Below are 72,089 nucleotides of genomic sequence, written 5' to 3'. Positions count from 1 at the left end.
ATAGACGGTGGTGAGAATTGTTCCTTGATTGCTGTGTATCCTTGAGCAAAAGAGAAACTTCCCTGGACTCATTTCCTTGACCTGTAAAATGGGTGTAATCATCATGAACAAGAGTGGGCATTTGGTTCTGATACCTGATTTTCAGTTTAAGGTGTTGTTTTTCAGTTAGCATTATTGGTTAGGATGAGCATAAACCTTGGGGCCTAAGCTCAGGACCTCTTCCTTACTGAACTAAGACTCCACTCTTCAGTCTAGGTTTTGCTGCCAGATGGAGGCCGGATATCCTGAATCCCCAGATCCTACTGCTAAATGACTTCTCTCTAGAAGTGACTAGAGTTTCTTGCTTCAGCTCTAAGAATCATGCATTTTATGGTTCTACCATACCAAACAAATTGTAGCCAATTACTTAAGGTTAACAATTGAAATTCCCAGTGGTGGTAAAGAAGCTAGTCATTTGTAAGTCGTTTGTGGTAATCTTTAGTAACTGATAATTAGACACTAATCACCTCATTTGCTTAGCGTTGTTCTTACTTAGTAAGACATTTAAGTGAGTTAATTACAAGAAAAAGAATTGAGTGGTAATTAAGTGACAATTAAGGGGTTTATCTATGTAAGCAAAGTACAGTGGTTAAATAATAGTGTTTAGAACCAGAGCGATGAACTGAGTGATTTAAGACAGTGTGATAAGAGCTGTGGTCCCCTTGTGTGAATGACCGTTGTGAATTGGCCTTTGTTTATCTACAAAACCAAGGAAACAAATTTCAGATTCAGTGTTCCTCAGCCTCAACTCTGTCTAGAGTTGATCCTGGACCCAAGAATCGTTTGTTAGAGGATCCTACCTCTTACACTGTGGGCTTTCTGCAAACATTGCTACGCTATCCTTCACTCTGTGGTTACGGTAGTACTCTCTGAATTGTGACAATGGGAAGTTTTCTTCTGGACCTGCCTGCACACTGTAGGGAAAGAAATCTCACCCAGTTGCCAACTTCTGAGTTATATACTAATTTTCCAATTTTTTTTTCTTTGAGGTCAATCTTTACTACTCAAAGCTGATTGCATGGAGGATTGGGAGGTGCACAAGACCACAGATGAACATCCAGAGGCAGGTCAGAGGACAAACTTGGGTATTGTTTTTCCTATAACATCTACCTTGTGCTTCGAGACAGTGCCTTAGTAGATCCTGCATCTTGGCATCTAGGCCGGGCGTGCTGGCCAGCAAGCCTTGGCCTGTTTCTGTCTCCTTAGCACTGATATCATCAGCACTAACCATTGGCATCCAACTTTTTATGTCAACGGGGGTCCTGGTATTTGCATAACAAGCAACTTGGTGACTGAGTTCTCTCTCCAGTCTTAAAAAAATCTTATTAAACCAGCTTTGACATTGCTTATCAAATGCAATATATGAATTAACTGCCACAGTGGTAAGAACACTGACTTTAGTCCAAAGTCAGTGTCTTACCAGTGCCTGGCCTGGCGTGAGCAAGACGCCATCTAAGCCTAGAGGACCAGTTCTCTCATCTCTGCATCTGTGTAGGCTCCTAGGACTCCTCAAACTAAAAACACCGAAAAATGCATTTTACCGTTGATCACAAGGGTGCTACATTCAAAAACTTCCATAACTATCCATATTTTTATTAGTGAATATACATTTACACACACACACACACACACACACACACACACACACACACACACACACACACAGTTTTATCCAGTCTCCAAAAAATGAACTCACTCTAGTGTCAGAAGAATGGATTGTTTTGTTCAATTCCTCCACATGTTTGGTTGTGGTTCCTCTTTAAGGGCTTCTACTTGTTTGCCTGCGTTCTCCTGTATTTCTTTAAGGAGATTATTTATGTCCTTCTTAAAGTCCTCTAACATCATCATGAGATGTGATTTTAAATCCAAATCTTGCTTTTCCAGTGTGTTGGGGTATCCAGGACTTGGCTGTGGTAGGAGAACTGGGTTCTGGTGATGCCAAGTAGCCTTGGTTTCCGTTGCTTAGGTTCTTGTACTTGCCTCTTGCCATCTGGTTATCTCTGGTGTTAGTTGGTCTTTCTGTCTCTTGTGGGCCTATGAGTCTGTGATCTTAGGAGTAAGAGCACTCCTAGGATACCAGCTCTCTCCAGGCAGGATTTGGGTATGGAGTGCTGTGCGACAGCCTTAGCTCCAGGTTGCAGATGGAAACTTGAAGGATCCTGTCCCCGCTGCTCTGAGGTTCCTGTGCCCTGTGTTCTCCTGGTTGGCTCTTCTTTGGACAGTTATAGGAGTGAAAGTGGGGTCTTATCTGTGGTCTTAGGATCCAGCTATACCACTCCTGGCATATACCCAAAAGATACTCCAAAATATAAGGACATGTGCTCCACTATGTTCATAGCAGCCTTATTTAAAATAGCCAGAAGCTGGAAAGAACTGAAATGTCCCTCAACAGAGGAATGGATACAGAAAATGTGGTACATTTACACAATGGAGTACTACCCAGCCATTAAAAACAATGATTTCATGAAATTCATAGGCAAATGGATGGAACTAGAAAAATATCATCCTGAGTGAGATAATCCAGTCACAAAAGAACAAGCATGGTATGCACTCACTGATAAGTGGATATTAATGCGCATAAAAGGTCAGAATACTCATGATACAATTCACAAACCATATGAAGCTCAAGAAGAAGGAAGACCTTCTTCTGGTCCTTCTTAGAAGGAGGAACACAATACTCAAAGAAAGTAGAGGGTGGGAGGGACTTGGGAGGAAGAAAGATGGGAGAGGAGAAAAAAAGGGGGGCAGGATTAGATATGAGAAGAGAATGGGATGACGTACAGAGGGTCAGGAATTTGAACAGAGGTGTGTAGCAATGGGGGATGGGCACTGGGGGTAGCCAACAGCAAGTCCCAGATGCCAGGAAAACAAGAGGCTCCCAGGACCCAACAGGGTTGATATTAGCTAACAAAGGTGAGGGAGAACCTGTAGAGACCATATCCAAAGGTTAGATAAGGCCCCTGGTTGGGGGATGGGGCCACCCACCCTTCTCAAAATTTTAACCCAGAATTGCTCCTGTCTAAAGGAAATACAGGGACAAAGAGTGGAGCACAGACTGAAGGAAAGGCCACCCAGAGACTGCTCCACCTGGGGATCCATCCCATATGCAGTCACCAAACCCAGTCACTATTGCTGATGCCAAGAAGTGCGTGCTGACTGAAGCCTGATATGGATGTCTCCTGAGAGGCTCTGCCAGAGCCTTACTGATACAGATGAGGATGCTTGCAGCCAACCATTGGACTGAGCACAGGGACCCCAATGGAGGAGTTAGAGAAAAGACTGAAGGAGCTGAAGAGGTTTGCAACCCCATAAGAACAACAATATCAACCAACCAGACCCCTCACTGCCCCTGAGAGCTCCCAGGGACTAAACCACCAACCAAAGAATACACATGGAGAGACCCATGGCTTCAGCTACATATGTTGGAGAGGATGGCCTTGTCGGGCATCAATGGAAGGCTAGGCTCTTCATCCTGTGAAGGCTCGATGACCCAGTGTAGGGGAATGCCAGGGCAGTGAGGTGGGAGTGGGTAAGTGGGAGGGGGGAGGGGCGGGGAAGCTGGAAAGGGGATAACATTTGAAATGTAAACAAATAAAATATCCAAGTAAAAACAAACTAACAAGCAAACAAAAAGAACGGAGGGAACTATGCTCATGATGTTAAGTGAAATCAAGTTTCAGAGAGTCGGTGTCCCAAATTTCCTCTTATAGGTTGTCTCTCTAAAGGCAAAAGAATTTGAAACTGGAAGGGGATTATTAGAGATGTCGATGTAGCAATAGACAAGGCAACTATGGCCAAAGTCCGTCATGTGCACGTATAGAAATGTCACCATAGACACCTTTAAAAATAAATAGAAACAAGCACGTTTCAAAACAGATTATGTAAGATCAAGTGTGAATAGCATCTTTATGTAACAAATGTAAATAACTTACAGAAGGATGGAGAAGAATGTTGGTGAAAGAGGTGCAGAGTACATGAGCTTGCATGTAATGCCATCAACACTGGTCTAAGCTGTTGCCCCCAGAGGGTTGATGGACTTACTAGAATCCTCAATTTAGAAATGCCTGCATACCCTGAGCCCCCCAGAGGCGTGCTGAACACAGGCAGCGGAAACACAGATGTTTCTGACTTTAACTCTGGTTTAAGGTGTTAAGGAAGATTAGACTTGAATTACATTCGGGAAAATCATCTTTCCTATTATGGAGCGAATAAGTCTTTAATAGTATTTAAAAAAGCACTTCAAAGGTTTTCTTTTCCTCCCTGTCTTTTTTATTTTATTTTTTTTTTAACCTACCGAATCTTCTTTTCCAAGCAGCATATTGTGGAGTTAAGAGCAAATGAATCAACAGCATATGGCTTAATCTTCTCTCAAATCCCTTTGGGCTTGAGAAATTAATTGACAGACTGGGTGGCGAAGCTTCATGGTAGCATTTGGAACCCCAAATTTAGGAAGCATGTCTGGAATCACTTAACGGCTGCGGTTTTCCAGGTAGTACTCTCCTCTGTTGAAAGGGCGAGTGGGGAGGCAGCCTTCATAGCCGGCTGGCTCAAGCTCTCTGTCCGTTTTCCCTCTGTGTTTATTTCCACCAAAGATTTATTAGGAAATATGCATCAGTTAAATTCAAATCAAAGTGTGCTTTGCTTCCTCTGGACCGAAACAGTCATGCATGAGGAAATGCTGAGAAGGAAATCCGAGCCGAGCAATTACTGTGCTATCTAATATTTCAGAAATCTCAAGCCTTGAAGAACCATGGGGAGAGCTCAAGATAAGGCAGAGGGGTTTGGGTCTATGGATAATCTATGAAGTTTAGTTGTGAAAGTTTCTCTTCGTGAGCAAATACTAAGATTCCCTAGTGCTGGCCTATGTTGAACTAGGAAAAGCAACACGCTGTGTCTCCAAGAGGTTTGGAAGATGAGAAATCCTCCATGCTTGTCGCTGCTTTTGTGACTGCAGAAACTGCTAAGTTCTTGCTAGAGACCTGGTTAGGAGTGGGCTATGGGGCCAAGAAACCTAGGGGTAGGGCAGAATCAGTCCCTCTGTTGATATTCCAGCCAGTGGCTCTAGGTATTGAATACCTACAATGGTTTAGAACTGTAAGAGTCTTGTTATCCGCCATCTTTTGGCTTTTCGGTAATTTTGCTCTTGACCACAGAAGAAGTAAATAACTCCCCTCCTCACTTGAAAATAGTTCCTCCAGCCCTTGCTGAAGGAACACCGTTTCTGTTAGGAGGAGGAATGAGAGCAGAGCTTTCCATGCTGTCCTCGTGGAGCTTACATAGGAGTCTGGAGTCGCAGACTTGTTAGACGTTGTCAGCATCTGGCTAGAGACCTTACTCTAATTAACATCTTCTTCACCAGACCCACTTCCGGTCAAGAAGACGAAGGAGAAAAAACCAAGTCCCGACCACCACATACAAAGCTGCTCTAGTCTCCTTGGCTTTTCAGTCGTGATGGATCATATACTCGGAACTTTGGGCAGTTGTCATAGCAACAGAAGTAAACACAAATGATGAGGACTGCGGGCTGAGTGCCTTGGGTGGTGCCACCTAACATCCCCTTGTTAGATCCCTTCTGGTTTGCTTCATCCCAGCTTGTGACGTTTTAGGTGACAGTAACGGGTGCTACTGTATCCTAGAACTGGTAGGTCAGTAGGGTCATTGGGAAGCTCTGGTTGCTCTGCTCATGTGCAATTTGAAAGTTTTAGGAATTATGATGAGTCACGGAAAGGTTATTCTTCAAGAGCTTTAAAAGTCACGCCCGTCAAAAGCCAGGCACCTCTGGAAACCCAGGTTTACCTGTGGGAAGGGAAGCTCCTTTCCCTAGATAACCACAAAATTCAATTCCAGGTCCTCTGGAAGAGTGGTCAGTACTCTTAACCACTAAGCGGTCTTGCCAGCCCCTAACGTGTGTTTTCAATGTGGCAAAATGAATATTTAAAAAAGAAATAATTGCTTTCTGGACAAAATTTTGTGTTTTTGCCCACTTGGTCCAGCGTAGTCTTGGTGGTAAAAGCATTAACTTGATGTAGCACTATTCTGTATCAATTATTCTCATATCTTAGTCCTATTACTAAAAATGGATATTTGAAAGAGTCTTAACTATATAGCTTAGGCTAACCTTAGATTCATGGTCTTTTGTTTTTAATTTTTGTGTAAATGGTCAAGTGCATTAATTGAATTTTAAATCTTAAACTGACCTTGTAATTCTAGGGTAAATACTCTAGGACCTGATGCATATTCCCTTTTAAATATTGTTGGATTTAGCTTGCTACTATTTCATACATTCTTATGTCTGAAATTGGCAATATTAGTCTGGAGATTTTTCTTCCTGTGGTTTGGTAGGAGGAGTGTTCTGATCTTACAGAATGAATTAGGCAGAATTCCCATCCCCTGTGTTCAATTTTATGGAACAGGCTTTGTAGAGTTGAATTATTTTTATTTTAAATGTTTCATAGAATTTATGCGTAAGACCAGGTAAACCTTAAGCTTCCTTTGTGGAAATTTTTTGAGCTACAAATTTAATGTCTTTTGTAGATATGGCACTCTTCAGAGTACTAATTATTTTTTGAGTGGCTTTTAGCTATTTGTGTATTTCCTTGAATTTATTTATTACATATAATTTATCAAATTTACAGCCATTAAGTTGACAGCTTTTTTTTTTTTTTTTAGAGGTTATTTACAGGATGTATCTGTGTCTCTCAGTTGTGTCTCCCGACTTTTGTCCTAGTACTGGGTGGTGGGGTATTAATCACTTCTGTTTGGAAATTTACCGAGACCGCTCTTGTTTATCTTCAGTCTTGTTTTTGCTTTCTGTTTTCTTCTGTTTCACTGGTTTCTGCTTTGACCTCCGTTCTGATAACTTTGGTTTATTATTGTTATCATTATTTTAACTATTTCTGTGGTGTGTGTGAGAGAGAGAGAGAGAGAGAGAGAGAGAGAGAGAGAGAGAGAGAGAGAGAGAGAGATGAGATGCGTGCAGGTGCTAGATCCCTTTGAACTGGAGTTACAAGTGACTGTGAGACGCACAATATGGCTGACGAGACCCAGACTCCAGCCCTCTGCAGGAGCAGCAGGTGCTCCTACGTCCTCACGCCATCACTCCAGCCTCTAACTCAGTTTTTTTTGGATATAATTTTTCTAAAAGTCAACTTTTAGATGTCTTAAGCCTATTTTTCATTTAGATTAAAATATCATATAAGATCTTCCTTTGATTCCTTTTTTATTTCATAATAAAATCATACAGAAACTTACTGAGGAACTTGCCTTCACACTTTCTAAGGTGCAGTCAGACAAGCTTTAGGTTATGATACTCTTCCTTTCCTACTAGTGTGCTCCTCCCTTTAGAGCATTCTGCCCTCTGTTGGATGCACCATCAGACCTTTAGGGCTTCTGGTGGGGACACAATCTACTCCTGGACGGCCATAAGCTCAGAGACAGTTTCCTCTGGTCCTTTGAACCATCTTCAGAATCGGCCGTGTGTAGTTTCCCCACAGAGCATCCCTAATTTCTTATCAGGAGCCTTAAAAAGAAGCGCTACAAATCTCAAGGGCTCTCTTCCTGTGCAGCTCTCCTCTCCTCCCTGCTAATTTACAGTTTATTGACCATCCCGTTTCCCGCAGGTTTTCTTCCCACATACTCTTGAGACATATTTAAAATGTGGTCTTGAATTTCAAGAGGCTGGCCAGAGAGACTTTGGCCCAGATAGCAGGAGATCTATGTAGCTGAGGTAGAAGATCTCTCACGTTTCCTGGAGGAATCTCCAGTGGAGTAGAAAAGCCTTCTAAGGAGAACTTGTCGAAATTGACGAGCATTGAATTTGTGGCCAGGGACAGAAGGGACCCAATAGGTTTAGCCTAAGTTATTACAGCACAATTTTCTTTATGTCCTTATTGCTTGTTGCAGGAATGCTGGGGAGTGTTTTGTAGGCAGGGTGGCGCTTCCTGGTGGTCTGGAGAACTCATGAGCAGGAAGAATAACAAAGAAGAATGGAAATATATTGGGCGATGCCATGAGGCATTGCTGTGTTCAGCAACTCAGCATCCATTACACAGCGTTGAACTGCTTTTGGTAATAGCATTGCAATTAACTGTTGAGAAATGGCTGCTCCGAGGCTATGCTATGTTCTTGGGCGCTGTAAGTGAAGTCAGTATTCTAGCCTTCCTTATTCTGTCCAAGGAGTAGGTATAAGATTAGAGCTTACATACTTTAGTCTCTTTCCTATAATACTATGAGAACAAATATTAATGTTCCGTATTCAAGCATCTTAGTGCGGGCCTGTCATCCAGAGCCAGCCTCAGTCCGGTTTCTCCAGCCATCTCATTAATTATGTGAACTCCCCGAGAGTTCTCCAATAAATACTCATTCTCTCTTTAATTTTGTCGTAGTTAAACTTTCTATTGCTTATTGCTATGTCTGAGCGCGAACCGTTCCCTCACAGGATCACAGATTTTCACAGTTGGTCCCCAGCTGGTGATATTATTTTGGAAAGTTGTGCAATGTTTTGGACTTAGGGCTATAGGCTTTGGGATAGAGAGGTATAGCACTTAGCTTCCTGCCCTAGTGTTTTGTTTCTGATTTACCCATACATAGCAGGTCCCCACTCAAACACACATAGCACCAGGGCCATCATGAGCCCTGCTGTCCATCCTCGAAACTGCTATCAGCGTCACACTCCTGCCTGTGCACATGGAATGTCAAAAGAATTCTTTTTTTTTTTTCTAATTCCGACAATCCAATTATCACAGAAGAGTGAAGGAGACAAAAGCAAGCAATGGCTACTGGAGAGCTGCTAGATTCTTCGTTGCTAATTTGACTATTCTCCTGTGTCCCTCTGTACTGATCATCTGCTGCCCTGACACTGAAGCAGTGCCACGTTGTCCTTCCTATGCTCGTGTCCCAGCCCTTCGGCACACACCCTTTCTGGACACTAGGCACATCTCCATGTGTCTTTGATAATAATGGAGCGTCTTGATTCAGGTCGTAATCTGTGATGTTCCTTCTTCAGCAGGATAAGTGGCACAGGCCTTCTTTCTCAGGGCATGAATCTTACCTGAAAAATCTAAGAATTTGGGATGGGGAGATGGTTCAGTGGATAAAGCACGTGCCGTAAAAATGTCAGGGCAGGAGTTCAGATCTCCAGCACTCAATATAAAAAACCCAGGCAGGCATGGTGGCTACCTATAATTATAATACCTAAAAGGCAGAGACGGGATCCCCAGGATAGGATGACTTCCTAGCAAATCTGAATCTATGAGCTCCGGGTTCAGCAGAGTAATCTACTTAGATAAAACAAATAGACAGACAGACTGACAAAGAAGACATGGAGAGTGATAGAGGAAGGCAAAACTGTCTTAGTCAGGGTTTCTATTCCTGCACGAACATCATGACCAAGAAGCAAGTTGGGGAGGAAAGGGTTTATTCAGCTTACACTTCCACATTGCTGTTCTCAGGATTGGAACTCAAGCAGGCCAGGAAGCAGGAGCTGATGCAGAGGTCATGGAGGGGTGTTACTTACTGGCTTGCTCAGCTTGCTTCTTATAGAACCAAGGACTACAAGCTCAGAGATGGCACCACCCACAAAGGGCCCTCCCACCCTTGGTCACTAATTGAGAAAATGCCTTACAGCTGGATCTCATGGAGGCATTTCCTCAAGGGAGGCTCCTCTCTCTGTGATAACTCCAGTTTGTGTCAAGTTGACTCACAAAATCAGTCAGCACAGCAACTATGTGAAATATGGGGTTCCACATGTGGACATACATTTAGGAATGTACACATACTTATGCAAGTATCACACACACATGTACACAGACACACATAGACACATAGACACACACACACCTACATTTTTATAAACTTTTAGCATACCATAAGAAATCTAAATATTAAGTGTAATAATAAGAAATCCAATATTTTATGTGTTTAAATATATGATACTTGCTGCTAGAAATTATTTTGTATTTCAAAATAAATCTTCCTGGAAGGCAACAGGAGTTAAGAAACACAGACCAGAGACAGAATTTGGCACCCAAGTGGGATAACATGGAACAAAATATGTCTCACTCCGAGATAGAAACTGAAAAGGCTGTACTTGGATACGAATTCCAGATTTGAGAAGGGTCCTTCCACAGTCCTTTGTGGGGACAACTGAAAAAGAATGGCTGTTGTCCAGGTTACTTGTGTGGGTTGGTGGCAGTCATGAGTGTGGAGAACTATGGCTCTTGGACAGGGTTCAGGGTGAGCTTTGGCACTACTGTGGACTCCTAATGCATCATGGGAGGGAAGTTTTTTTTTTTTTTTAAATGATTGGCAGAAAAAAATACCATCATAGAAAAGAAGCTTGGGAGGAAAAAATCACTTAGGTTCTAATTCTGGTATGATAGGGAATGTTGCTCAAAATTAGATATAGTGTACCAGAGCATGTGGATGAAAGTTTGTGAGTTGGCTAGCGGGAGGGGGGGGAGCAAAAGTTTGTAGGCCAGCATGAGGGAGGCATGAGAGAGGCAGAACAGGGGCATGAGATGATGGAGCCTGTAGGAGAGGAAAGTTGTAGTAAGGGGGACAGTATGAGACACGGAGACAGAGTTTCGATACACCACGTGATTATTTTACATCTTACAGCTACCATGGTGATCATCTTCATAGATGCTAGGGGTTCAGAGGAAAGGTACTGAATAAGGTAGTGTCAGAAGCAAGAAAAAGCCTTGTCTATTCAGTCCCTAAAGTCCTAGAATTGACTTTTAAGAAATTATCTATAGAGATTGAAGAATGAACATATATTTTAAACATGTTTATATCATGGTCCCATCTTTAAAAAAAACTAAGGCTGAGTAAAATTAGAAATTGATACGTGCCGTGGCGAGACATATTTGAGGTAGCATATGTGCAGAAATTTGTCCTTAGCTTAATATAAAGCGGTTGAGAAGGCACATCAGACAAGTGGCTTTCTACGGCCTAGATAATTTTAGGAGAGAAACACATTTGGGTTTTACAAAGTAAGCTAGCTGAGGTCTGTTCATGCGTGAGCCAGTAGGCACTGCGGGGTACGAATGCTGCAAATGTTTGACCTTCTAGTCAGGCCTCTTCATTATTAGGCTTCTGGGGCACTTCATAACAATATCTCACAAGAGCCCTAGGTTCAAAGCGTTCATCCCTGAATGGGAGACTTGTCCCGATACTCTACTACTGAGCACGTGGGTTTTCTCTTGGTGTTCACTGCTCCTTTGAATAGAGATTGAATTCTCCTCTCAGATTTATTGCTCAAGAACACTTTCATGTACTCCGTCTCCAGCCCTGTTTCCAGCTTCTATCAGCAATTTATCTGGTTTAGTTTGACTAAACTGGGCTGGCACCCTATCTCCCTCCTCAGGGTCTGTTCATGATACTCTGAACTAATGGCGAACATAAAAACTATATCAGCAATAACAATAAATCCAAAGAAAAGCCGCCAAGATTGCTTTATACACACTTCTCAGCTTGCAATGTGAATTTCAGCATCGTTCTCTGCCTTTGATGTTTTTCCTGTGGAAATGTGGTGTCACCTGGAAGGCTGTTGCCTATCCACCACTAATTTGTGTTCTCATCCATTCTCCGATCTGCCAGAGTCTCTGGATATTTGAAGACATATTCTGTAAATTCTAATTATCTGACTGGGAGTGGGGGCAGTCATTCTTTTTGGAGCAGGTGTCTAAACAGGGGTAGGCTGGAGTATTTTCTATCTTTGTCCCAACCGTCTCATTTGGTGATTCAAAGTATGAGGAGACCATAAGCCTTATGGTCTAGTTTCTATTTTGATGCTTATAGTTCCACAAATAACTATTTATTTGCTAGAACTTGAAGAAAACCACCCATTTTCTATCAAAAGAAGAAAATTTGAGTATATTTATAATTTTCTTATTTCTCTAATGGGGCCCAAGAAAAACATATATATAATGTGTATGTGTCTCTGTGTGCGTGCGTGCGTGTGTGTGTGTGTGTGTGTGTGTGTGTGTGTGTGTGTGAATATGTATAGATGTAAAGAGCAATTGAAGCATGAACAGATGAGAAATGTTTTTTAATAATATATGGCTGTGATGGTTTGAATATGCTTGGCCTATTGGGAGTAGCATTGTTAGGAGGTATGGCCTGGTTGGAGTAGGTATGGCCTTGTTAGAGGAAGTGCATCAGTATGGGGGTGGGCTTTGAGATCGCCTAGCGCTCAAGTTACACCCAGTGCAGAACAGAGCCCTTCCTGGCTGCCTGTAGATCAAGATGTAGAACTCTTGGCTCCTTTACATCATATATGCCTGCATGCAGCCCTGCTTCCTACCATGATGATAATGGCCTGAACCACTAAACCTGTAAGCTAGTCCCGATGAAATGCTTACCTTTTTAAGTGTTGCCTTGGTCATGGTATCTCTTCACAGCAAAAGGAAAACCTAGCTAAGACAACGGCTTAGCTACATTTTTAAGTATCAACAACCCAATTCACCTCAGGGAGCTTTGGTGCTGTAACTTATTCTCTTACATCAGTGTGTACTCACCCTGTCTGGTGTGTACTTCTTCCACCAGTATGATTAGAAAAGCCTTCTAAAAAGCTCTACACCAAAGTCTATCAGACTATTTTTTTGAATGGATATGTGCACTTGTATGTTCATGTCTTCAAGCAATAGTACATGGCTGTGTTTGAGGGCCAGGGGTCTATATTGGATCACTTCAGCCATGTTCTACCTTATCTATGTGTGTATCTATGTATCTATCAATCAATCAATTAATCAATCAATCTATCATCTATATCTATCTATCTATCTATCTATCTATCTATCTATCTATCTATCTATTTTTTCTTTGAGACAGATGGTCTCACTGAACTTGGGGTTCACCGATCTTGGTAGGCTGGTAGCCCCCACCTCCAGTGATTTGCCCGTGTACACACACTAGCACTGGGAGTATCACCATGCTTGGCATTTTATGTAGGTTCTTGAGTTTGAATTCAGTTTCTCATGTTTTGCACTGCAAGCATTTTACTGATTGAACTTTCTCCCCAGTCTCGACAGAAGGGATTTTTGATAATTCACTGCTTTAGGATAAGAGAATATAGTTATTTTAAGGGAAACTTAAATTTTCTGTTTTGTGGCCAAATGGTGTCATAAATAATTTTAATAATCTCAGAAGCAGATGAGTTAATTATTGGTCAATGCTGTTTCCTAAGTGTGCAAATCTGACTTTGTGATGGTGCTGTGAGTTTACATAGTATGTTTATTTTATTATTTTAAAAACTATTGAAAAATATCTAATTCAATAAGTTTTGTTTAGTGACATGCATGGAAAAACATTTTTTTCATGTAGAATATCTTGATTTTAGGATAAAAAATTCATAGGTCGTGTCCTAGGACCGGGCATCATAAGGTAAGTGAAGTATAACGTGTTTGCCTTTCCTAGCTGCGTCCTTCAGCTGCTTTCAAAGGACCCTTCTGCTGTTTGAAGGTGCTGAGGATTTTCTGTTGGGTCAGCACCTTTGAGGTCTGCTGAGGATGGATGGGCAGGAAAAGCTGGTCGAGGGCAGAGCTTTGTTGCCCTGCATCAAACCAATTCTTCAAGGTTGAGTTTGCTTATTGCACTTGGAGAAACCCTTCAGAAAACATGGAGAGAAAAAGAGAACTCGCAAATCCCTTGATTGCCCATCTGTTTCACCTAAAAATCATGCCGGCATCCCTGGGCTACTGTAATGCTTTATTGTGCCTTCTGACTCCAGGATGTTGTCAGTTCCTATAAAGAAGGCAAGAACAGTATCTGTAAGAGAAAAGTCTAAAAGGGGCAAAGGAGGCCAGAATTTCAGGCACCAATGCGAAGTAGTTCTGTTTGTTATTTTGCCTCATCTTACTTCAGTAGCAAAATCTAAGTGTCAGGGGCACAGAATCATGGAGTTGGCTTGGCCCTACCACCCTGAACGGCACGTGTTAGAGGTTTTTGAGATTCAAATCCACATGCCTTCTAGTTCGTGCGAGATCAATGCAATCTCTCAGGTAGTGAAATGTTCATTCAGTCCTCTTTGGGTTTCTCTGTTTATTCCCTTGGAAGCCTAGGAAACACAGAAGCTTGACAGGACGATTGGTCTTAGATATTAATCTTGTGTACCCTGTATAACTTGCAAATGTAATTGTATCTGGTAACTACAACCGTATGGCCACCATAGTCTGTTTTTTTTTTAAAAAAAGTATAAAAAGTCTACTTGCTCTCAATAAAGTTGACATTGCCTCAGTTGTCCTGTGACCCCTGTAACCTGGGCTGATTTAATTTCTCGAGGCCGTATCATATAACCTTGTTCTGATAAGTAGGCACAGGCACTTATGATCAGGTATCGTGTTGTGAAATCTATTCCAGTGAGACAGTCAGATTTCATTTCTGTTTCTGGATGCCTAAGGGACCACGTCCATGCTTTGGATAGAACACGGGGAGAAAGTGGTTGAAGCTGGAATTAACCCTCACTTGGGATGGGTCATTTCTCTCCTTACCTGTTTTCCATTTCCTTCTTTCCCATCAAGACTCAAAGGGAAAGCAGTCCTGTGTGACAGGTGTGCAACCTGTAGAGCCTTGTAGTCTCTCTCATAATTTACATAATTTTTTCCATGCTGTCAAAGATGTTTGTCTGTCTCAGTATGTACTGATGTATGTTCTCATGTGTGCTTGCATGTGCGCCTTTGTGTCCATGGATGAGGAAGCCAAAGGACATCTTGACATCCGTCCCTGCCAATCTGAATGTGAAAGAAACCTCTCTTGCCCTATTCTTCAGTTTTGTCTTCCTTATCTCTCATCCTGGAAGCCTGCTTGCCCAGGATACATTCATAGAAGCGACTCCAGTACAGGAATCACCGGAACATACACCAGTCCTGGCTTTTCCTGTGGGCTTCCTTGCTTGCAAGAAACAATATCTATTTGTATCTGATCTATTTTTTAAACCACAACATTTCAAATATTTGTTTGAAAATACGTAGTTGTTTGTAAGGACCAATCGCATGTATTATTGATTTTGGTGACAGACTGAAAACAGTAACAGGATAAGACTGGAATATCTAGCCTACAGACATAGCTAATTTTTGCTGACCTGGGCAGTTGAGCATTTAACCTCTCTGGTACAGAGTCAGACTAAACCAATGGTTTAAAACTGGTTCCCTTTAGACATCAAAATGTCTATTGCAGGACTAAGGTGGAAACCTGTCAGATCAGACTCTGGCCCTATTTCTGCTTTTACACAATGAGAGGATTCTTCTCTTATCAATTAAGTGGTCAGTGCATCTCTTCAGGAGCTATAGTTCTACGAATGGTATCCTGGGTAATCAGGATTCCAGGTTTGAGAGATAAGGAAGACAAAACTGAAGAACAGGGCAAGAGAGGTTTCTTTTAAATTCAGATTGGCAGGGGCAGATGTCAAGAGAACTATAATGACAAATAAACTCTTCATTATAAAATGTCATCCGAAGTCCTGTCTTTACAAAGAATTCTTTTTTAGCACCCCAAACTTCTTGTGGCCCTTCTCGCTTTAGAATCCCCATAATTCTTAGTCAAGTTACAGCCTTTGACACATAAGGATGCTGTTTAAAGCAATTTTGATGAAAATGTTAATATCTGCAACCTTATGACTTTGTCTGTTTGTTTGGTTCATTGGTTCTTATAGAGAACATTTCATTTATGGGATCTCCGTGGTTGGATACAGCATAGTACAGGGTGATTTTCATAAAATGGATAAAAAGTTAATAAGCTCCTTTTAGGTAAATCAAACTAATCTAATTTGGAATTGTTCTCTCTCTCTCTCTCTCTCTCTCTCTCTCTCTCCCTCTCTCTCTCTCTCAATCTCTATGTGCATACATGTGCTTGTGGGTGGGTGTACATCTGTGCATAAGTACACATGGAAGCCTTAGGTAGATGTTGAGAACTATCCTAGGGGGCTCTTCTGCTTCATTCATTGTTGCACGGTCTCCCAGTTAAATCCAGAACTCAGGATGTGGCTGTCATGGCTAGCCTGCTTGCTCTGGGGATTTCCTGCCTCTTCATTCTGAAACTAGAATTACAGGAAGGCTGTAGGTTTCTGGTGATCTGAACTTGGGTTTTATGCTTGCACAGCAAGTGTTTAACCATTGGGTCATCTAATTTGCATTTCTGTGTTAACCTCAGCATCTAGTAGAAGATTATGTCTATTCCATGTAATGCCGAATAGAAAACAATTTCTCAGTCTCTTAGAGTGTAGCACAGGCAAAGTTTTAAAAAGCTACACAGGCAGTCTCAGTGCACAATAAAATAGGGAGTTCAGGTTCAGTTTTGTTTCTTGGTAGATAGGGACTATTCTTGCAAATTGTCTCAAAAAAGTCCATCAATCAGAAAAACAAACAGATTGATGAAAATTAAATGAAAATAAAAAACGACCGATTTTCTTTCCATTTCCTAGCATTATGGTATAAATGTAGAGAAATTCCTAATTCTGTAGAAGGAAATGCTCCTAGAAAACTGTCCCATCTCAGTACTTAAGCTGTAGAAATGTATCAGCAATATTGGAGATCCCTGGCCAGAAGGGTTTTTTTCCACAACATATTGGAAGAAAAAGAAATTACCCTTGGAGATTATGCAAGTCTTCAGTCTTTTGCAGTCAGTCCTTAAGGACTGTCCTCTGATGAAACCTACAAACTGAGCGTTAAGAAAATCTCTCAAACAAGAGGAACAAACAGAATGATTGAAGGCACCACACAGCCCTTAAGAGAGTCCCGAGGACCAAGGGCAATTTGACCAGAGCTAGTCCATTAGACACCTGGCTGATTAAATATTATCAGTGCTCTAGTCTAGCTGGTCTGGATGATAAAGAAGAAGCCACTGTGTACTTCCCAGTTCTATTTATGACATTCCCTCACATCGTAGTTTGCTAGTTCGATCATTTTTAATAAATTCAATTTGTCATCTCCATACAGTTTTCAACTAAAGAAACCCTCCAGGTGCCATTAAGTATAGAAACTAGGGCTGCCTCAGTGTCTCCTGATTATTGGAATCAATCTTCTGGCACCTGTCTCATTTTCAGAATGCTGTTTTAAGGAAATTAAGTTATGGAATGCTGTGTAGTTGGGTACACATTGTTCATGTTCATGGGAAATTAATACTAACATGTGCCAAGTTCATAATCAGATAAGGAGTAGGTCACCCTGTAGGAGGAGAAACCTAAAGAGCAGTCACCTCATGTGCCTCCATTTTCCCCACACTCTTGTCTGTTTGCAAGCACTCTCTGGCCTTCATTTAACAAGGCAGATTCTCTCCCTTCAAATTCCCTTCTCATTCTGTTCTTTTCTGTCCCTTGCTACTCTTCTCCATCTCCTTGACAGTGGTTTGAGATATATGTTCCTCAAGTCACTGTGGAACTAGGAGATGCACACCATCCTGACACGATGCTCTTTGGGGTTCAATGATAAGTAATAGTGTCTGTGGATTATCTGAGATAAAGTATTCGTTCTAGGCTAGATTCTCTGTCCATCTTGTTGATGTATTTCTTTGTGTGCGAGATGATAAACCATGTGTTAGAAGATACTGAGATATGTTATACAGTTGACAATCCTTTGAAAATATGCATTACTTCAATACCCCAGTCATTGTTAACAGTGAAAGCTTGAATATAGTGTTTTCTGTTCTCTTCAGATTGTGTCGACTGATGTGTCTGGACACCATGATTCTCACTCAAGTCTTAAACATTTAATAAAAACATTTTAGACCTCAAGATGTCAAAGGCTTGGAACTTGGTATGTAGACCAGGCTGATGTTGAACTCACAGAGATTCACCAGCTTCCAATTCCTGAATACTGGGATGAAAAGCACGCATGACCACACTCATCCTATGATTTAGTCTTTATTTCAACTTCAAAACCTTATCCAATACTTAGGAAGTATACTTACAAGTGGGGCACAGTGGTTTTGAGTTGACATAGATCTTGTAGACACTGTGCTGAACTAATCGTATCTCTAAAACATCTCTCAGCAACCCACACAGCTTCATTCATTGGCCCACAGCCATTGCAGGAAACATGATTTTAATAACCGAGTTACTTGTTCAAGATCTCCACAGTGACTAAGTTCTCAATCACATCGTTTACCTTAAAACCTGTTCTTTCTTTCTCCAGCAATCCATAGAAAATAGAGCATGGACCATATATGTGATTTAATTGGTCTCACATTGTCTTAATAGATAAAAGTTTATTTTAACCGGGAGTCTCGCATAAACACATGGATATTCAGATCTTAGAAAAATAAAGGTAATGCTAAAAATATTGCTCAGGAAGATTACGTGTGTTGTAAACATGTTCTGAGATACTCATGGTGGTCTGGTACAAATACATTATGTCCATCTTTTATTAGCACTGTGTGTATGCGCATGCATGTGTACACATGTGTGTGAATGAATTGCGTGTTTATTGTGGGGGTTGCATGCCATGCCATGTGTGTGGAGGTCAGAGGACATTTGTGGAGTTAGTTCTCTTCTACATTTTCCTGGGTTCTGCTGTTGATATGGTTGATCTCAGGTGACCAGGCTTTCAGGGGAAAGTGCCTGTATAGACTACAGCACCTCACTAGACCATACCGTTTTCTTCCTAAGATAAAAATAAGTTGTATTTGATGGACAACCAAAAGAGCAACAAGGAGATTGTATTAGGCCGATTTGCAAAGGGAGATGATTACTCTTTCCTATGAATTTGAATAGATAATTACAACATGCCTTCACATGTGACAACATAGATTTAAGGTTGAGATGATAGAGTGCAATTGGTTACTTTTTATGTTGCTATGAAAAATACTCAAAGAAGCAACTTACAGGAAGAAATACTTATTTTGATCCATTGTTTCTGCCCATCATGGCCAGAGAAGGCGTGGCTGAACTCCTGGCAGCAGGAACCTATGAGAGAACCTTCTAATATCTTTTTTTTTTTTCCAGAGCTGAGGACCGAACCCAGGGCCTTGAGCTTGCTAGGCAAGTGCTCTACCACTGAGCTAAATCCCCAACCCCAACCTTCTGATATCTTAACAAACCAAGAAGCAGATGAGGTGGGAGATGTGGCTCAGTGGGGGTGAAATGAGAACCTGAGTTTGGACTCCCAGCACCCACATAGTCTCCACGATGCACATCTGTAAATAAAGCAATGGAGAGATGCAGAAAGGAATAGTCCTAGAGTTTCTTGACTGCCAGATCAGCTTAATCAATGAGTTCAAGATGCAGGAAGGGTCTGCCTGAAAAATAAGAGGAAGAGTAAGTGAAGACGCGAGTTATTGGTCTCTGGCCTCTACATACACATGCAACTGCATACACATAGAGACACACAGAGACACAGAAACACACTCCTCTTTCTCAATCTTTCTCTCGTCTCTCTATCTCTGTCTCTGTCTGCCTGCCTCTCTCTCTCTGTCTCTCTGTCTCTCTCTGTGTCTCTGTCTCTGTGTCTCTGTCTCTGTCTCTGTCTCTCTCTCTCTCTCTCTCTCTCTCTCTCTCTCTCTCTCTCTCTCTCTCCCTCCTTCACATGCACCTACACACATAGGCAAAGAGCTTGATCTTGAACCAGTAGATAATCACTTTCAACATCCATTCCCAGTGGTCCATTTCTGCAAGCTAAATCACACGTCCTAAAGGTTCTACAGTGTTTGAACTTACATCTCCAGCTGGGAACCAAATGTTCAAATACATGGACCTGTGGGGATGTTTTACATTCAAATAGCAGCATCCAATGGCAACGTTCTTTCTTTCAAGTTGAACAGCTAGCTGAAGTGGGCATTTAAGTGGAAAAGCTTTTGACATTATCATCACCTATCTAAATATGCCCTATGCAACGAGTTTAAGCTCTAGAAGAATTTGTTTGAATTTACACTAGTTTATTGCAAAATGCATGGGGCAATTTATTGTCTAAGCTTTTTTATTGAAGGAAAATACAATAATAACTAATGTCAGAGTTGTCCAGTAACTATTTGACACTGTTGGATACTTGGTACTCTGAGATCTTGAATCATGGCTAAGCCTATCTCTGGACACACTCTTCTCTCTATCTTGCTACTGCCAAAGGAAGGCTACTCCTTAGACACTGCTGTTAGTTGCCCGCCATTTTGATTGCCTGTGGGATATCTAGAAACACACACACTCTTCAGGATGACTGTACTGTTTTTGTCCATAGCTTAGTTGAGCTTTATCTTATACCATGTAGAGTCCCTTTGACCAGTTATTTCTTGAAGAGTTTGATATAGATATCTGAACTTGCTAATGCCTTAGGAGATTAATTTCCTGTGACAGTGCATGAGGCAAAAGCTCTCTTCTGATTCTTCAGCTATATTATGAAGGGTTTTTTTTTTTGCAGTTTTTCTTTTTTCAATCTTGATGATACTATTTCTTGTGAATGAAGCATTAAAATAGAACTCACTGCCTACTCCACTTATGCTTCGAAACCTGTCCTTCAACTTTGTTTAGCTGTATCCCTCCCTCAAGCCTTTACACTGCCCACTTCTCTTCCCAAGGCAGCCACGCTCCCTGCTGTGCTGTGGTACTACACCTCCCACAGACTTTATGTAATACTGAAAAGAAGGGACTTTCCTCACCACCAAGCCTAACGCAGAAATTATCTTACAAAATTAATTGGCTCTCTTTTTTCTTAGCCATTAGCAAAAAAGAAAAAAAAAAGATTCATCAGTCAGTGCTAATTGAAGCATATTTATTAAATATGAATTGTTTAAGTGGTAAGAGTAATGGACGCTTGCTATAATGATTTAAACATTCCAGAAATGTTTAAATAAAAGTCAACTGTGTTCTCACCCAAGCTCCAGTTTCTCCCTTTTCAGTTAAAAAATGTTATACTTTATCCAGACAGTGGGAGGTAGAGACAGGCAAATTTCTGTGTTTGGAGAACAGCTTGGTCTACAGAACAAGTTCCAGAACAGCCATCCTTATACAGAGAAACCCTGTCTCAAAAAACAACCAACCAACCAACCAACCAACCAACCAACCAACCAACCAACCAACCAACCAACCAAATGAACCAAACAATACCAAAAAAAGATATTTAAAGTTCTTTTCATTTTAATGTATGTATGCAAGTCTATACCAATCCCAGAAATATGTAATTGTGTTACAAAAACATAATACAAATTTGTTATTCTAAAACATTTTCACTTTAGCTTATTTTGTGAATATACTTTCAAAGTAACATTTTAAAATATAGCTCACTTATGGGCTGGTGAGATGGTTCAGAGGGAAAAGGCACTTGCTTCAAAGCCTGATGACCTGAGTTTGTCCCTCAAAACTCACATTGCAGAAATTGTCCTCTGACCTTCATTAAGGATTTTAAAAATAAAAACATGGCTTATTTGAAAACATGACTACATCATATTCCCTATTGGGAATCATCCAAATTTGCCCAGTCATTTTTATAATGATCTCTCATAATGTTCATTGCTCTAAGTTTCTACTAATAAAATATTTCATTCATAATCATTGATATGCACTTAAAACAGGGCATACAGAGATGTTAACATATAAATACACATGTATTTTTATATTACAATTTCTAACTTCCCAGAGGCAAGACTGGAACTAGGCTAAAGTATTTGCATTAAAAAAATTATGATTGATAGTGGAAAGCTATTTGAAAACGGTTGAAAATGCTTTTCTCTATTTTCCTGCTTCCTTATGTTCATAGGATTCTCTAGTTTTGTAGTCAGAACAAAGACTCAAAACTTAAATTTTTATATTTATGTTACCAACTAACATTTTTATATGACTATTGGCCTTTTGTAGTTCACACTTTTATGAAAAATAGATTCTTTTCATACAATGTATTCTGATCAGTTTTCCTCTTCCAACTCTTCCTAGATTCTTCAGACCTCTCTCCCCATTCAACTCTGTACCCTTTTCCTCCCTCATTAATAAAAAAAATAGGCAACTAAAATCAAACAAACAAATAAACAATAATTAGGACAAACAAACAAAAAGAAAAAAAAAGAATCAAAGAAAAAGGAAAAGAAACCTACAGACAGAGACAGACACACACATTCGCACCCATAGAAATGTAATCAAAACACACAATCAGGTACCAAGACATGTAAGCAAAAACCCTGTGAGGTAAAAAAAAAAAAAAGTATCCAGACATAGTATTAGGAGAGGAAACAAACAAAAACAATAAATAAACAAACAAAACAAAACAACATCCAAAAATATCATTGAGCCCTTTTTGTGATGGTCATTTGTCACAGGACATGAAGCCTACCCTTAGATGTGGTTTGTATATCCAGTGAGACTCCATTGGAGAAAACCAGGTTTTTCTGCCCGTGTTTGTTAATTAAAGATTGGTTCTGTGTTAGAGAAGGGGGCTCAATCTCCTTTCCCTCCCAACACTGGGATTCTGTTTGGCTGGGATCTGAGTAGGTCCTGTGCATGCTGTCACAGTCTCTGTGAGTTCATGTGCGCCAGCCTGTTGTGTCCACCAGGCCTTGCTTCCCTGGTGTCTTCTACCCCCATGGGTTCTTAGGTACTTCACTTTCTTTTTTTTTTTATGGCTTTCTCTACAATCAGTTGCTTTTTGCACTTTGTTCTCTTTAATTTCTCTGAAAAATATTTTCTTTTAATTTTGTTGTTGCAAATCATCTTACTCAAGGTTTCATTAATGTGAAGAGACACCATGACCAAGGCAACTCTTATAAAGAAAAACATTGAAGTGGGGCGGGGTTACAGTTTCAGAGGTTCAGTCCATTATCGTCCAGGTGAGAAGCATGGCCGCATGCAGGTGAACATGGTACTAGGTGAGCAAAGATTTCTACATCTTCTTCCACGGGCAGCAAGGAGGAGCCTGTGTGTCACACTGGGCAGAGTTTGAGCACATATTACCTCATAGTCCCACCTCCACTGTGACACACTTCTTCCAACAAGGCCATATCTACTCCATCAAGGCCAAGCCTCCTAATAGGGCTACTCTCTATAGTCAAGCACACAAACACACGAGTCTGTGGGGATTATACCTATTCAAACCATCACACACACACAGGGTAGCAATCTTTGTCATTCATACAGCTTTCAAATAGGCTGCATCTTTCCAACTTTATGCTTTTGCTATAAGAGTGGGTTCATTCAAAAAGTGATTATTTGTTTTTTAATGATTTAAATAATTAAGAATACCTTCTGAATCTCCTGCTTCCTTAAATATTTTACAAGAAATACAGATTTCAAATAAAAGAACACATATATTTAATTTATTTAATAAATATTTGTTAATATATAATATATAACATATATTAGTATTTTATTATACTTATATTAATAACATGTTACTAAGATAATATAATACATTGTTATCAATACATCATATTTAATTTTGCATTTAACGTATTTAATAAGGATACATATATTTCTAATTTTTCCCTCATTTTGAAGAATCTTTTTCCCTATTCACACTCGAAAATCCTAAATTACATTTTTATTTTCCAGGAATCCTTTTCTTGTAGAACTAATATCATTTTTATTTGTTTTCTAGATCTGTGTCCTAATAAAATTGTCTATAACTGTTACTAATTTATTGCTTTTTATTTTGAGGTTATTTAATTGGGCTTGAGGTAGTGGAATAGTGTATAGACAATTCTCACAGAGGTCAGAATAATAGTCTTTGACAATACAAGGTCTTGGAATAATAATTTTTCAATGATCTTGAATAATTCTTCAGAGCAAATGAATCTTATAAATTGCTATATCCAATCTGTCTTGGAGCCAGCATGGTGATATACGGTCATGAGTGCATCTGTATGTGTATGCATGTACGTGTGTGTTATTGAAAAGTGGACCTCTGAGTCCACATGGCTCAACTGTAGGCTCCTCCTTCCAGTGAGCTTTCCTTTGACTGTGGAGAAGGCTACTGCAGTAATGGCGAACTGTGGATGTTCTCCAGAAAGGTGGACTCTGCCTTCTGTGCCAGACACATTTTTTTCCTTTGAGATCTTAATCTCAGCTTGTGCAAAGCCTCTTCTGAGTCACTACTCATCCTCAGCCCTAGAGGTATCAACCGCTTTCTGCATCTGCTAACCTATTTTCATTCAGACTAGCTAGAGTCCTCACTCCTTTCAGGAGGTGACTGCATTTCACTGCTTAGTTTTCATAATAAAATTTCCTCCTTCAAATGACTTATGGCTTCATTCTTCAGACTTGACCCTCACTGATACCCAAATACTGGGTGACCCTTTGGGACTGACGTCCTAGGTGCTGGGCTAGGGGGACAAAAGAAGAAAATATGAAGGGTCGAAACAGTTCCATCACAGAAGCCAAGGGGTCTGAAGTTGCGCTAGTCTCTAGAACCATGTGAGTCTCCTAACCATGATCCATGTATCTGCAGACTGCTTTGGACGAGATCAGCATCTCCTAACTTGTGTTCATATATTTTGGCTTGGGTTTGCTCCAGATGTGCATCAGTCATACTTTTACATAGCTAGTATTTTCAACCGAACCATTTTAATTGGTTGTCTTGACTTTTTGCATGGAAGTAAAATAAAAAGTGAACAAATAACATAGACTCAATCAATTTTTAAAAACCCAGATGTAAAAAGTAAGCTTAATGACTAAGTAAGATAGCATGGGTAGAAATGTCATGAAGGAACTGAATGCTTTGTACGGTAACTTAAAATTAATTTAAAAAAATCAGTAAAAAGCATAAATGCAAGCTTTACTGATGTAAATTTCCAGTAAGTGGATTATATTGACCAGAACAAACATTTATTTATCGAAATGTGTTTATATATGAATTAACACCCTGTTCTATAAGACTGCATACAACAAGCTTTGAAAAAAAAAAACCAGACCAGAATATGTTGAGGCTCAGCTCTTTCAGCTCTAAAATTCTGGATTATAGACCTATATGGCCTGTTTATATGTTTTTATTTGAAGGAATATAAAGAGAGCTCATCTAAATACTATTTTAAAATGCTAGGTATGAAAGTCACATACTAGGTAAGCTTTTCATAATCAATCTTCAAATACTATTTTGATAAATCAACTGAAGAATATCTATCTTCTTTCATAGTTGCATTTGTGTGAATATGTATGGATCTTTCTAAACCTATCATTGATATCTATGTCTTAAACCATGTGCTGTTGTTTGTTTCTTCCTTTTTAAAAACCCACTCTTCATTTTATGCATCAGCTCGTTATTCTCCCTCTTCTGGTTTCTACTTAAATCATCTCTTTGAAGGACAAGATAAAACCAAATAGCATTCTCCATACTCTATAATCAGATAGGAACCAAATGGTTCATTCTATGATTCATCATAACTCAGGAAATGGTTTCAATGAAGAAGACGAGGAAGAAATTTCAAGGATCTTTCTATTGTTTGTTGAGTTCTAACAAAGCATGTGGGATTGCGGTTGCCACAGCAACAGATCCGTCTGTTCTAGCTTGTGCCTTTGTCTTTAATAACAGAAAAATGGGTTATTATTTTGTGTACATACAAATTTATGTGTGTTCGTGCATTTTTACATACAAAGAGAAGAGAGAGTGAGAGAGAAGATGAGGGGAAAAGAGAGCGCTTGAAAGATTGAGATCACTAGTTGTATGTAGATTTTCCCCCCTGTTTTAGTATTTCAATTTTTCCTACCTTATCTGTATTGGCAATCTTGCCACATTGTCTAATTAATGTGGTCTCTGAACATAAAATATTAAGTATAAGTACAAATATAATTATAAAAACACAGAAATCATAGACCACATTATAATGTAGTCTAATTGTAGGACTCCATTGAAATATTAGACAAGGGTGCCTGGAATTAGTAATGTCTCCTTTGAAAGCTAAGAGAGGGTCTAATACTCCATAATCTATGCATTGCTTACACTGTATCCTATTTCCAGGTTGCTTTACATTGGCAGCCCTTGGAAGCAAAACCATGGCCTCAAAAGCAAACATAGTCCTCAACACTGAGTTCATCTCCTATTAATATTTTATGTAAAGTGACTTAAAAAGGAAAGACAGCACAGTAAAAGCCTTGTAAGTGGCATGTCTATAAAACTACTATTAGTGAGAAAACATCAAGAACATGCCACACCTCCTTTTCCCACATGAAGAGAGGGAGTGGTGACAGATCCTGAGCTATTTAGATTTCATTTCTGCATTCACCTCCTTGTAGAATTTAGAGCAATTTACTCAAAATTGCTTATTAGAAGAGACAAAATCTGTATCAAACTATTAAACAAACTGTAGCTGTGTTCAGGACATGTGTCGTTCAGGGGGATTGTGCAGGAGGCAGGTGTATAGATGCAGATCACCAAGACGGACAAGAGTTTTAAAAATCTTCCCTCTCCTAACAGGATGCTAAGTGGTAGAGGATGTGTCAGTTTCCAGGGGCTTTGCTGGGATAATATCCATTACATCAGCTAGTCCCAGCAGCTCAAGTATCATTCAGTCAGCCGCCAAACTTGTTCAACCACAGAAGAGAGGGTTGCCTAGGATGCTTTGTGACTACAGTCATAACTCCTTTTAAATGAAACGATTGACAGTAATAGCATATGCATACATGTGCACATATGTGCGCGCACCCACAAAAACACAACACAAACACACACACTCGGCAAAAACTATATCTTTGCTTTTCTGATTTGGAGCACAGACTGGTGAGGTTTTCTTTTCGTTAATATAAATATAACAAGTATTATAACACATAATACTACACACATGTATTTTGAATATGCTTGGCCCAGGAAGTTGCACTTTTTGGAGGTGTGGCCTTGTTGGAGCAGATGCAGCCCTGTTGGAGGATGTGTGTCACTGTGGGGATGAGTTTTGAGAGCTTCTTCCTAGCTGCCTGAGGAAGCCAGTCTTCTAGCAGCCTTCAGAGGTAGAACTCTCAGCTCCTCCTGCACCATGCCTGCCTGGATGCTGCCATGGTCCTACCTTGATGATAGATAATTGACTGACCTCTGAACCTGTAAGCCAGCGCCAATTAAATGTTGTCCTTAGAAGAGTTGCCTTGGTCACAGTGTCTGTTCACAGCAGTAAAACCCTAAGACATATGCATATATATGTATGTATATATATATGTATATATGGACATAATACAAATATAACAATATTATACAAATAATACACGTATCTATAATATTGCCACTTTGGGGACCTATGCAAGAGGATTACAAGTTCAAGACTTACTGGAGCTATATGATGAGGCCTGTTTCAAAGAAGAAACCCAAACAGTAAAATTTCAAATAGATGAAGATGGAACAAATCAAAATGTACCACACAACATAGCCTCATTTCTTCCTAAAACCCAAAGAATATACAGTTTAACTGTCTTTTGCAGACACTTCTCTTCCTGGTTGTCATTGTCACAACACCGTGTAATATATGATTCCATGCTCATGTGCTTTAGGCAACTCTCTGTTTTCTCCACGTCCTTCTTGCCATGCTAGCTCCTTTCCTTTTAATATCCAGTTGCCTGGATAGCAAGGGGTCTCATCCTTCCTAACGCTGAGCCCCTTTCATACAGTGCCTTATGTTGTGATGACCCCAAACAATACAATTAATTTTGTTGCTTCTTTATAACTTTAAGTTTGCTATTGTTACAAACCATAATGTAAGTATTTTTGGAGACAGAGGTTTGTCAAAGGGGTCATAACACATAGGCTGAGAACCACTGTCTTTGGGCTTCCAAATTTTAATGATCATGAATAAAGTCGCGATAAATGGAAGTGCACACACAGGTTCTTAAGTGGACATGAGTTTTCAAAGTAACTTTGTAAATACCGAGTGGCATGATTGCTGGAGCATGAGGGAGGAGTATTCTTTGTTTGGTAAGGACCTGGCTAATTCTTCCAAAGTGTTTGCACCAACGGACTTCCCAGCAGCCACTCCATTTCCTCTCTTGCAGTTCAAGGCAGCATTTAGGGCCAGCTAGTCTAATAGGTGTGTGGTAGTATCATGTGTTGTTTCAGTGTGTATATCTTTGATGTGAAAAAGTTGAATATATATATATATTTTTTTTTTTCCTCCTCCTGTATATCCTCTCTGGTGAAGTAGCTATAGTAAACCTTTGGGCATTTTAAAAATTGGATTGTTTACTATTGTTAACTTCACAATGTTTGGATTAAAACCCCTTTTTAATTTTTTGACAAACATTTTCTTATGGGAACTTTAGAGAGTGATTCAATTTCTGTTATCCCTTCTACTCAGATTTTCTGTTTCACTTCTTAAGGGAGTTTTCTGGAAATTCATCCCTTCAACCGGTCATCAGCATGCACCTGTTCAGGTTTTCCTACTGGAATCCTCTTTCTTTCTGGAAATGATGGAGTGTTTCTTCTTTAATCCTGATTTTATCAAGTCACATTCTGTTTCTCTCTAACCATCAGCTCTGAATCTGTCCCAGCGGTGCTGTGATTCTGTCCATCTGTCTCTCCCTTTGCACCTGTAAGCAGAAGACAGCCAACCATGATGAACCATTAATGGTGCTATTGGCATGCTTCATGCACATGCATGGTCTTGGTGGAATCCGATAAGGTGAGCAGTTCTTCGCTCTTGCTTGCCTTCTGTTTTGAAGTTTTGCTTCATTTATTTTCGTGTTCTATTATCCCACAGTAGGCGCATCACCTTATCCTTCTATGTTGTTTATCATCGTCTAATTCTATTTGGTCTGACACTGATAATGGAAATCAGATTTTCTGTTTTTTTTTTCCTTTGCTTGATATACTATTTGGGTTGATGATGTCCCCCAATGAAAAGAACCAGCCATCTTTGCATTCGCTCACAGAGTCAATGGAAGTTTAATGAAAAGGTTGGATTTTGTGACCATAAAACACTATTCTTTTAATATATGACCTTAGTACATTTATTTGTTATCATAAGTAAATTATCTACCATCATATCTTTTGATTTTTACCTAAACTACATATTCTATATTATATGTGAAAGTTATTTCCTTTATTCACTTATTCTACTATTGGGCTACCTGTAATTTGAATTAATAAAATTTGAATTATTTGCTTCTTGTGTATAAGACATGTTTCACATTTCTGTCCTCCACATCCCTATGTCTTAGTGTGATATTGGATTTTATATATGAAATACTATTAACTTACCACAAATATTATTAGCTTATTTAGTGACCTAGCTTGGACAGCTAAGTAGAATAAGTGGCCTAAGAGAGACAAAGAGAAATTACTGCCCTTGACACTCTGGAATCAGGCTGATGTCTGACTCTTTAAGAATATTGACATTGCAGGAAGAGTTTTACTTTTAGAGGAAGTGCACTAGAGGACAAAAACATCACACATGTGGCATAATTACCTTGTCTTGTTACTGGAGGGTTGGGTAGTTCTGCCATAGTCATTCAACTCTTACCAGTAACTCACCGAACTAGTGTAGACTTTTTTTTCACAAAAACTTAACAGGGATTGGTATTTTTCTTTTGAGAATATGAAGGACAGAGATAATAACTCTGTGGTGTCAATTTAATACACAAGTCACATGCTAAAATAGGATTATGTATAACAGAAATTTGAAAATATTTCAAGGTAAACAACAGATATGAGAGAGTATATGTAAACAAGAAGGGGCAATTATGCTCATAAACCAGAGAGATTTGAGAATATGACTGTCTTTAGTTATAGGGCCTCAGTAATCATGACGGCACTGCAGGCTCAAATATATGAATCATCTTAACCCTGTGTAATGATCTAGATACTGGTAATGCTTGAAATTCTGCGTATTCTTATAATAGTAAAACTTCAGCAGTCTTCTTTGGGTCTAAAATATTCATGAGACATATAATAGTTCTTTTTTTTTTTGGTTCTTTTTTTTTTTTTTTTTCGGAGCTGGGGAAACAGAACTTAGCTTCCCTAGGTAGCGCTCTACCACTCAAATCCCAGCCCAATAGTTCTTATAAAAAAAAACTGCTTCCAGCGTTTTTTGTTTCATTTCACGGTGTGTGCTCTCAAAAGGTGTGGGGGAACATCTCTTTCCTATTCAAACTCCATTTCCGGTGATGAAGTCTTTCTCTTATTTATTAGAGCTGAGCCTGTTCTTACTTAATTGCTATAATAAAGGGACTCACTAGAATGGCCTCACTCTGGGTTTATACCTGTTCTCCTTTGAACTTGCACTGAAGATTGAAAGCTCACAGAAGCGTGTGGGACTTGGCTGTACCAGGCACTGAGCCGAGACATTAGGACTGCTCTGACGTAACTCCTTTTGTTTATTTGTATATCTTGTGACATCTTTTTATTTTCCACTCGTGTCTTATATTCCCTTCTCTCCATCTTAGGACGTTTTACAAATTAAAATTGAGCCCTCGTGGAAGAGTGGAGGCACGTTCTTCATACTCCGTACATTTGCTAAGCGGTCATATCTGCCGATGCGTGCATCGGGGAATCTGGGGGTGCCCTTCTACTTCTGAATTGTTTCTCTGGTCTGATAAAGTCAGAGGTGTTTTTCAAGTGAGCCTGTTTTCAGTTTTGACTGTTTGGTTGGCTGAAGATCTCGTGGTCCTAGGGGATGTTGGAGACGAAAATCTTAGGAATTGGGAGCTTGGTTTGCAATTAGCCATCCACAACCGTCTTTTGAATGAGCCACTGAACTCTCGGTTCGTATTTTCCACAGTAAAACTTTAAAGTCCACGAGTTCTGTAATACAAGGCTCACAGATGGTCGGACTCTGATTTGATCTTTTGTTTTGATCAGGGCAGACTTTCCTGGTGAACTACTCCTTTAATTTTGCATAACTTCCTTTGTTACACAGAAAAGAATAACCATGGCCATCTGCAAAGTCTGCTCTTTGGTTTGCTCAGTCCTATCAGGAGAAATCTTTCCCAGTAACGTCTAACTGACACTCATTGTTTCTGTTTATTTTGGAAAGACAATTCCAATTTAAAAAAAAAGTGCTCTTGGTGTTTTAAATTGAAACAAGATTTTACCTGAGAAACATCGAGTGCATTAAAATATACGAGCGGGTTATGAGAGCTTTATTTTATGCACAGAAATCTAGACAACAATGTAAAATAAGACAAAGATGTGTTCCGGGGTGAGTCATTCAGTTCTTACCCGAGAGTTGGTGAAACAGTAAGGATACAGTGTGGGAATGGGTGGCGTCTCTCTCTCGGTTCTGTTTGCACATCTTTATAAAAGGCTTTCTCCATCTACCTTCCTTCAACATTTTTTCCTCTCCGCGCCATGGACTTTATTTCTAGAATTTTTGTATTAAAGAGAGAGAACTTCTATTGTTTACTCCCGATCTTTGCTGAATGTGCAGATGATGTTAGGATAAGGTCTCTGACTCCATTCTTGGATCTAGATGTGTCTTAGCCAGTGTTCTAGTGCTGTGGAGAGAAACTATGACCAGGACAGCTCTTATAAAGGAAAGCATTTAATTGGCGCTTGGTTACAGTTTCAGAGGTTTAGTCCATTCTGATTGGATGATGACATGCAGGCAGAAACAGCGGAGGACAAATAGCTGAGAGTTTTACAATTGGATGCACAGGCAGCAGGGAGAGACAGACGCTGGGCCTGCATTGAGCTTTGGAAACCCCAAGGCTGTGTTCATTGACATCTTTCCTTTAACAAGGCCATATCTACTCTAACAAGGCCACACTTATGAATCCTTCTCAAATAGTGACACTCCCTGATGGTAAAGCAGTCAAATATATACACCGATGTAGGGCCAGGGGGAGTATTTCTATTCAAACCACCAAACCACTACAAGGTATTTCCACTGCTTTTTGTAAGCTTGAGAATTTTTGTTTGCCTACTCATTATTGTGTCTGTCAATGCTATAAGAAAAATAGCTGACAGTGGGTCATTTATAGTAGGAAAAAGACCCTATTTATTACATTTTTGGAAACAAATATGTAAAAGATCAAGGTGCCAATGGGCTTAGTTGCCTGATGTGGGCTCCTCACCAGGCTGAAGGCAGAAGATTATGTGACTAACACAGCTTGAAGTCTCCTTTACTGGGGCTTTAGTCCTCACTCATGAGAGAGGAGCTTTAGCGCTGCCAGGGCACGTTTCTTGGGAAGAAGTAAAGAAGCATTTGTTCCCTTCCGTTGAAGAGAGCACGGACAGATTAAACAAAGGAATCCGTTTAAGTCTATTTTGGTGAAGCAAGAGTTTATAGGAGCTCTTTCTCTTGAACCAGGCAGCCTCAGCCATGAGCAACACAGCGATGGCCAAGATTAAGGCTCAGGACCTGTGCAGCAAGGAGGAGGAGGAGCTGTTGAAACAACTGGATAATCTGAAGGTGGAATTGTCCCAGCTTCGTGTCACCAAAGTGACAGGTGGCACCACATCCAAGCTCTCCAAGATACGAGTTGTATGCAAATTCTTTAATCAGACTCAAAAGGAAAACCTCAGGAAATTCTACAGTGGAAAGAAGTACAAACCCTGGACCTGCGACCCAATAAGATTAGAGCCATGCACCACCGCCTCACCAAGCAGGAAGAGAAGCTGGAGACCAAGAAGCAGCAGCGGAAGGAGTGGCTGTACCCACTGCGCAAGTACGCAGTCAAGGTCTGAGAGGACAACAATAAAATGCAAGAATGACTGGGGAGAAAAAGAGTTTATCGAGCATGCATTACTGAAAGGCACCTACACTCCCAGGAATTTCCTTGAGCACCCCCGAAGAGTCACAGAATAAACTTACAGACTGCTGTAGTATCAAAGATTCCAAAGTAGTCTATGTTTACCTCGTATCTCTTCTAGGAAGGGCTCTGATGAAGATCTCCCAAAGGTGATTGAGCTCTGTGAGTCCCAAAGCCCCTCCAGGAGGGGATAATAGATGAAATCGCAGGAGAATCTCTTGACTCAAGATGGCAGCAGCACTGTCTGACCCAGAAGAAGCAGATATACAGCATATACCAGAACACGTCTCGAAGGGCCTACACTTTTAAATGTATTTTTTAATTTATCCTTTCAGAATTCCGTATATGTTGTATATGATGCATTTGGTCAAATCTACCCTCCTGTCTCTCCTCTCTAGCTTCTCCCAGATCTCTGTCACCATATTACCACCTCCTTCCCATCTTCCTATGATTTCTTTCTTGTTTTATACCACAAAGTCTACTCAGTATAGTGGTATGTGCATAGGTGTAAGAACCCCCATAACGCACTGGCAGCATCCCTGAAGAAAAACGATGCTTCCTCCCCAAACAGCCATCAGATGCCAGTAGCCCCTAGAACAGAGAAGGGAGTTTCATGAGCCACTCTCCCATCTATGTTGGATTATGACTGGCTTGATTTTTATGTACGCACCTACAGTCCTTGTGATTTCATGTGTACACGCTTGTCATGTATCAAAAAGTAATTTTCACTAATCCTCTACAATCCCTGGCTCTTCAAATCTTTGCATCCCTTTTTGGCGATGATCCCTGAGCTTTCCTTAGGGGGTTATAGATGTTCCATTTAAGGCCGAAATCTTACAGCCTCTTCTTCTTCATAGTTTTGTCTTAGGATTTTATTGTTATGATAGAACTCCACAACTCAAGAAATTTGCGAGGAAAGAACTTACTTCACCTAGCAGCTTATAAGTCCGTTATCAAGGGAAGTTAAGACAGGAATTCAAGGCAGGAACCTAGATCTAGAAACTGACGCAGAAGCTACAAAGTAGTGCTTGTTCCTGGCCTGCTCCTCGTGGATTTCTCAGTCTGTCTTGTAACAGCTCCCAGAACCCCAGGCATTTGGGTGTCGGAACCCACACTGAACAGGGCCCTCACACATCATTTATCAGTCAGGAGAACACATCAAACACTTGTCCAAAGGACAACCTTATGGGATTATTTTCTCAATTAAGATTCCTTATCCCAGATGATCCTAGCTTGTATAAAGCTAACGTAAAAACAAGCCAACACAAGTTTTGACCACTTATTGGATCAGTATCGAAAGCCATTTATTGCAAAAAGAAGTTTCTCTGAGGCTTTGTTGTCTAGAATGAACTTTTGAACGTTTGACATGGTTCTCATCTGTGGGTGTGAAGATACATATTTAGAGAACAATTTGGTGCTAAGTCCATTTTAGAAATACAAGAGTAGTAGGTTCTCCTTTAGAGCCTATGACTTGTGTGAACACAGGTTCTTAGCCCCTAAATGATGCCGGCTGTGGATTTCATCTCCTGGAATGGTCTTAGGTCCAATCAGAATATGGTTGTTTATTCATATAACATTTGTGTTACAGCTGTCCTAGTGAGCCTATATTGCCAGGTTGGTAGTTATCTTAGGGTTAACAGATGAATAAGACTGCTGATTGTACAAGTTTATAAAACTGGACAAAACTGGTACAAGTTTGTAAAAATCATGCCTACATGCAAAGAGATGAGAGATTTTGCTAGCCCACACAGCCAAATTAATAGTGCACGCTGAGATTACTTAAGACTTAGACCAACACCCTAGTGTGTATTCAGCCTGCTTATTTACTCTGCTCTTAAAACCCAATTTTACTTGCCTTAAGTGTATAGCTTTAATCTTAAATGATCTACTCTTCACATACCCTGACTCAGGGTAATGCATGTGTGTATTCCTGCCTTGGTGACCATTTGACGAAAGCAGCCAACAGGTTGAAAGCAGCATTATATGATTAAATATCTACCATAAATGTGGGAAACAATATACAGATAGAATTTGATGGCATGTTTGCAGTACTATTTACTTACTATTCTGAGTCACTTGGGGTCAGTAAAGTAACTAAATCCTGTAAAACTTTGCTCGAGATCTTTGTAAAGAACATTTTCTGTGCTGTTCAATAAATATAGAGCAAGGTCCTTTGTTAGGGACAGTCAGACATCATGAAGGCATTATACACAGACAGCAGCAAGGACTCAGTTAGATTAAGCATACGACAGGCAGATCACTGATAGCCCAACAACCACAAACTACAGACAGAAGACACAGTGAGAAAAGTGGAAATTCAAACTTGATCTCGCTACTGCTTATAGTAGTCCAAAGGGGAATTCTGAGCTTTTAGTTCCTTAATGTGACACCAATGTGTTTGTTCTTCTGAGGCTATCTTTCTGGCATTTAGCTAACACGGTTGAGGAATACCCTCTCACCCAGGAGCCTGCATAGCATCTTCTAGCACCATGACATCTAGCCATGGTGAAGCTAGGGAGAAGTGAACAAGTGAATACCAGCTTATTTCTCCATATCCTATGAGCAAAGTGGTGTCGTCAGCCATAGGATCTTACTCTCAAGTTCTGCCTGTCAGTCAAGAGCATTGGCCTGTGCTGTTTTGTTTGTATCTTTGGGGTTTCTTTGACTAACAATCTAAAGGCAGGTATCCTGCATCTGACACCAAGGCCCCGCATTTTTACTACTCGAAACCTACTCTAAACTACTATTTAACACCATATGAATTTTGGAGGCACACATTAAAGTGTGGGAAACACTGAGTTTAAAAAAAACTACATTAAAACAAAACAACCTGTAGAACAATGGTTCTCAACCTGGGGGCTGCAACCCCTTTGCGGGGGGGTGGTGTCTCAACTCCCCTGGGAGTCATAATATCATAATATCTGATTTGGCACATCAGATATTTACATTATGATTCATGAATCGTATTACACTATGATCCAACAATTAGATGTATGAAGCAGTGCTGAAGCAGTTTTCTGGTTACCACCACAGGAGGATTGCGGCACTAGGAAAGTTGAGGCCCAGCAGATTAGAAACTCCACACAGTTAGGCAGCATGTCTGCTTGCTTGCTGTCATATAACTTTAGAGCCAAGGACAGCGCTTGGCATTTAATCGACAGAGTCAGTATTCAAAATCCATCCAAGGCGCCTTTGTCTGGCGCTCTCTGACTAGTGCTTGAGCAGTATATGAATGTGGATGGAAGGAAACTGTTTTCAGGTTGAGCACAAGTAAGTCCATCACCTACTTCACAGGGTTGTTGTGGTTTAATTTCAAAGGCTAATTGCAGCGAGTGTTAAGAATAAAGATTTGAGTGGATTAATAATGATAACATGCTTGCTTTAAAAGATAAGCCCTCTGATTACAGTAGTCTTCCAATTTTGGATGTTTTTACTTCATAAAATTATCAGGGATATAGATGGGTAGACTCTGATTCGCATTCATTCGAGAGTCCAACCATGTGTTGGTGTTGGCATGTGTGACACAATTAAGAATACTATATACCAGGTTTTGATATTCCGGCATCAATGTAGCATAGATCACTTTGTCTACATTTTATTGGCCAGATCACACCGTGTCTCTGATAACATCGTCTCTGTGGGCAGCTACCGGCTAACAGTAACTAATATTTATTAAAAGGGAACATGAAGTTTTGTGGACATCTCCATGTTAGTGATACACGGTTGTATAACTAATGATTAATAAATTATTGGTACTATTCATATATTTTAGTATACTACATGACACTTGCTTTACCTTATAATTAGGGTGAGAATCCCATTACACCACACAAGGACTTCATGGATTCCCTTAATCAGTGGCAGAATTCCAGGTCAGTGTTTGCTGTCAAAAAAAACAAAAAAACAAAAAAAACCAAAAAAACAAAAAAACAAAAAAAAACTTTGGCGACTGATATCTGTCGATGCCAAAAACTTAAAATGGGTGAGTATCTAATCCAATGATGGGTAGGCAATCATAATCACCATAACCATGATTTAAACGAAAATTACAAATACACCTTTTCATTGCTAGAAGTTACAAGTTTCACAAACCCGAACTAATGTCTTGCTTGAACAGAAGAGTTTCAACCCTGTGAAGAGAACTAAGGCACTGGGTAAGGGTAGACCACGGTATAGTTTATTCTGTCATGCAAGTTAGTGACACTGTAGTTACCCCTTCAAAATATTGTGTAAAGGTTGTCACTGACTTCCTGTTTCTTCAGACTCGTTAGGAGATGTTCAATGAAGTGAGATTGCAGGGGTATTTATTAATGATTTTATAATTTAAAATCAATATCTGGAGTTATCAGAATTGGCTTAGAGTGCCTGAGTGTTCCGCCAGTGTAGTGTTAATGCCTGCATTCCTAATTAGATTGTGTTCAATCTGATGGGCACTGGGTATTGAATGTAGAGCTGTGTTCCTGCACTATTTGTCTCTCAGGATTTCTATTAGAGTCACAGAACGTAACCGGGCTGCTGCACAAGGTGACAAGACTTGTGATTCATCCCCTGAGAGCTCAGAGCCTTGAGTCTGCACTTCGTGGGAAGGAGTACATTTTCTTTTAGATGGGAGGCAATGTTGTAGAGGAAAGAGTGGTTCAGGCCATTCTGTTAACTTGGGACCTCCTCTGGAAGTTTTGTCTCCTCCTCCTCCTTCTCCTCCTTCTCCTCCTCCTCCTCCTCCTCCTTCTCCTCCTCCTCCTTCTCCTTCTCCTCCTTCTCCTCCTCCTTCTCCTCCTTCTCCTCCTTCTCCTCCTCCTCCTTCTCCCTCATTCTTTCAATGCCAAGACAAAAGGAGAGCTCCAGAGGGTAGCGGTATTTTTTTTTCTTATTATTTTGCTGATTGTGTTTTGTTTCAAATCTTCATAGGTACTGTCTTATGCCAAGCATAACACATTGTGGGAAATGTCAGCAAATTATCCACAGTGCACCTATGGGAACATATCTTATTTATAACTCTATAATATGGCTGTATTGTATGACACTCTTTCTGTAATCATTATTTTATATCATTAGCTTGATTAGATCAATAAATACCTAGTCTTAGGGCATTAATAAAGCACATTTTAAGTGTATTTCTAAGGGAATTTCCAGAGATGTTTAACCAAGAATAAAAGACCCACCCTGAATCTGGTGGCACTATCTATAGGCCATGGGCTTGACTTAGAATAAGGAGAAAAGAGGAAGTTGACAGAGTACTGTCAATCCCCCATCTCTACCTCATAGTTGGTGCCATGGATCAAGCCACTCTTTCTTTTGTTTCTTCCCAACCAGGGGAGACTGTGATCCTCTGAGCTGTGGGGGAACAAAGTAAACCCTTCTTCCCTCAGTTGGCTTTTGGTCATTGGTCACAGCAAAGAGGAAAGTAAGTAACACACCTGATCCTCACAACCAGCTTCTGCCAGAATGAGAATCCTCTCACCCCTACTGTTTGTTAATCAATCCACAAGGGCTTTTCCATTGGCTAATATCGTTAAATCAACATAAACGTACTTGATGCTGGGAACGCTTATGCATCTTTTTCCTGGAGGTGATAGAAGAGCAGTTGGCCTTATATGAACCATCTTCTCTTTAATGTGTAGACAAACGATGCCTTTAGACTCCCACAGTAACTTATATGTGTATTTATATGTGCACTCTGATTCCTACAGACACAAAAGGCCTGGACTCCTCTCTTCTGTATGTCCTTAGCATGTCTCTTACCTATCAGGACCATGGAGAGAGCTTATGGCTTTTTATTGTGCAAAGGGCATTAATCCAATATTATCTCCCTCCCCTCACCACTCCCCCAGTACCAACAGAATCTTAAAGCCTTCCTGACCCCAGGATGATAGATAAAAGTGTAAGGAGAAAGTACAAGACTTCTTCACTTGGGGCTGGAGAGATGGCTCAGCGGTTAAGAGCACTGACTGCTCTTCCAGAGGTTCTGAGTTCAATTCCCACATGGTGCCTCATAACCTTCTGTAATGGAATCCACTGATCTCTTCTGGTGTGTCTGAAGACTGCTGCAGTGTACTCATATACACAAAATAAATATATTTAAAAAGACTTCTTCACTTGTTTGAATATTCTACCAATTCTATTCAACATCCATTTGGTTTTTTAAGTTGAATGTTGACTAATTACAGCTGGAGACAATGGGGGTTGGAGTAGGACCTGTTTCTAGTCACTGGATAGGGCCTTGTTTAATTTTGAGTATCTTTTCAAACTATTTATTTTCTTGTACAGATTATTTTTGAGAGAAGTTCTCATTTACCCCAGGCTGTCCTGGAGCTTGCTATGAAGGAGAATAAATGCCCTTAAACATCTGACTGTTCTGCCTCCGCCTCCCAAGCAGGGCTTGCAGGCATGCACTACTTCACCGACTTATGAAGTACTGGAAATTAAACCCAGAGTTTCATGCATCCCAAGCAATCATTTTATTGACTGAGCCATATTCTCACAATAATGTTTCTAAGCAAGAATACTTGATAATTTTTTATACTCATATTAGAGCAAGACATTTCAGGGTCTTATATTTCTTAATAGCAAAGTAATTTGACTTTAACACATTTTTACTATGGTGTGTTTCATATTTTGCTATGCCTGTAGTCTCTCTTTTTTTTCTCTCTCTCTCCCTCCCCCTCCCCCTCTTCCTCTCTCATTCCATCCCCCATGCCTTGGAAGTCTGTGCTCAGATTTAGTTTTCATTACACAACCAAAGAGATATGTATTTCATTAAAAAATCTGTTGTTTACCACTAACAAATGGGCTATAATTCTCAAATAACAAAAACAAAAACAATAGATTTTCCTGTATTTATTAAGAAGGTATTGCCTTTTGAGATGGAATGGAATCTATTCTAACTTGTCCCCTCTGGATCATTCAGCTCCTCATTAATTTCCTAGTCCAGATAATTGCTCTGTCACTCATAATGGTGCCTTTATAGCTATTCATGCAGAGAGAAACAATATATGGGTCTATTTCATGTTTTCATCATTATGTCTAAGCCAAAATTCTGCAATGAGTGAATGGTCCATTTGATGTTTTACACTCAACCAGAGAATACAATGCTATGTTTTCTTTTTCTTATTAACACAAAAAAGCATCTTAAGTAACCCATTTGAATGCTCGATGCTTGTTCTCATTCATGTGACATTGACATGAAAAACACAGAAGTGGGTATGGTGTAGATGCTGGGTGGGTATAGGCATGAACTTTCTTCCACAAGAGCTCAGCAGAGCACTTTCTGATTTTCTTACCAAAACTTCAAATGGCCACACATTATGAAATTAGAGGGTAATTTCTAAATGTTCCAAAACCTGGACCTTAAATATAAAGAAGTGTAGGATCTTCAATCCTGCTGAGATTAGTCCAAGGCTTAAATGCATTAAGGCTTGTTCTTCCCTCGACATTGCAAATATGTCTCCCTTACTTGACAGGAACTTTCTTGAGATCTTATACTCTTGATTTGTTTATCTCCCTCTTCTCCATCATTATCAGCAAGTTGGAAGACATGTGTGGTCTTTAATTAGTCTTTGCAAACTTGGCTTACACTGTGGAAACCTCTTCAATTTTTGAGCCAATTATCCTAGAAAAAGTTAGCCCTAGACAAAGAGTTAGGTCTTATAGATCTAAAACTTACATATAAAAATGTACTGTTCTGTAGACAAACTTCTCAGAGTTAGTTGTCTGTTTAATCTTTCTAATTCTTCCGCTCTCTTTTATCTCCCATAAATTAAATAGTTATTTTGTCTCATCTCACTGATATAGACCTTGAGATCGCATAATAATTAGAAAATCCACAAAGCAATAATTACTCCTCCTTCTATTAGGGTGGAATGGGAGGATCAAGTGGGAAGGGTCAAGGGTAAAGGAGCAAAGGAGGGAATATGGGGAGAGATAGCTAAAATTAAGAGTCTCTCTGAAAGGTAGCTAGAAACTTAATACATCAGGAGCTTCCTAAATTACATATATCTATATCTACATTTACATCTACATCTATATATCATCTATATCTATACCTATATCTATATCTATCTATCTATCTCTATATATCTATATCTACATCTCTCTATATATAGATATATAGATATTTATGAAATTACCGAATAAAGGGAGATACAACTTGCCAGCTCTTGTTACCAAATGAAACTTCCAGTACTGGGAATGAATTACATCTAATTGAGATTTTTACCGAAAAGATCCCATGGGAATGTCCAAACAACACAGTCTGTTGCCAAGAGTATAAGTTGCTATTCACAAACTAACAGCAAAGGCCCTTTTGCTGTGTCAAGACATACACAGCTCACTGGAAATAGAGAGGTTGAACTGGTGCTCACATAAAGCCTTCAACCTTGTGTTCTAAAATCTTCGGTATGGGAAGGTACTCTGCATGTTACCAAGAGAAATGTAAAAACCAGAGTGGGTCTCTGAGTATACATCTCATTTTTTGTGTCTTTTCTTGGGCTCTTTTCCTTTTGATTGTTTTGTCCTAGTCCAATGTGCTGAGTCTTGATTTATGTTTTAAATAATAATAATAATAATAATAATAATAATAATAATAATAATAATAATATAATTCTTTGGAAGCCGGTTTGTTGTCTAGTGAGAGGCAGAAGGGGATAGATCCAGATGGGAGGAGGGGTGGCAAGGAACTTGGAAGAGTAGAGGAATAGAAAACCATAATCATGAATGCATGAAAAAAAAAACACCTGCTTTCAATAAAAAGAAAAAAATTGGTAAAATTAGATGGGTTATTTCTAATGCTAGCAAAAATACAATAAAAATGTTCTCTATAATGATTGAATAATTTTTGAAAAAGCAAAGTCTCCATCTTTATGGAGGTTACATTCTTCCATATTCCTTATCTTCTAATATAAAGCTTTTTGTTGTGTGTAATATATGTGTATAAATATTTGTGTGTGTGTGTGTGTGTGTGTGTGTGTGTGTGTGTATGAATGTAGGACAATTACACCGCACCCTGTGTTCTTGAAACAGAATCTTTGTTGAACTGGAAGTTCACTGAGTCAGGAGGACTGGCTGCCAGCAAACCCCAGAGGTCTTCTGGTGTTGAGACACAGGCACAGACCATCACACCAGCTTTTAGGTGGGTGTTGGGAAGTAAACTCTGATTCTTGTGCTTACAAGACATGTACTTTTATATATTGAAATATCTCCCATCACTCACTTGGAGTTTTCAGTATAATGACCTAATTTTGCCAGTGTGCCCTGCCCTTCAACTTGACCAAAATAATATGAAGTAATTTAATTCATTTTCCCTTCAAATTCAAACTTTAGTCAACTGAATGAATGAATGCTTGCCTAACATTTGTAGGTGGCTCTTTTGAGATCTCATCCATGCTCACAGTAAAGATTTGAGGTAAGCTTGTGCTGTCACTCTCATGAACCAAACTCCTTGTCTGAATATGCTGATCTCTCTCTCTCTCCTCCCTCCCTCCCTCCCTCCCTGCCTCCATCCCTCCCTCCCTCCCTCTCTTTCTCTCTCTCCCATCACATTATTTCTTCCCGCACGTTTTAAGACTTGAATATTAGTGCATTCCTTTTTTATTCATTGCCACACTTTAAACCTCACGCTATGTGGACTTGATCTGCCTTTGAGTATTAGGTTCATCGAAAACTTTTCAGTTTTCAATAATAACAACTCTGGATTCTCTGTTCCAGGTAACCCCTAATGCCTCCAGATCCTCAGACAAATCACAAAATAAATTAAAACAACCTTTCCACCCTCGTTAATAGCAGAGAAACCTTCAGCTCACACCCTCAGCTGATGTGGCCTTTCATCAAAGCCTCTTGTATGGAAAGTGAATGGTCATGAGAGTTAACCAAAGCATGTTTGGCTCACAAAGAAAAGCATGGTGTCACCAACAATTAACCACTGCCCTGTTTTTCGTATTTGGATAGCAACGATTATAGCTTCAATTAGTATTACTTATTTGTTCTGGAAATATGTTTTACTCTTTAGACTTGACCCTTACGCATTATGAGACAATGACAATTTTAACATGGGCTTTATATATGGGCACATAAGGTTCAAAAATTTTCAGTGACTTACCTAAAATCACAAAAAGGCAGATTTCAGAATGGATTATCCACAGATGTTTTCTAAATGCCAAAGCCTATGTTTTGTACACACACACACACACACACACACACACACACACACACACACATTATATAGCTTACATAAAATGTAAAGAGAAATATATAAAATGTAATTTTAATATAAGGTTATTATTTTAATGACTGAGGAGCTACCATATCTCCCTTAGTAGGAAGAGTAGTAGCTGTCAACATATGAGCAGACTTTACTCTCTCCGTATTCTTTTGAGTTTCAGTTTACTTGCATCCATTTCTGCCCAGGAAGAGCAAAGCAGCAGCCATTTCAGTGAAACTTTGGTTCCCAGACTGCGACAATGGACCAGGTTCTTAACTGATTTCCTAATGTTTCCTACATGATGGGAGCTTAAGAAAGCTTCTAACGCACTTACCTCATTGAACAGAGCTTTGAAGATATGTGTTTTCCGGACCCAGCAAATTCTGAGAAAAAAAAAACAAAAAAAGGAGTAAAAAACCTTTTGGAGGAAGAACTCCCATTCAAATGGCCATCTGGGTTCTTCTTTCCCAGGTGACTCACACCCTTGTTCCTCAGTAAAAGTAGATTTGGCTCAAATGCTAGTTTTTAAGTTAAAATTGTTTCATACATCAATTTCACAGTTTTTTTTTTTAAGAAATAGAGTTTAATTCTGACGTGGCCTTTTTAGTTAGATCAATAAACCCCAGATCTATATAAATAAATTTTGATTACCTAAGAGTAAAATTACTCCATTAGTCAGACTGACAAAAACAAGGAGGCATTCAAACCATCTAAGTTTATAATTTGATCATTTTTACTTTTGATGGTCCCTCTTATATTTCCTAACATATTACCATTATTACATCTGACCACCCAAATAGCATCAATTTTCACTTTAAGGAAGAAATGCTTTGATAGCTCTTTTCTTTGGCCAGAAAGGGCTCTCTAGGGCCACTGTGAACTCATTAACATATTGAGCTTTGAAGTTTCAGATCTGGCAGAATTTCTGTGTTGAGTCAGAATCAAGAGACCTAATGTCAGATTTCTTCTCAAGTAGTTATCTCCCTTGGTTATAAAATGTTGCTAGAGGAGGCATTTAATTTTTATGGAGTAATGCAAAATGTTTGCTGTTCAAACTGTTGGTGGCGCCCTTAACCCCAGCTTGTGAAAGCTCTGAATGAGAACAAGGAAGAAAACAGGTATGATTGGAGCACAGTATTCTCAGAGCCTTTTGTGCTGGTTAAGCTCCCTGTCATCACTAGGGAAGAATGAATGGTGCCAATTCCCTTCCACACTCAAAATCACATTCCATTAAGTCAAATCAAAATAGCCCGTTAAAAAGAAAAAGTGGGGCCTCTATTTGTTACCGCCAAAGACGTCAACTGTGAACAGAAAATAGGTTAAGACATATTAGTTTGTTTGAATAAGTTCCTCTTGGATGACTCTGGCTTGTGTCAAATGTACAAACCAACCAAGCAACCAAGCAATCAACCAAACAACAACAGAAAACTAGCCCACACTGTTTGCATTACTACTACTTACTCTTGACATTTTGGTGGTGTGGTAGTTCTACAGTGGGTGTAGATGACCCACGCAAACAACCATGTGTGGGTGTAGCTATGTTCTCATGAGACTTTATAAATACACAGTGTTGTGTTGGATTTATCTTCTGATCTGTTTATCATCTCTGCTCTAGGATTAGATCTAGCACTCAATATTTGTAGAATACAGAAACAAATAAAAAGAAAACTGATCTATACAACAGGATTTCACATTACTAACCTTTTTAGGGTTTCCCTTTTTGAGCTCCAAAATCAAAGATGTTAACATAATGGATGGTATAATGTATAAAGAGAAGGCAGGTGAGATCTTGCTGAATGTCACATGTATGGAATACCTAGCAGAGTTTTTCTCATTCTTCTACTTAAAGAAGAAGAAAAAGAGGAAATGAACAATTTCCTAGACAGATACCAGGTACCGAAGTTAAATCAGGAACAGATATACCATTTAAACAACCCCATAACTCCTAAAGAAATAGAAGCACTCATTAAAAGTCTCCCAACCAAAAAGAGCCCAGGTCCAGATGGGTTCAGTGCAGAATTCTATCAGACCTTCATAGAAGACCTCATACCAATATTATCCAAACTATTCTACAAAATTGAAACAGACACAGCGCTACTGAATTCCTTCTATGAAGCCACAATTACTCTTATACCTAAACCACACAAAGACCCAACAAAGAAAGAGAACTTCAGACCAATTTCCCTTATGAATATTGACTCAAAAATACTCAATGAAATTCTTGCAAACCGAATCCAAGAACACATCAAAACGATCATCCATCATGATCAAGTAGGCTTCATCCCAGGTATGCAGGGATGGTTTAAAATACGGAAAACCATCAGCGTAATCCACTATATAAACAAACTGAAAGATAAAAACCACATGATCATTCACTAGATAATGAGAAAGCATTTGACAAAATTCAGCACCCCTTCATGATAAAAGTCCTGGAAAGAATAGGAATTCAAGGCCCATATCTAACCATAGTAAAAGCCATATACAGCAAACCAGTTGCTAACATTAAATTAAATGGAGAGAAACTTGAAGCAATCCCACTAAAATCAGGGACTAGACAAGGCTGCCCACCGTTTCCCTACATATTCAATATAGTTCTCAAAGTCCTAGCCAGAGCAATCAGACAACAAAAAGAGATCAAAGGGATATAGTTTGGAAAGGAAGAAGTCAAAATATCACTATTTGCAGATGATATGAAAGTATAGTTAAGTGAGGTCAAAAGTTCCACCAGAGAACTACTAAACCTGATAAACACCTTCAGCAAAGTGGCTAGGTATAAAATTAACTCAAATAAATCAGTAGCCTTCCTCTACACAAAAGAGAAACAAGCTGAGAAAGAAATTAGGGAAACAACACCCTTCATAATAGTCCCAAATAATATAAAATACCTCAGTGTGACTTTAACCAAGCAAGTGAAAGATCTGTATGATAAGAACTCCAAGCCTCTGAAGAAAGAAATTGAAGAAGATCTCAGAAGATGGAAAGATCTCCCATGCTCATGGATTGGCAGGATTAATATAGTAAAAAAGGCCATTTTACCAAAAGCGATCTACAGATTCAGTGCAATCCCCATTAAAATTCCAATCCAATTCTTCATAGAGTTAGACAGAACAATTTGCAAATTCATCTGGAATAACAAAAAACCCAGGATAGCTAAAACTATCCTCAACAATAAAAGGACTTCAGGGGGAATCACTATCCCTGAACTCAAGCAGTATTACAGAGCAATAGTGATTAAAAACTTTATGATATTGGTACAGAGACAGGCTTATAGACCAGTGGAATAGAATTGAAGATCCAGAAATGAACCCACACACCTATGGCCACTTAAGTTTTGACAAAGGAGCCAAAAACATCCAATGGAAAAAAGATAGCTTTTTCAGCAAATGGTGCTGGTTCAACTGGAGGTCAGCATGTAGAAGAATGCAGATCGATCCATGCTTATCACCCTGTACAGAGCTTAAGTCCACATGGATCAAGGACCTCCACATCAAACCAGATACACTCAAACTAATAGAAGAAAAAGTGGGGAAGAATGAACACATGGGCACTGGAGAAAATTTCCTGAACAAAACACCAATGGCTTATGCTCTAAGATCAAGAATCGACAAATGGGAATTCATAAAACTACATAGCTTCTGAAAGGCAAAGGACACTGTTGTTAGGACAAAATGGCAACCAACAGATTGGGAAAAGATCTTTACCAATCCTACAACTGATAGAGCGTTTATATCCAAAATACACAAAGAACTCATGAAGTTAGACTGCAGGGAGACAAATAACCCTATTAAAAATGGGGTTCAGAGCTAAACAAAGAATTCACAGCTGAGGAATATCAAATGGCTGAGAAGCACCTAAAGAAACATTCAACATCTTTAGTCATAAGGGAAATGCAAATCAAAACAACCCTGAGATTCCACCTCATACCAGTCAGAATGGCTAAGATCAAAAACTCTGGCAACAGCAGATGCTGGTGAGGATGTGGAGAAAGAGGATTGTTCCTCCATTGTTGGAGGGATTGCATACTGGTACAGCCATTCTGGAAATCAGTCTGGAGGTTCCTCAGAAAATAGGACATTGCACTACCTGAGGACCCAGCTATACCTCTCTTGGGCATATACCCAAAAGATGCCCCAACATACAACAAAGAGACATGCTCCACTATGTTCATAGCAGCCTTATTTATAATAGCCAGAAGCTGGAAAGAACCCAGATGCCCTTCAACAGAGGAATGGATACAGAAAATGTGGTACATCTACACAATGGGATACTACTCAGCTATCAAAAACAATGACTTTATGAAATTCGTAGGCAAATGGTTGGAACTGGAAAATATCATCCTGAGTGAGGTAATCCAATCACAGAAAAACACACATGGTATGTACTCATTGGTAAGTGGATATTAGCCCAAATGCTTGAATTACCCTAGATTCACAGAACTCATGAAAATCAAGAAGGATGACCAAAATGCAGATGCTTCACTCCTTCTTTAAAAGGGGAACAAGCATACCCGTGGGAGAGGATAGGGAGGCAAAGTTTAGAACAGAGGCAAAGGAACACCCATTCAGAGCCTGCCCCACATGTGGCCCATACATATACACCCACCCAATTAGTTAAGATGGATGAAGCAAAGAAGTGCAGGCCGACAGGAGCCGGATGTAGATCTCTCCTAAGAGACACAGCCAGAATACAGCAAATACAGAGGCGAATGCCAGCAGCAAACCACTGAACTGAGAACAGGACCCCCGTTGAAGGAATCAGAGAAAGAACTGAAAGAGCTGAAGGGGCTCGAGACCCCATATGAACAATAATGCCAAGCAACCAGAGCTTCCAGGGACTAAGCCACTACCCAAAGACTATACATGGACTGACCCTGGGCTCCAACCTCAATGAATAGCCTAGTAAAAGCACCAGTGAAGGGAAGCCCTTGGTCCTGCAAGACTGAACCCCCAGTGAACGTGATTGTTGGGGGAGGGCAGTAATGGGGGAGGATTGGGAGGTGAGCACCCATATAGAATGGGAGGGGAAGGGGTTAGGGGGATGTTGGCATGGAAATCGGGAAAGGGAATAACATTTGAAATGTAAATAAGAAATACCCAATTTAATAAAGATGGGAAAAAAGTATATAGTACTTAGAAAATGTGTTATTGTTAACCATGCATTGTTTCTGATTATTCATTACTTTGCATGCATTGTTTCTGATTATCCATTAGGAGGTATATGATGTCTCTGGAGCCAAGACCATCATACCATAGAAGTAATATGACCTTGGCTTTGGCAATGCTCTAAAAATTATAGCCTGGTTCTCTAGACTCCATCCATGAGCTCTTCCCATAATCATAGGCACAATATTTAAATAAATATTTTAAATATATATATACTATTGTCTAAACTATAATGTAGTATGCTTCAATTTTGTTTCGGCATCAGTTCTCTCATGCTTGCCTTAACCTAGCATTTACACTGAATGGTTTCTTAGAGGAGTCCTTGTTCCCTGAGGCTTGCAACATGCCATGTTTTACCTATTTGTTGAGTAGGTAACCCAGAGGACACCATTTTTAATTTTATTTCTCTCCTCGGTACAGATTTAGAGTGATGGGAGGTAGAGAATAATCATCAGAAAGAGAGCTCCTCATAAAACACAGACGGGGGAATGAGAGATGGCAAGGGTGAAGACATTGATTTACATTCTGGGCTTCCGCCAGTGCGAGTTAGAAGAAATTGCTGTGGTAAACCTCACTTTCCACATCTGCTAGGTAGCACAGGCGTTTGAATAGCAAAGATCCATCCCTAGCATTGAGAATGTTCTTCAGATTTGTTGGGAAATCAGCACATCACTCTGGGCCTAGAAGGGTCATCATGATGCCCAATCCAGGAAAACTGTCCTATCAATGAGTACATGAGTTTCCCTTCTGTATTACCCTGTGTAAGTTTTCTTGACACCTGTATGGCAAAGCTAATTATGAAAACGTCTGTATTTCTATTTCTTAAGTATTATTTTCTATCTCCTTTCTTTCTTCTTCATTTCAAACCAAAGGAAATGCTAATTTCACTGGATCCTTTAACCACTGTGGTTAGGTTCTTTATAAGTCAGTGATCATTGGTCAAACCAGCCCCATTAATTTTCAGTATCACAGAGGTCTCATGATACATTTATCTTGAGATTATTAACCCTAGGGTACAGTGGCTTCCTAAGATATTAATGCAGTTTGAATGAGTCTTTGCATGCAACCCTGTTGAATTTTGTAAATGCAGTCAGAGTGGGAGAGAAAAAGAATAAAGGAGGAACGGTGAAGGGCCATATTTGCCAAGAGCCTTATTGGTAATGAGATTATTTGAACATATCTTGGTAATGGGAGGCCTGAGAGACATTGAAAGGAAATGAAGGGGAAAGATAACATGGGGAACAGCAGGAAAAACGGTCTCCTTTCGAATCTCAGCTCTACCAGCAAGGCCACCAGGAAAGAGAAAGACTGAATGAACACAAAATTTTGGGTTGCTGTACAAAAGACGATCAAAGAAAGGGGAAGAATAATCCGAGGTAATGACGGCGATTTGTTTTCTAGATAATTGACCCTCTCAGAAGACATAATTATGGCATATTACAGAGATAAAAAGAGAGACAACAGCAGACGCACACAGTGATGACAAACACGATTCAAGATCCCATCATTCTGATGCTTTTAAAACCACAATATTTTGATATTAGCCTTTCAACCCACAAGAGAGACAACAGCACACAACCAAGCTGGTTCCCATTTCGCATGTCAGTTTTGGTGGTTTTTTTTTTTTTTCCGTCTCTCTCTTTTCCTTTTAGTATTTTCTTTTCTAACAGCTGCCAAAACTTTACAATTGGAGATGCTAGAGAGGAGGATGTAGAAAATGGACAAAACATCCCTGTTCAGATGAGGATGAACAAGAGATTGCTTCTCTACATCCAAAGCAGCTCTGATTTTGGACCCAGTCTTAAAACTTAGAAGCTGAGCTGAGATTTATTTCAGCCGAGCATTTTTTTTTCAAAGTATGACATATGAGCAGCACTTGAACTGATTTTAGGGTGTGCGGACAAACTTTATTATCACGTCAATTGTAGATCTGTTTAATGACCATAGAAAATGCTATTTGTCCCTTAAAAATCTCAGCTATCTGGCTCATCTATTCGTTTTCCAGGATGAAAAACACCAAGACTGAATAATTGTACAAATAGTGCGTGACGGCTTTTCAAATAATGAGAGAGTCTCAAGAGTTACTGACATTTGTGAAACAGTGTCTTCCTGTCTTCCTTTCCTTTGTCTTTACAGCACTGGCCCAGCACTACTCCACGGTGATATAATGGGAGTTAGGTGTGGTGGTGGTTCAGACAAATCGTCGGAGTATGGGGATTTCAGTGCTGTGTATCGGTCACACCAATGTGATTTCCAGTCATCTCTAACTTCTCACATCTGTACTTGAATCACGTACACAAATCTACTACTGGTGGTGTCACGTCAGCTCGAGATATATGGGATGTTTAGAAAACAGAAATCCTACTGAAGGCTCAGTGTGTGTGTGTGTGTGTGTGTGTGTGTGTGTGTGTGTGTGTGTGTGTGTGCGCGCGCGTGCGCATGTGTGTGTTTCTATGTGTTGTAGTGGGAGAAGAGAGGATAATGTTAGGCTAACTGGGAAAGAAGATTAGACTTCCATGCAGAAGTGTGTAGCCCCTTCAGTCAAAATTGCGTCTGCCAGGAAAACCACAAAGAGCCCATGAAAAGAAACTCAGTCTTTTCCAGTCAGTTCTCATCACTCAACCTATTCTAGCACACATGAAGAAAACCATCTCTCCTTGATCTGAACCTCAGTATATCACCTTTGTAATTCTCCCCTTGCTTGTTTGAGACGGTTGATGTCCAACTATTCATTGTTCTTTCTATTGAACTCATAAAAACATCTCTATTCGCTGAAAACTAAAACTGACATCTAAAACTATTTCCTCAAGATTCAGTGAGCCCTGCTTTTTCTTTATATGGGAGGGGTTGCCAAGTCTAGAAGAACAAAAATCTTATTAAGAACGAGAACCTTAGAAACACAAGAGAATTTGGACACAGATCATCCTGAGATGTCACTATTTTGCCATATAGACTTCAAAAGTAATCTTTAAAAATAGAAGTATCTTTATTTATAATTATTTTTTCTGTTTTAGAAATTCCCTATCTCATGCCTCGCAGCTGAAACCTTAGATGCCATCTTTTATTTCTAGCATCTTAGTGCTCAGTCACAAAAGTACGTTCTTTCTCACACCTTTTTATTGGTCAGTAATTTTAGTCCTTAAAACTTTAAAACAAAACCAGATGTGGTGTTTCACACCCTTAATCCAGCTCATGGGAGGAAAGCGCAGGCAGATCCCTGTGAGGTCAAGGGCAGGCTGATCTATGTAGAGTTACAGATTAACTCATGCTACATAGTATGACCCAGTCTCTAAAGCAAGTGAATGAACATATGAAAATGAACAAATAAAATCTAAGGTGAGTTTCTTAGATTTTTAGCAACAGGCTCTGCAAACCTAAAGATTTGTCGGTGCCTGCACCGACACGGTACTGAGAATTGTGCAAAAGCCTGTGGGATGAAAGAAACACACACACACACACACACACACACACACACACACATACAGGTTATCGTGTCAAGCCAGGAGAGGAAGAGAGGAAGAGAGAGAGAGAGAGACAGAGACAGACAGAGAGAGAGAGAGAGAGAGAGAGAGAGAGAGAGAGAGAGACAGAGAGACAGAGAGACAGAGAGACAGAGAGACAGAGAGAGGAAGAGAGAGGAAGAGGAAGAGCAGAAGAGACTCCCAGCTTTATTCACCACTTATATACCCAAGTCTCCAGGTAGAAAATATCTGGGAAGCACAGTGGGAAACCCTGGCACGTGACTACCTGGCTCGTGACTTCGGTGACAAAAGACGGACTACGAGACCTGAATTAATTAGGGAGAAATCCGAGAAGACCAGCCTCAATCTCAAGGATAAAGGCTGAGGAAGTAAAAGGCAGAAGTAAATTGACCACCACCCAGGTGTGGTCCAGGTGTGTCAGTTCCACATGCAACAGCCCGGCTCAGCAGAGGTCATGCAGTGGAGACACCGGGTGTTTACTACTTGGTCTTTTCTTCCTGTGCTGTAAATACATGGGAGAGGCTCTTAGAGGAGTATGTGTGGCCAAGAGTCACGTAGCCACTTTGAGCTAAACAGTCACAAAAAACGGCCAGGCCCAAATCTAATATGGCTCACTACAAAGATTCAAAAGAGAGTTGACACCACTTTAAGAGTTCGCCCACAACCTTCCTCTCTGTTAGATAAGCAAACATAAAATCACTTATTTTTCAACATCTAGAAAAATCCAAACACAATATAAAGAATGCATTCCTGCTTCCTGCTCTCTGCATCTAGAAAAGGAGGGAAACTTCTGTCAGAGCCTTTGACCCTGTGGTGTGAGCACATTCCGTTCAGCTGACAACAATGCTATTAATTTGTGTGCTGTGTTAGTTTTTTATTGTTGCTGTAACTAAGCACCACAAGAGCGAGACATTTATTATTTCATGGTTTTGGAAACCAGACACAAGTGACTAAGTTACTGAGCTATGATCAGGGTTGAAGTATCTTTAAGACCTGGTAAATCAACTTTCTGTCTTTCCCATCTCCTAAAGACTGCTTTTATATCCCTTCCTAGTCTTCAAAGTCATTAGAAAAACATTTCCCATCTCTCCCTTATTCCATTATCTTAAAGGGGAAAAAAAGAGGATGTATTTGGCTTATGGTTTTAGGACATACAGCCCATTGTGACAGAGAAAGCATGGTGGCAGGAAGGGGAGGCGATTGCTACATTGTATCCAAAATGATGAAGTGGACAGTTGACTTGAAATGGATCTAGGCTGTATGTAGCATGGAGTTTTAAAAAGGAACCCATGCTAAATCTGGCTATTGCATCAGGGGCAATGGTTTTTCCGCCCCCATGGCTAGCCCTATCTGGCTGTCCAGCTCTGCTTCCAGAGGCTAGCTTGCTAAGCGAAGCAAATTAGCCCGAAGCTGCTGCTTACACTTCTCAGGCCATCCACCCAATGCCAGCTTCCACTCACTCAGCTCCCTTTAACCCCATGAAATGAAAACACTAGAGACTTATATGATACCAGCCAGATTTAAAGAACCCACGACTCAATAATATAATTGCAAGACATGCTCAGATTGGACAAATATACCATTTCATTACTCTATTACCCAGCTATGAAATCCCTAGCTACGTGCAGCTTCTCAGGGTCACGTGGTTCTGCTCCATCTTTCCCCTCCTCCACCTCTCCCTTCATTTCCCTTTTCTCCCTTCTCTAAAACGTTCAGGGGCGCCTTTTTCTTCTACTGCCCAATCATAGGCTTTAGCCTTTTCTGTCCAATTAAGATTTCACCCGATCTCACCTGAGTACCTGATCTACTCCTCGGTCGGGCACTCCTCCTGACGCAGCAGAAAATACAAACAACAAACCACAACACTAGGCTATAAAGACACACGGGTACCCTTCAATGTCTCACTTCCTTCAGCCAGGGTCTGCTCCTTCAAAGTTCCATGTCCTTCCTAAACAGTATCACCAACTGGGGATCAAGTGCTTACACACATAAGCTTTTATTGGACCTTTATCACTCAAACCATAGGATCTCCAACTCAAGATCCCTTGTTTTAAATTTATCAGATATGCAAAGTTCTTCTTGACTTAACGTAATTGCAGATTTCAAGGACTAGGTTGGAGCTGGAGGGATGGCTCAGTGGTTAAGAGCACTGACCTGCTGTTCCAGGGGTCCTGAGTTCAATTCCCAGCAACCACATGGTGGGTCACAGTCATCTGTAATGAGATCTGATGCCCTCTTCTGGCCTGTCTGAAGACAGCTACAGTGTACTTATATATAATAAATAGTTTGTTTTAAAAATGGACTAGGATGTATCTTGGGAGTACACAGGAAGCAAGTGTGTGCATTATTGAGTAACGACGTAAGATTTCTCACTCATGTGCTTTGCAGAACTCCTGTGGGAGACGTGTCTGAGACTGAACAAAGAACAGAAATCATAAATGTTTGAAGTCATCTACAGATAATCTATACCTTTTTTCCCTTCTCTACACATTATATTGTAATATTGTATACATTCATTTATATATTGCGATTAGGGAGGAATATATGGTTATTTTTCTTTCTAGATTGTATGCTCTCATTTAATATTATGCATTTATATTATTATTATTATTTAATTTTTTACAGTCTAGACTTCATTCCCCTCCCAGTATACCTTCTGACTGTTCCACATTCCATACCTCCACACTCCCAGTCTCCATAAAATTATAAATTATGTAAATTCTTAAATGGTTTGTGGCATGTAGCATGCCTATGTAATGAGGTCCAGATCTTTGGCTATAAACCGTTAGTCAATTCTATATTTAATCTTCATTGATTTGGAATATCTGACTTGGCCCTAAACCTTTAGCAGATTTATATTTACTCATAACTTTAACTTAGTGTGGCCTAAAGGATTCCCTTCTCCTGCCTGCCTGTCTCATAGACATTCTTCTGAGTCTAACCCTTGAACTTTTGCTATTTCCCGGAACCCTGCAATGAGTTACCTTTGACCTATACCCTTAACTTACTAGTCTGGTTTCATTAGAGTTTACAATGTCATCATTCAGAAAAGTGAATTTAATAGTTTAATAGCGAATCTTCTCAAGCAAACTTGGAATAATTTAATAATTATACAGTCAATGCTCGTAGCGTTGAAACATCAGCTGTGCTGTACACGACTCCAAATAGAGAAAGGTAAAACAGAGACAGTAGGACATCAGAAGTGTATTCAGTTCACACCGAAAATATGTCATTTGTGATGAAGGCCATGTTTTCCTGGGCATCCTGATCTGCATCGCTGTCCACAGAGAGTTTGAGCTTAGAAATAGCCTGAGTCCTTCACACACTACTTAGGCATCTCTGCTTCTTAGAATGAAACCACGGACAGAAATCCTGTTTGGAATTCAAAGGAGGAAATAATTGATCTTGTGATTATTCTTGTTTCTTTATCTCACAGGGCATTTTAGTAGCTCTAATAAGGATTATTTTTCCAAGTATTTCTAACCCACGGAAGCACAGGTACCTTAATGCGTGAGTCTCTGTTTGAGATCTGCAGGGAAAGATTCAGTGTTAAACCTTCTAAAGCTGACAGCTCCACTTTAGACATGCCCAATTTACCACACTTCAGCTTTAAACAACCTGGGGCTGGATGAAGGCTGTGTTCTACTTCAGTGTGACACTTTCTGAGCATCCATTGTCAGCTCTAACAAGCTGTGTATTGACATTATTCAATACACCTTATCTACCGCGATGAATTCCAGCCATCTAAACAAGGGTGTACGTTTAAACCGGCAATGAGAATGACTGCTAGAACGCTTATGGTGTCAAAACTTGAGCACACAATGTCACTCATCGGCTATGTAGGTGTCAGGAAAATGCAAGATGAGACTTTTTAACCTCCATAAACTTCCCAAGGAAAAGATAAAGGCCCCAGCAGCTTTTAATCTATTAAAAAAATAACTTTTAAAAATGCTGTCTTGCTTTCATCTCTATATATACATGTATGTATGCGTAGCCTTTTATGCAAATCTATGCATATGTATGTGTTTTCCCATGTGTTCTATTTTGGCATCTCTTACACTCACTAGGGGAAAGTTCATTTTATATTCTCTTCAGGACATGTGTTATTCATGCCATCACTTCTACTTAGGGTCACGTGTTCTGCCATTACTAGACACTGCTTGGATCTATTATGCATAGTAGGGTGGGAAGCAGAAGTTTCTGGTTGTGTCATGCGATGAAGACTCACGTGGTATTTTGGCGAGATAGAGTCACGTGATGTTTTGCTGATGCTAGACCTACGGGAGGGACCAGTGATGTTTGGAAAGAGTATAAGTGGGACTCAACAGAAAGTGACAGGGCATGTTTTATGCTTGCATAAAATCTTGCCATGCCTCACTGGTCTCACATCTTCACTTTGTTGGGAGGGGCATAGCAGAGAACTTCTCAGGGCATCCCGACTGGTTCTGGAGGCTCCTGCTAACTCCTGACAATTCAGCAAAGGACTGGCTGTTTCTTCTGGAGCATACCACCACTGCTGATTTGTTTGGTATTCTGACAATGGAGACTGGAATCACCCCCAAAAACTACTTGTAAACAGATCTGCATCCCCATTTCCTATTTACTGTCTTTTCTCCCCTCCCTTTGGATTGTGGGTTAAAAGGGAGATCAAAGCATTTTAGAACTCTTATTAAAGTAGATTTGGACAGGTCTAAGTCTACAACCACACACTTGGCCAAATTCCTTTTCCTAGAGCTCAAACCTCTGCAGCCAACAGGGTTGAAGGGCTCAGGAAGGCCACCACCTTGCTATCAAGCGCCATAGAGCAACCAAGCCTTTCATCCCCACATTAGCCTCTATAAAAAGTGGGTTTTGAAATATCTAAGCCTACAAGGATTCAGGGTCTATTACTGGGTATTAGATTATCACACCAGCCTTTTCTTGTTGCTCAGTACACCCCTGCACATGTCTACATGGGTGTAGCCATTTTGCTAAAAGATTAGAGTAACTGAAGAAAATGGCCATGCGAAATGAGAAATGTATGGAATTCAACTTCTTTTCACAATGGGAAACATGCAGAACACTCACTCACTCTTAGTTTCTGGTATAAGGTATTCTCTGGAATGTTTTCTGATCCTAACTCCCCTTCCTGTTTTCATATAACAACTCTTTGTAACATCTGCTACTTTCTCCTAATATGCTTTTGCCTCAGGCCATCGATGCTGTTTCCTACTCATAAGGAACATGGGCCAATATTTTGATTATTTGGTTTAGAGTAATATTCACAATAGCAGCTCAGAGGCCTTGAGCAAAAAACCTATGACCTCTGCCTCTTCAGTTACACAGAAGAAAGTAGCCAAAAAAGAGATGTCTTATTTGGCTTATGCTCAAATCATACATGGCTATGCTGGACGGAATAATGCGATACCCTTTGGGTGTTTGACCAGTTAGAGCTGTAGATTCGTTTCTGATTCTTTGGTTGTCCTGTATACAATGAGTCAGGGAGTGATAATAGCTTTCAAGAAGGAAAGAGTCTTAGGCAAAACAGGGTCTAAATAAAAAGTAGCAATCAGTTGCTTCCAGGAGCAACACAATCCTCAACAAGATGCTAGGGATAAAGACAAGTTGAAGCCCACTTATTCTGAAGGACTCATTCCTAGATATCAGGGTCTTGGGGTTTTCTCAAGTAGAAGGGCAGCACAATTGTATTACTTAGGTATAATCTATCATAACTCCATGTAGTACACTGAATGATAGATACCCTTTGAACTTGTAAGACAGCATGGTCTTACTTTGACTTTGGAAATTCAAGCTGAGAGTTGATTTTTATTCAGTGGGCTTGTTTTTTCTTTTATGGAGTTTTTTCATCCTTTTTCTGTGTGTTCGGTGTGTGTGTGTGTGTGTGTGTGTGTGTGTGTGTGTGTGTGTGTGTGTGTGTGTGTGTGATATCTGCACAGGTCCATGTGGAGACCAGAGGTTGACATGAAGATACATTCCTCATATTTTCCACTTTATAATCCAGTGTCTTTTATTGAATCTGAAGTTTGCTATAATGGCGACATTCCCTGGCCATTAAACTCCAGGGATCCTCCCCTCTCACCCCTCTTCATCCTCTGTGTTCATCAACTTTTACTCTAAGGACCCTTATGGTTCTTCCCATTTAATGTTTCATTATTAGCTTAAAAAACAATGGGTTCTAGAAGACATTTTCATAAGTGTGTTATTGCATTTTATTGCACTTATCCCCCTAATGCTTCCTCTGCTCCCCATTACCTACTGTTTGTTTACCCCCTCTTCCCAAGTAGTTCTTCTCTTTTCATGTTTATAAAAATTACCTATGAGAGAAAACGTGCAATATTTGCCTTTCTAGGGCTAACTTATTTTACTTAACATGATTTCCAGTTTCATACAGGTTCTTGAAAATGATGGACTATTTTTCTTCTTTATGACTGAACAAGGAAGTTTTGTTTTTCAAACATCTCTCTTGTGTATGCTAACACATTTTCTATATTTATTTGTTTGTTGATGGGCTTCTAGACTGATTATATAACTTGGCTATTGTGAATTGTGTAGCAATAAACATCAGTGTGTGGGTATCTTCATAAAAGCATGACTTTCCATTTAAATATGATGATTTCCTTAAATTCATTTATTTCATTACTTTCTTCAATATTCCCTGAGAGCATATTAAAAGTCAAGCAATACTTATGATAGCTTCATTCGAATGACTTTTCAAGGGTGAAAATAATGCCATTTTCTCCATCAATGTTGACAAATTCTTTAAGTAGAAAATGAATTCAGGTAAACTTACTAATAATTCCAACTTTGAAGTTTCAACTAATAGATTTAGAATCATTCTGTTAAGTATATAATATAACATCTGTCAGTATTGTGAATAGCATTACACATTTAATTAAATATATTAACATTAAATATGAAGAAACACATTTCTATGTAAGGAGAGTTTGTAAACACAGATTGTAGTAAGTAGAATACCATGTGGTGGTAAAATACTGGTTTTATTAAATTAAGAAGCTGTAGAATAAAAACATAATTGTAGTTAGTTGTAATGTATGCATAATTTATAGTTGTACGTGTTCTACCCCAAAATATAAATGGTAATTCTACATCCAAATTAAAACTGAAGATCTAAAAATATCAAAGGGTGCTTATATACATATATATCGACTTACACTGTATATCCAAATACATATACGTATACATGTGCATATGTATACACATGCAATTATTTGCATATACATATGCATTGCATATATACACATATGCATATATATTCGTAGTGAGCCACTTTAAAAATAAGATCTTAACCCTACATCTGACAGATGGCTAATATCTAAAAAATATAAAGAGCTCAAGAAGTTAGACTCCTACACACCAAACAGCTCAATTAAAAAAATGGGATACAGATCTAAACAGAGATTTCTCAGCAGAGGGATCTCGAATGGCCAAGAAACACTTGAAAAGAGATTCAACATTCTTACATCAGGGAAATGCAAATCAAAATGATTCTGAAATTCCATTTTACACCCATCAGAATCGCTAAGATAAAACCCCCAAGCAACAGCACATGCTGGCGAGGAAAGGATGCCGAGAAAGGAGAACACTCCTCCTCTGCTGGTACAACCTCTGGAGATCAATGGTGGCTACTCAGAAAATCGGAAGTAGTTCTGCCAGAAGACCCAACTCTACCACTCCTGGAGATATTCGCAAAAGATGCTGCACCATATTACAAAGACATGTGCTCCACCATATTCATAGCAGCTTTATTCTTAATATCCAGAAACTGGAAACAATCCGGATGTTCCTCAACTGAAGAATGGATACAGAAGTGAGGTTCATTTTCACAATGGATTATTAAAAACAAGGACATCATGAATTTTGCAGGAAAATGGATTGAACTAGAAAATAATGCAATAACCCAGACCCAAAAGGACATACATAGTATGTATTCACTTATAAGCAGATATTAGTCATATAGTACAGGATACCCACTATTCACTCCTTAGATTAAAAGAAGCTAGGCAAGAAGGAAGGACCAAGCAAGGATGCTTAAATCTCACCTAGAAGGGGAATAAAATGGTCATAGGTGGCAGATGGAGGGAGGGAACTAGGTGGGAGTGGGAATGGGGAGAGGAAAAGGAGGGGTGTCAGGATCAGGTATGGAGAGAGAGAGATGGCCAGAGGACCAGGAGAATGAATGGAAATGGGTGGCTGTAATGTGTGGGGTGCGGGGTATATCTACAACGTGCCAGAGACCTGGGATAGGGGAAACTCCCAGGAGTCGATGCGGATGACCTTAGCTGAGATGATAGCAGTAGGGATATGGAGCCTGAAGGGCCCACCTCCTGTAGCTAGGCAGGACCCCTTGTGCAGGGACAATCCACAAATCTTTTGACCCAAAATTTGTCCTGTCTAAAAGAAGTGCAGGGACAAAGGTGGAACAGAGACTGAGGAAAAATGGCTAACCGATAACCAGACCAACCTGAGACTCATCTCATGGACAAGTGCCAAGCCATGACACTATTAATGAAACTCTGTGATGCTTGAAGACAGGAGCCTAGCAAAAATATCTTCTGAGAGGCTCCACCCAGCAGCTGACTGAAACAGATGCAGATACCCAAAGCCAAACATTGGACGGTGCTTGGAGACTCTTATGGAAGAGCTGGGAGAAGGATTGAGGACCCTTAAGGGGATGGGAACTCCACAGGAAAACCAACAGAGTCAACTACCTTGAATTCTTATGAGCCTCTCAGAGACTGAACCAACAACCAGAGAGACTTCATGTGTTGGGCTGAGGCCCCTAGCACATATGTAGCAGATGTACAGCACAGACTTATGTGGGTCCCTCAACAACAAAAGCAAGGGGCTGTCCCTAACGATGTTGCCTGTTGACCTCAGGAGGAAGGAAGTTGGGAGGACCCTCTAAAATGTACCAGAGACCTGGGAATTGGGAAACTCTCAGGACTCAAAAGTGGGGACCCTAGATGAAATGCCCTATAGTGAGGGGAGAGAACTTATGGAGCCCACCTCCAGCAGAAGGACAGGGCATCAAGTGAGGGATGGGGTCGCCATCCCACAGTCAAAACTTTGACCCATATTTTTTCCTGTCTGAAAGAAATGCAGGGATGGAAATTGAGAAGAGCCCGAGGAAAAGAAGGTCAAGTGACAGGCCCAAATTGGGATCCAGCTCAAGGGGAGGTCCTAAGAACTGACACCATTATGGAGGCTATGGGGCATTCACAAAAAGGGTTCTATCATGACTGCGCTCCAAAAGACCCAACAAGCAGCTGAAAGAGTCAGATGCAGATATGTGCACCCAACCAATGAACAGAAGCTGATAACCCCTCTGTTTGAATTAGGGAAAAGCTGGAGGAAGCTGAGGAGGAGGGTGACTCTGTAGGAGGATCAGTAGTCTCAATTAACCTGGACCCCTGAGATCTCATCAGACACTGGATCACCAACCAGGCAGCATACACCAGCTGAGATGAGGTCCTCAACGCATATAAGCAGAGGACTCCTGGGTCTAGGTTCAGTCAGAGAAGATGCACCTAACCCTCAAGAGATTGGACACTCCAGAAAGTTTAGAGGTCTGGTATAGTGGGTGGGGTAGGGACATTCTTGTGAAGACAGGGATGGTGTGGAGCAGGGAGGAGGTATAGGATGTGGAACAGTCGGAGCGTGGACTAGGAGGGGAATAAAATCTGGAGTGTAAAGAAAAAAAAGATGTTTCCTGTGGAATCCTTTCCCCTAACTTTCTTGTCTGACCTCAGTTGAAAGGATAAGCCTAATCCTGCAAAACTTGATAGGCCAGGGTTCGGAGAAACCCAGGGAGTCCACCACCCTCGCAGAGGAGAAGCAGAGAGACTGTGTGAAGAGGAGACCTAAAGGGGAGACAGCGATTTGGTTGGAAAACGAATGAATGAATGAATGAATAAATAAATAAATAAATAAATAAATAAACAAAGAAATAAATATATCAAATGTTGCTTATATACGTATACTCACCTACAATGTATATACATATATATGCATATAATAAACATGTTGATATTTACATATATACATATATATTGCATATATATATGTTTATAGTGAGCCACTTTAAAAATAAGTTACATATTTATGATGGTGATTGTTCTCTTTTCATTCTGTTACTGTGATAAAACACTTGGACCAAAAGTAAATTAGTAAAGAGTTTATTTCACTTTTTATTTATTTAAATTCAGTTTTATTTCCTGCACTTCCAGGTCACCATCCCGAGTGGCTTGACCCTTGGTCTCCAGTTGGTGGTACTGTTTGTGGAGGTTCAGGCAGTGTGGTCTTGCGGCAGGAAGTACACCTCTAGGTTAGGTTTTAAGATTGGAAGTCTCCTGTCATTTCTACGTTACTCTCTCTGCTCCTGCTTGCCACCACCCATGGGATGTGCTATTAGGCCTCCCTACTACGGTGGAACTGTAAACCAATTTCTCCTATAAGATGCCTTAGTCGTGGTGTTTTATTATACAACAAAAAAGTAACTAACACATAGTTTATAGTTGAAATTAGCCAGGACAGGAACATAGGACAGAAACTTGAAACGGAAACAATGGATTAACATTGCTTGCTCTCTTGCTCTCTGGCTCAATCACAAGCTTATATCTACTTAAGTTTTCTTATAGAACCCCGGACCACATTCCCAGGAAATGATGCCAACAATGGGCTGAGCCCTCCTACATCAATTAAATCTATAAGACATTATCAACTAGGCTGTGTCATGGTGATAGTTAATGCTACCCAGAACTGTAATCAACATACCGACATACATATATGTATATGATATATCTATATCTATATCTATGGTTATCCATACACATATAAATATATGTGTATTTAAAGTTAAATTCTCTAAGTTCTGATTTTATTTCCTTTAAATTGGTTGAAAATATTTAATAGAAATTTAACACATGAATTCCCAAACCTAAAAGCTTTGGGCCTGCAAATGGGACTTAAAATGGTTTCCATAAAATGAGTTTGGAAATAAAAATACCAAGAAGACATAGTATGCACTCACTGATAAGTGAATATTAGCCCAAAAGCTCAAATTACCCAAGATACAATTTATAGATCACATGAAGTTCAAGAAGAAGGAAGACCAAAGCATGGATGCTTCAGTCCTATTTACAAGGGGAAACAAAATACTCACAAGAGAAAAATTAGGGACATAAAGAGGAGCAGAGACTGAAGGAAGGCCATCCAAAGACTGCCCCACATGGGAGTCCATCCCATATACAGTCACCAAACCCAGTCACTATTGCTGATGCCAAGAAGTGCATGCTGACAGGAGCCTGATACAGCTGTCTCCTGAGAGGCTCTTCCAGAGCCTGACTAACACACAGGCCGATGCTTGCAGTTAATCATTGGACTGAGTACGGAATCCCCAGTGGAGGAGTTAGAGAAAGGACTGAAGGAGCTGAAGGGATTTGCAACCTCATAGGAAGAACAACAATATCAACCAAGCAGATCCCCAGAGCTCCCAGGGACTAAACCACCAACCAAAGAGTACACACGGAGGGACCCATGGCTCTAGTCACATATGTAGTAGTGAATGGCTTTTTCTGGTATCAGTGGGAGGATAGGTCCTTGGTCCTGTGAAGGTTAGATGCCCCAGTGTAGGGGAATGCCAGGACAGGGAGGAGGGAGCAAGTGGGTGGGGAACACCCTCATAGACGTAGCGGAGGGTGATGGGATAGGGGGAACCAGGTAAAGGGATAACATTTGACATGTAAATATAGAAAATATCCACTAAAAAATACAAAGGACAGACAGCTCTTCTATTTGAACTGTCATCATGGATAACTTTGGCATCCCTTGGGAATATGTTGGAAATATAGTTTCATCCACACAACAGTGATCAGATCCTTCATCTTCATAGAATTTCTGGGGGCATTTGTATTCATATTAAAATTTAATAATCACTGGTATAAGAGACGTTTTAGAAATCTGTCAGTTATACTCTGCACTGTCTTGCCACATGGAAAGAATATATTGGTGATACATTCTTACTAATTGAAGGAATTGTAATTTTTTTCCACAAGAGTGACAGGAAATTAAAGAATTCTATGAGGTCAAACATCTAAATTTGGCAAAGTATACAACAGTACCATAAAGGATAATTATAAACAAGAAGTGTGATGATAATTAAAAAAAAATGACAAGTAGACGCAAAAGCACGGCATTCATGAAAATGTTTGCTCTAAACATTTACACATCAATAACACAAAAATTGAGAACGAGCAGTGATGGCAGATCTAAGCAAACAGTACCACAACTGCTTTAGAGAAGGATTCTCATCTTCTCTAAATCATCCTCTATATAGAAACCAGCTGAAAGGATTAATAAGCCTGAATCTATTAAATATACATGGCAAGACTGATTGTGTAGTTTTACTAAAGAATTCTGTCAAGAAAAATACCACTAACAAATTGTTAGGAATAGACATGACTAAAATCTAACTAAATTAATTTATGCTAAAACAGTTATTCTAATTATTTTTGCTTAAAATTAATCTCATTAAGTTCTATAATAATCAAAATCATCAACTGAGAACAAAGCCAACTGAGCAATAACAAAGAAAATTGCATTTCTTTGGGGCTAATTATGATTCCAGTGTGGAAAACAGATTTAAGCAGCCTTAAAAATGTATTCACAGGTTTTTCAAAGATGGTGGCTGTATTTATGATTTTAAACAATGGGTGAGTTGGAAACCACATCATTTTACACGTTTAGTTATGAATTTTAAATTGGTACTGGCAGAAGCCATGATTTTCTGTAAGTAGAGAGCTCGATACTTTAGGGCGAGGACTCCATTAGATAAAGCTGTAGTCATCAATAATGCTTGCCCTCCAGGCTGTAGTTAGGGTCCGTTCTAAATCAGCTCCTAGCAGGCATATCTGCAGACCAATTGGAAGGCTCAACTGAGCAGACGTCCCATTTAACAGTGACTTCCTCCCAATGCCGGTTTCAAGCCCTTGAGCTAGTGAACCAATGTTACTCTCTTTTAATGGTTTACTTGACAATGTAACACAATTTCATTCATATTTTAATGAATAATATCACTGTAAAGAAACTAAAGCTATTTTGAATAGAATTATTTTGTGTATCCAGAAGTATAAAGCCAACTTGAAAGTCAACATATCTTTCTAAAACATCATACAAATTGAAGTTATCCTCTTAAATTATGGTGGTTGAACTGTACAATATCGCAGAGAAGTAGTTCTTTTCCTTGCCCTTTTTTTCTTTTCACATTATCCTTACAGAATCACTTCTTTCCTGATTTTTAAATGTAGATTTATGTTGTCTATTAATGTGAGATAGGTAATAAAACCTCCGGAACTCTAATTTCTAAGGGCTAAGAAGGTTCTCTGGTAAGGACAATAGCCATTCTAGTTTTGAGGGACGGATAAAAGGGGATGAGAAAAGACAGGTATTGTTTTTAATTTCTTGTTTTATTTGAATAAAACTCTATTTTACCATCCTGTTAGGCTTACTTTATTTATGTATAGTACTTTCTTTTATTCCTCTCTCTCTCTCTCTCTCTCTCTCTCTCTCTCTCTCTCTCTCTCTCTCTGAGAGAGAGAGAGAGGGAAGGAAAGAGAGGGATGGGAAGAGAAGGTAGGACACAACAGTACAGTAGATGTCTGTCAAGGGAAATTTAGTTCCTTCTGGTCAAGAGGATGGAAATTTTTGGTCTGGGTGACCTAATATTCCACATTACCCAAAACACAAATGACTCAATCCAGTTGGTCTTGTTAATCACCTGCCAAGGGACCAGTCCTCAGAAAGGGATCATCACCCCTAGGAAGGTTAAGCCATGCTAACGGAATTAGGCAGAATAATCACCCTTTAATAAGATAATATATTATACTTCCTTTTCCAGAATTCATCTACCTAGCAGAAGTCTCTAAAGAGATAATCTACCATGAGGTTTGGTGTGTCTATCCATCTTTCTGAGTTAGAACTCTTCTTATTTCTCGTCTCTTTCTGATGCTGGCCAGGTCCTCAGTAAGCTTTTCTAGTTTTTTTAATTTCTTTTTTTTTCCCCCGGAGCTGAGGACCGAACCCAGGGCCTTGCACTGAGCTAAATCCCCAACCCATTTTTTGAATTTCTTTACTCCTTCTCCAACAATCCCTTTCCCACCGTGGCTGCTCTCCATGCTTATCTGCACAGTGGCTGAACTCCTTGCTGTCTTAACTCAAATTACATGGCCTTTCCTTCTCTTTCCCATTCCTCTCCTCTGGGCACCTGCTGAAATGTACAGCTTGCGTGTCCTGGAGTTTCTCTTTTGAATATTACTAAAACTGTTCTCTTTGACTAAACTTTGGCTCTGCTTGATTTTCAAACTTTCTCTGACTTTTGGTTCTTTCAAACCATTCTTGCATTCCTAGACCTTAACTTGTATGTGATTCAAACACATGAGATTTGAGTGTACGTGCATGCATAGGCCAGAAGAGGATGCTCTGAGTCTTGGGAAAGACTCACTGGACTGAAGGCTTACCAGTTCACTTAGGCTGTCTGGCTAGCAAGCAGCATCGGCATCCCTGTTATTGCCCACCAGTGTAAGTGTTCCAGACTTTTGCTGCCAAGCCCAGCATTTTACAGGGGTGCAGGGGGTTTTAATTCAGGTCCTCATATATGGACACCAAGTGCTCTTACTGAGCCTGCATTGACTTCCCAGTCCTTACCAATGCTACTTCTGGACATCTCCATTGTTACTATCCTTGTCCAAGCCTTAGTCTCTCCCCTGGTTTAAATAATTCATGCCCACTGTATACAAGAGTTAATTGTAGCTCAGCAATGGGGCAGCTTCTTCTACCTCAAATTCTACTTATATTATTCTCCAGTGGCTTTTCATCTTGCTACCATAAATGTTAAAACTCAGCATAGCCGCTCAAGTTGATGTTCTACATTGTACATATTGTGGCAGGATAACACAGTGACTACTCACGTATATGCCTTTGGTTTCCTCTCAGAGTCTTTGACTAACAGAAATGCCAACATGATGTTGCCATAACCATATAACCATTGTCAATATTACATCTCATGCTTTGCTGTTTTATATCCGTGGAACTACAAGACCCAGCCAATTCACTATTCAGTACCCCTGGCTTGTCTTTGGGAAGATATTCCATTTGCTGACTCAGCTCACTGCTGGGCTTATATAGAAAGTACATTTTCTTCCTAATTCTGTTGCACATGATTATTAGTCAATAACTTATCCCTTTAGTAGATGACTTTTTAACCAGTGCTTGTTTCCAGATAGACGTTCATCTGTCTCATGTAGGACTTGCCTTTCTGGCTCTCGGTCATTGAACATTAGAGAAATATCGACTTGTTTAAATATGATTATGAGCAAATTGCATTACAATGTAATTTTCCTGAGTCACAGGCACCATCCAATTTCCACTCAAAGCTCACAATGTTGTTTGTTTCAACCTTTCCAATTATCTCCCTTGTGAATCATCCACGTGTACATTCGAGAATTGATTTTGCTGCAAAAATAGTCTTCCAAGGGCGGTACAGACAGTAGCCATCTCTCATATTCGGATCTTTAGAAGAAACTACTTTCCATGTCTTGTACTGAGATAATAGATAGATCATACAGATAATGGATAATGTACTCTGCATTTTCTGATTAAAAATATTTTACTCATTCAGAATTCACTCCGTGTAGGAGCTACAGGCTGAACCCACTTAGCAGCACGAGCCATTTTTAGGGTACCACCAGTTATCAGGTGGCTTTGGGCTGAGGTTCGGGTTAAGTGGGCCCCATGTAGGCTTCAAATTCTTGTGTCCCATATGTGAGGAGTTGCAAGCAATACAATAAAATATATTAAGAAATGGGTAGAAGCAAAAAAAGATTTCAATAGCTTAGATTGCTCAGTGTATAATGAGTTCTGTCCCATTTGCAAAACATGGACGTTTTGGTACATGTTCTGTATGTGGTTACACATGGTTCTACATATACGATACTTTGTGACATGTCTTGTTAGCATCTTGAATATCTAGCCAGGAATGTATATTTTCATATTATAATGTCTCTTTCAGGAGAGCCTTTGTGCCTGTGCCACTGGACAGAGTTAATTTGCTTCCTGATTGGTGGGGTAGGGATGGTGGAGTTGGGGAAAAATGTGTGTATTCCCAGCTATATTTTCATTACTAATGTGAAGGCTTTGTGCAAGGCCTGCCACACTCCACTCGGTTCTGTTCTGCCTCAGTGTGATACTGCTGTGACATTTAGAGAACTGCGGCTTTCACTCTGGGAAGATTTCATTGTACATCAGTTTAAATTGCTGGACGAGGAGTGCATGGGTGATTGTAGACTTCTGACTGGGGAGCTCTGGGCAGGGAATGACCTGAACAGTAGTTCATGGGAACTGTAGACTTGAAAGTCATTCCCTCTGTCCTCAAGGACCTCAGTACTATTGGTCTTTTTAATACATCCTCTGTAGCCCGAGGAAGGACTTGAATGCATGGCAAATTTCTGATAAATACTTAGTGAGGACGTAGAATCCAATTTAGGATACCATAGTAGAGAAGTGAATGGATGAATTTTCAACAACTTTTTTTTTTTGGCTGTTGGACTTAGGTGGAATATAAAGATAAAGAAAAGGCATAAAGAATAGGGAGGAGTCAGTACCTGTATTTACTCTATGAATCAAATTACAAGTGAATTTGTCTTGTAAATATTGAGAGTATAATTGTATAATTTCATTTGAAGATTTTGATAGCTCTCTGCCTTCAAACATATATATTTTCTTACATATAATAGTACTCTTTGAAATATGAATGTTAATTTTAAAAAACCTGCCTTGATTTCAGACATCTATTCGGCTGCTTTGTGTGTGTTTCCGAGAAGAAGCAGTTAATCTTGTCGGTAGGTAGGACAGACCAACTCTGTGATTTTTACTGCACTCTTAAAACACTCCACTCAACCAACGCAGGGCAAATTCTTGTTTGTCAATTATGTGCAAAAAGATGTCATGGCAGTCAAGTCAGTGTCTCAGAACGGAAACCAACTACTACTTTCGAAGGCTTCCATTTAGTGACAATAAGATCAGGTTTCAGAGTCGCTTTCTCAGCTCTTTATCATCCTCCTCTCCATAATTGAAACACGCTGGAAACTTTGCCAGAATATTAATGACTTCCTAGTGGACACAGCACCTGTTCAACCCAGTTTGTCTCTAATAAGGTTTGTGGCAGCCGTGAGAATGCTGCTTTCGATAATAGAAAAGGAGCCTCAGTCTCTTTGCTCTAAAACCTAGCGGGCACATTTGTTCCAAAGAAAACTCTGCCTTTTGAAAAATATTTTTTCTTTATTTTTTTTTGCCTATTTATTTGTGCATGTGTGTGTGTGCGTGCGCACACGTGTGCACACATAAGCATGTGTAACATGGCATATATTCAGAGGCCAGAGCATAGCTTGGCCAGGTCAGTTCTCTTTTTCCACCATATAGGTCTCATGGATTAAATTTAGATTTACGGCAAATACTTGTGCCTACCACACCATTTTATCACCCACGAGGCGACATTTTATATTCACAAATAGCTGAGTGAGGCAAGGATACTGAGTCAGAACTCTTCCTAGGAGTTATGGGATGTCTCTATTGACATACAATTTTAGCTCAGACTCTCTGAAGATCCTAGACATTCTCACTAAATGGTGATTTTATGCAGGAGGCTTCTACCAAAACTCTCCTGTGGAGTCGGACTTACATCATGTGTTGGAGGGCTTTCCTAGGGCTTCCCTGTATAAATGTGGTGATATCTGTGCTGATCTATTTCCATTCTGGTATCTGCTTGTTGGACACCTAACACAAGAACCAATAGTAACCTTTCCTTAGCAGTACATTAAAAACAATGATTATTAAAAAAGATGGCATGGTGCCAAGTATGTCAACTAGACCAGTGTATCAGTAAGTCTCACATCTAGTGAGACTGAACTTACCTCAGTTCAATCTCATTTTTTAATCTCCAGTTTCTTACCCCAACCCACGTGTCTTAGTTAGGGTTTCCATTGCTGTGAAGAGACACCATGACCAAGGCAACTCTTATAAAGGCAAACATTTAATTGGCGCTGGCTCTTACAGGTTCAGAGGTTCAGTTCATTTTCATCATCACAGGAAGCAGGGCAGTGTCCAGGCAGACATGGTGCTGGAGGAGCCAAGAGTTCTACGCCTTCATCTGAAAGAAGCCAGGAAGAGAAAATCTCCCTCAGGCAGCCACGAGGAGGTTCTGATTCCACACAGGTAGAGCCTGGTCATAGGTACCCTCAAAGCCCTATTACACAGTCACACACTTTCTTCAACAAGGCCACACCTCCTCCAATAAGGCCATACCTCCTAACAGTGCCATTCCCTATGGCCAAGCATGCAAACACATGCATCTACGGGGGGTATAAACTTATTTAGACCACCACACCACATCATGGATGTGCTCCAGACAACCTTATCTGTCATGTCTGTGTGTTGAAATCTCTAGTCATTGACTCGACTAACCACGCTGTAAGCTCACCCTCCTGTGGTGTGATCTTCTTAGCTCTTAAGTATCATAAGCTCTTAAACCTGTCTATGGCCTCAAGTTCAAATGAAGCCTGAGGTGAGTCCCAGGGACCATGGGATTGCTACTCAATGATAACAGCTGACAATGGGGGATTTAATTTGATCTTTTAAAATGGAAAACTTCACTAGCAGCTTTACTGACTTCGGGAGAGATTACTGAGCTCTAAGCGTCATGCTGATTGTTAAGCAAGCTTTAGCCTCATCAGCTCTCACAGTGGCTCCGTCAGGTAAATATGGTCACTGCCTTATTTCACAGATAAGCTACAAGCTACTACTCATCAAAAGTTTCACACTGGAGGGTCGGGCCAAGTAAGGTAATATCAGAAGTTCTGCTCTTGCTTTCAATTTTGTACCATTTTTTTGTCACAATTCAAAGTCTCTTACACCTGACTAGTTCATTCATTTGGGAAGACCTGATATTTCACATATATAATAATGTATGTCCCTTATTTTCTATGGTTTTGTCTTATATAATACATAGTATTTAGTTTTCATTATAATTCAAGTTTGGTAATTTTCCTTGTATCATTTACTACAGTAGAACGAAATACAACAAAATGCCATATAGTACAATGACAGTTCATTATTTTTCATGATTCTGTCGATTGGGAGTTGAGTGATTCTTTTACTGGGCTAATTTAATACCATTCATAGCCTCTGACAACTTTTTATGAGTAGTAGCTTACAGCTTATCTGTGAAGTAAGGCAGCGATCATATTTACCTGATTGTTAGAGCCACTGTAAGAACTGATGGCTACATCAGGGTTGCAGTTTTCTAAAGTGGTCTCTACCATGTTCTGGGAGGTTGAGGTAGACCGAGACTCTTTAGATCTCATATGTATGGTCTCTGAATATTTACCAGAATAAACTATTTCCTAGCTTGATAGTCTCGGGATCTTATGACAAGGAAAATTGACATATGCACCTGAAAACTTGATGCTTCCTATGTCCTAAGCAGCCAGTCCCAAGGAGGGGAGCAGCCATGCCACAATATGCTCTCTCTCTCTCTCTCTCTCTCTCTCTCTCTCTCTCTCTGTGGGGGGGGGCGGGGAGAACATTTTCAGGAGATGAACAGATAAAATATTCTGACCTAATCATGGATTTGACCCATCGATGGATTCAAAATTTGAAAAGAGAAGTGAAATGTGGTGGAAACTGGGAATCAGAAGGAGGTGATCTCTTTCTCCAGGTAAAGAAAATTCACATAGCCTCTTTCCTGTCTCAGGTTTGCTTACTTGTTGCTATAAATTAAACAGCTGTGTTCCTCTACCCTCTTCCTGCCATACATGAGAGACTAAAACCTTTGAAATCATGACTTGAAATAAGTCCTCCACCCGCAGGTTCTTTATGTTAGGGTCTTTGTCACAGTGACAGGCAAGAAAAGGAATATAGCAGTGGAACTTTCTGCCCCATAGTGTTATTGGTGCCGGTTGGGACAGATGATGGGAAGGCACTCTTCAAGTTTGACCATGTCATTCAAGGGCACAATTCTCTCAATTGATGCAGTGAGTGAGTTTTGACAAGGTCAAAGCATGTGGCTTTACTTAAGTCGTGAGATCGTAACTTGAACACTTATTCTGACCACTAGCTTATTGGTCTTAACTGTGTCATGGATTGACAGGTCTGTGATATTTGTCATGCCCCTGTTCCATATCTCTTGCAAGAAGCACTAACTGATCGAGTTTGAAGCTCAAAAAATGAAACTGATAGAAAGTTCCTGCTATGACTCATATTGTATTTTATGGAAACAAACAGTAAAAGTCATTGATCATTTCCCTTTGGTGGAATAAAACTATCTCTGTATAATTAAAATCTTAAAGTACATAATGCAGACTATTTTTTAGTCAAAGCAATTCTCTTTCTCCCTCAAATTAGAGATTTCCTATTCTGGTTACCTAGGCTAGATACAATTTAGGGCTTCAAGACCATTGTTCAACAAATCATTTCTTGATTGAACTTTTTCTCTGCTCCTCTCTTTAATTCCGTTCATGTTCTTTCTCTCTCATTTTTCTTTCCGATTTCTCTGTCTCTCTCAAAGGCGTAATTAGCAC

General features: G+C 39.8%; 1 pseudogene; it reads left to right on the top strand.

Annotated features, from left to right (window-relative positions):
* Positions 1–32,187: 32,187 nt before the first annotated feature.
* LOC116910369 lies at positions 32,188–32,537 on the top strand (annotated as a pseudogene).
* Positions 32,538–72,089: the final 39,552 nt, after the last annotated feature.

Source organism: Rattus rattus, chromosome 9 (genome assembly GCF_011064425.1).
Source record: "Rattus rattus isolate New Zealand chromosome 9, Rrattus_CSIRO_v1, whole genome shotgun sequence".
Classification (NCBI taxonomy): domain Eukaryota; kingdom Metazoa; phylum Chordata; class Mammalia; order Rodentia; family Muridae; genus Rattus; species Rattus rattus.
The sequence above is the reverse complement of the archived record's forward strand: the minus strand, read 5'-3'. Positions and strand labels throughout refer to the sequence as shown.